At 42.3% G+C, this 71,326-nt stretch overlaps 6 protein-coding genes across 8 annotated transcripts in view; 1 reads left to right on the top strand and 5 right to left on the bottom strand.

Moving 5' to 3' along the window:
* The window catches only part of LOC134348774 (gamma-crystallin S-1-like), a 9,039-nt gene extending 6,794 nt beyond the window's left edge, over nt 1–2,245 (bottom strand). The window contains exons 1-2 of the mRNA XM_063052578.1: nt 2,152–2,245; nt 1,518–1,636 (exon numbers count right to left, since the gene is read on the bottom strand). Coding sequence (XP_062908648.1) covers nt 1,518–1,636; nt 2,152–2,245 — 213 coding nt within the window. The remainder of the gene's footprint in view (nt 1–1,517; nt 1,637–2,151) is intronic.
* An 8,968-nt stretch (nt 2,246–11,213) lies between these two features.
* On the bottom strand, nt 11,214–12,917 carry LOC134348452 (gamma-crystallin S-1-like). Of its 2 annotated transcripts, none has more exons than XM_063051866.1 (3): nt 12,909–12,917; nt 12,576–12,822; nt 11,214–11,482 (listed from the first exon to the last, which is right to left on the bottom strand). In XM_063051866.1, exons 1-3 carry the CDS (start codon nt 12,915–12,917, stop codon nt 11,214–11,216), a joined length of 525 nt encoding a protein of 174 aa, XP_062907936.1. The 2 variants fall into 2 exon arrangements, with proteins under 2 accessions (XP_062907936.1, XP_062907935.1); XM_063051865.1 differs by having other exon boundaries at nt 11,214–11,489; nt 12,580–12,822.
* Nucleotides 12,918–20,740: 7,823 nt separating this feature from the next.
* LOC134348773 (gamma-crystallin S-1-like) lies at nt 20,741–24,226 on the bottom strand. The gene is made up of 4 exons (XM_063052577.1): nt 23,980–24,226; nt 22,993–23,144; nt 22,093–22,335; nt 20,741–21,016 (listed from the first exon to the last, which is right to left on the bottom strand). Exons 1-4 carry the CDS (start codon nt 24,224–24,226, stop codon nt 20,741–20,743), a joined length of 918 nt encoding a protein of 305 aa, XP_062908647.1.
* Nucleotides 24,227–34,252: 10,026 nt separating this feature from the next.
* On the bottom strand, nt 34,253–43,159 carry LOC134348772 (gamma-crystallin S-1-like). The gene is made up of 3 exons (XM_063052576.1): nt 43,154–43,159; nt 35,615–35,857; nt 34,253–34,528 (listed from the first exon to the last, which is right to left on the bottom strand). The coding sequence occupies exons 1-3, from the start codon at nt 43,157–43,159 to the stop codon at nt 34,253–34,255; spliced, it is 525 nt and encodes a 174-aa protein (XP_062908646.1).
* Nucleotides 43,160–43,199: 40 nt separating this feature from the next.
* On the bottom strand, nt 43,200–45,502 carry LOC134348771 (gamma-crystallin S-1-like). The gene is made up of 3 exons (XM_063052574.1): nt 45,446–45,502; nt 44,194–44,436; nt 43,200–43,475 (listed from the first exon to the last, which is right to left on the bottom strand). The coding sequence occupies exons 1-3, from the start codon at nt 45,500–45,502 to the stop codon at nt 43,200–43,202; spliced, it is 576 nt and encodes a 191-aa protein (XP_062908644.1).
* An 11,764-nt stretch (nt 45,503–57,266) lies between these two features.
* LOC134348453 (gamma-crystallin S-1-like) lies at nt 57,267–60,455 on the top strand. 2 transcript variants are annotated; one of them, XM_063051867.1, is made up of 3 exons: nt 57,267–57,275; nt 57,374–57,616; nt 60,180–60,455. In XM_063051867.1, exons 1-3 carry the CDS (start codon nt 57,267–57,269, stop codon nt 60,453–60,455), a joined length of 528 nt encoding a protein of 175 aa, XP_062907937.1. The 2 variants fall into 2 exon arrangements, with proteins under 2 accessions (XP_062907937.1, XP_062907938.1); XM_063051868.1 differs by having other exon boundaries at nt 57,374–57,620; nt 60,187–60,455.
* Nucleotides 60,456–71,326: the final 10,871 nt, after the last annotated feature.

Here is a 71,326-nt window from a genome sequence, read left to right as displayed (position 1 = left end):
TAAAACTTGCTCACACAAGTAAGAAGTTGAAAACTGCAGCTAAATGTTCATTGCTTTCCTAGGAATGGCAGGATACTCTTCTTTTATAGAAATCCACATCTTGTCCAGGAACAGGTCAGTAGATTTCATTTTGAGTGCACAATCAGTCTGCAAGGTTCTTCCTCTTCTCAGAAAGTCAAGTTCTCAGGCAGAGCAGAAGATTCAGAGAAAGGGTCCCTCATCTAGTTATACACTACAGTTCTTTCAGGTGTTTTTCAATAAGACTTGAGACTTTCTGACCCTTCCTCACTCTCAAGCCCAAGCAGCAGTGGAAATATTTCAAGATTTCCTTTTGCAAAATGATTTTTTCCAAAGATTCAGATTCCTTTTAAATCCAAGTATTTTGTCACTTGAAGTCAAAACATTTTCTCCAAGGACTTGCAGAGACTTGTTCAACTGGTTCATATGATGAAAAATGTCTGCTCAGTAGGCTAGTTTCTGCAACCATTCTTCATCTTCAAAGCACTCACTCAGCAAAGTCTGGCCTATTATGTTCTTGAAATTACTCTTGCAATTCACCTTTCAGCTGAGACACCCTGTTGACAATTCATCCTCTGCTAAGCCTCCGGATTTCTGTGTATGGAAGGAGAATGGTGTGCTTTTTGTCCAGGTTCTCACACGGTTTTAAACATTCTTGAGTGAACTCATCTTTGTTTAATAAAGTTAACCATTTTTGTAGCATCATCCTGAACGTTTTTCGTTTCAGCTCCAAGAATTTTTGACATCAGCACCTCTCTGTGAAGAAAGCAGTGTGTTGTGACAATGTCAGGACTTTTTTTTTTCCCCAGGAGAAATAAAACCTCTCATGGAGCCAACCATTGCTGGGGAACCATCAGTACAGATGCCAACACAGTTCCTCCAAGACAGACCTTTTGTTTCCAGTTATGAAGACAAAGCGTTAAATATATCTTGACTTTTGCTTGTCTCAGGTAGCTCTTTGCAACAGAAAAAGTTTCCAACTGCTACAACATCACAAATGTTTGGGCCCTTCAGCAGGAGGATCTGGGCCCGAAATGTCAACTGCACTTTTTACCATACATACTGCCAGGCCTGTTGAGTTCCTCCTGTATTTTATGTGAAATGCAACAACATGACATTTTTTGGTGGAATCTGTTGACTCATTAACCTGGATAGAGAAGCTGTTGTTTTTCAGTTTATCACATGTGGCATGTCATCAATATGTTAACTGATTGTACCTGTTTGAGAGTGGCCGCCTTCTCGCCTGAGCAAAAATCATACAAGAGCCCATTCTCAAGTTACTGTATGCAGATAACTGTTCTCTTCTCACACACACACACAAACAGACAACGCACTACAGGCTGCTGTCACAGTTCACCAAGGCTGCAAGGGCTTTAGGGTTAATGGTCAGTCTGAAGAAAACAATGATCCTCTATCAGAAGCCCCCTCGTGGTGTTTACAACCCATCTCGGATCACCATTGATGACCACTATCTCAGCAAGGTTGAGCAGTTCACCTACCTGGGCTGCGTCATCTCCAGCAACACTACGATAGTAAGGGACATTGACAATGGACTCGCCAGAGCCAGCAGTGCCTTGGGTACCCCCAGAAATGTATATGGAAGAACCAGCAGCTGCATCTGTCCACAAGAATCCAGGTGTACAGGGCTGTTGTCATCACAACACTGCTATACAGCTCTGAAGCCTAGGTCTTGTACCACAAGCAAATTAGGTTGCTCGAGCACTTTCATCAGTGCTGCCTCCCCTCCATCATGGCTATGAATTGGCAAGATTGTGTCTCCAATAACGAGGACCTAGAGAAGGCTCAACTTCCAAACATTGAAGCCACTTTGCTGCTCAGGCAGCTCTGCTGGCCAGGCCACATGTCTCACATGGACAACTCCAGGTTACCAAAAGCAGTACCCCATGGAGAACTCTCTCAGGACAAAAGAGATCACGGTGCCCAACGCAAGTGGTAAAAAGACCAACTTAAGAAGCAGCTCTCTCAGGCAAATGTCAAGGTCAGTGAGTGGTAGCAGCTGGCTTGTGACAGAGACTGCTGGAGAACACTGGAAAAAGGCGCAGCCAAGAATTTTGAGGAATCCAGAAGAGCAACTGCTGAAGAGAAGAGGAGATCCAGGAAGGATCCTACTACCCAAGCGCCCACATTCCAGCTGTTCCCGTGTCCCTACTGTTCCAGAGTCTGCAGATCCAGGATCGGCCTCTGTAGTCACCAACGATCCTGCCATCGCTCCTAAGGACTCTTCTTCCCTCCTGATCTTCACAAGTGAAGGACCAGCCATCATCACCGTTGAGCACGAAACCTTTTCAATTTCTCATACTGCATCTTGTCCCAGCATTTTACTCACTATAATTTTATATGCTGGCTTAATTATGTTCTCACCAACTGTGTTACTTTTCCTTTTCTGGGTACTAAGTTCTACTACTGAATAACTTGCTTCCTGGCTTTTTTTACTGATTGAATTTATTAACAAAAGCTTTACTCTGTTTGTTTTGAGATTCCAATAGCCATTTAAAATAATCAGCACTTTTATGTGTCATATGGTTATAATTTGTAGTTAAGTGTCTTTTCAATTTTGCTGGAGCCATTGCTGCATTTGTAAGTTGTTTGCCACAGACCAGGCACAATGGAATAGGACAACTTGGATCACCAGTCCATGTAAAACCCATTGATAAGCAGCTTTCATTGTAAAGACAGACTTTTTTGTGTCCATTGTTGCATTAGTGCAGTGAAATAGCTAGGAATATCGTAATTCAAAAATGTCAGACATGTCTGTAAAACACAGGGGTTAATAAAATATAAAAATGGATGAGTCCATTCAATGCTCGGAAAATACACATTGTCAGCACACCTTCCTCCACTCCTTAAAGTAATACAACCCTCATCATCAGCTTACTGTCCTCCTGTCTGTGCGATACAATGCTCACCAATTATCAGCCTACCTTCCTCCCCTTCGTGCAATACAGCACTCACCAATTATCAATGTCCTCCCCTACCATGCGTCAAAAACTGAAAATGGGCTTAGCCAAATAAACATGGTCCTATTGTGCACTGCCATACTGCACTGAGAGGCCTCTAACGAGATTGCTAACGGGGCTGCTCAGTCACTGCGAGCGCTAGCATCACACAAGGTCAAAACTCAAAAAACAACGTTTACCTTATTTAATCATGATCTTTTGCAGAATCCCAAGTGAGCTCTCACAGACCACGGTTGAGAAACCCTGGTGTATTGTGAAACGATCATTCTGAATTACTGCGTCAAGTACAGAAGGGGTTAACCAGGATTCCATGAAGCAGAGGAAGCACACAGTCCTAATGTCCCTCTGATACAGCACCCTAGCTCTGAGATGGTCAATTTTATTTACCAGAGACTAGTGGTGTTCAGTAATGTGGCTCTCTTGCTCTGTAGGCTAATTGTTCAATGTTATTGTGTAGTGTAGTGTCTTTGAGATGTATCAGTTGTAGATATTACAGCTGGGACAAGGGATAATCTGTTCATGTTCCATAGTCTTTCAATTTCCTCTTTTAATTCTGCATATTTCTGGTGTTTTCACTTACTGATTTTTGCATGTTATGTGTGTTGGAATGGCTATAGCCATTAAACAGATCATTCTTGCTTGTAAAATAATTTATAGGTCTCTTAAACTGAATCAGGCTTCTATTTATAGTAAGCGTGGTATCTTTTATGAGTTTGTATTTTAAAGCAAGATTTTGGTGAATGATGTTTGCCACTTGATTGTGTCTGTGTAAGTAATTAGATGGAGTTAAACTGCTGCAGGATCCTGTAACATGTTGGATTGCTTCTGGTTTCTCTTGGGATTTTCTGCTTTTATCATCTTGAATTTGCAGGTCATTTATTATGTATTTTTGATAATTTCTTGCATGTTAAGGACCTGGTCCTGTATTGTCACATGGAACCCCTCTGTCTCTGGCAAGAGGTCTGCAACTCTTAGTCAGGTGTTACATGCCTCCATCTCAACATCTATTCCTCCCAGATCATGGGGATGTCTTCCATGAAAGGTCATGATTATCCATTGGTTAACATTTTCTTCTACAGAATTAATAGAATTCATTAATAATTTCTTCATTTATCTGGGCTGTGCTTTCATTTAATTTTAGTAGTATGTACATCTTATCAGAATTGCATATCTCGCATGGAGTGCTGCATCCTGCTTCAATTGATGAAAATATATCCAATTTTATTTTCACTTTTGTGTAGATGTGTTATGTCTGTATTCCTCTTCCTCATTCTGTCCTAGGTAGTGTCAATCCAAGTGTGTTCAAGTGTACAACCTGTTTTGTAAAATTTGTCATTACTACTTTCATTTTTCTTCGTAAGTCTTCCAGCTACGTTTTGGATGAAAACATTTTGCCAAAAGAATATGTTAATATGCGAGCAACACACATCAAAGTTGCAGGTGAACGCAGCAGGCCAGGCAGCATCTCTAGAAAGAGGTGCAGTCGACGTTTCAGGCCGAGACCCTTCGTCAGGACTAACTGAAGGAAGAGTTAGTAAGGGATTTGAAAGTGGGAGGGGGAGGGGGAGATCCAAAATGATAGGAGAAGACAGGAGGGGGAGGGATGGAGCCAAGAGCTGGACAGGTGATTGACAAAAGGGATATGAGAGGATCATGGGACAGGAGGCCCGGGGAGAAAGACAAGGGGGGGGAACCAGAGAATGGGCAAGGGGTATAGTCAGAGGGACAGAGGGAGAAAAAGGAGAGTGAGAGAAAGAAGGTGTGTATAAAAATAACTAACGGATGGGGTACGAGGGGGAGGTGGGGCATTAGCGGAAGTTAGAGAAGTCAATGTTCATGCCATCAGGTTGGAGGCTACCCAGACGGAATATAAGGTGTTGTTCCTCCAACCTGAGTGTGGCTTCATCTTTACAGTAGAGGAGGCCGTGGATAGACATGTCAGAACGGGAATGTGATGTGGAATTAAAATGTGTGGCCACTGGGAGATCCTGCTTTCTCTGGCGGACAGAGCGTAGGTATTCAGCAAAGCGGTCTCCCAGTCTGCGTCGGGTCGCGCCAATATATAGAAGGCCACATCGGGAGCACCAAACGCAGTATATCACCCCAGCCGACTCACAGGTGAAGTGTCGCCTCACCTGGAAGGACTGTCTGGGGCCCTGAGTGGTGGTAAGGAAGGAAGTGTAAGGGCGTGTGTAACACTTGTTCCGCTTACAAGGATAAGTGCCAGGAGGGAGATCAGTGGGGAGGGATGGGGGGGACGAATGGACAAGGGAGTCGCGTAGGGAGCGATTCCTGCGGAAAGCAGAGAGAGGGGGGGAGGAAAAGAAGTGCTTAGTGGTGGGATCCCGTTGGAGGTGGCGGAAGTTACGGAGAATAATATGTTGGACCCGGAGGCTGGTGGGGTGGTAGGTGAGGACCAGGGGAACCTTATTCCTAGTGGGATGGCGGGAGGATGGAGTGAGTGCAGATGTGCATGAAATGGGGGAGATGCGTTTGAGAGCAGAGTTGATAGTGGAGGAAGGGAAGCCCCTTTCTTTAAAAAAGGAGGACATCTCCCTCGTCCTGGAATGAAAAGCCTCATCCTGAGAGCAGATGCGGTGGAGACGGAGGAATTGCGAGAAGGGGATGGCATTTTTCCAAGGGACAGGGTGAGAAGAGGAGTAGTCCAGATAGCTGTGAGAGTCAGTAGGTTTATAGTAGACATCAGTGGATAAGCTGTCTCCAGAGACAGAGACAGAAAGATCTAGAAAGGGGAGGGCCATGTTGGAAATGGACCAGGTAAACTTGAGGGCAGGGTGAAAGTTGGAGGCAAAGTTAATAAAGTCAACGAGCTCAGCATGCATGCAGGAAGCAGCGCCAATGCTGTCGTCGATGTAGCAAAGGAAAAGTGGGGGACAGATACCAGAATAGGCGCGGAACATAGATTGTTCCACAAAGCCAACAAAAAGGCAGGCATAGCTAGGACCCATATGGGTGCCCATAGCTACACCTTTAGTTTGGAGGAAATGGGAGGAGCCAAAGGAGAAATTATTAAGAGTAAGGACTAATTCCGCTAGACGGAGCAGAGTGGTGGTAGAGGGAAACTGACTAGGTCTGGAATCCAAAAAGAAGCGGAGAGCTTTGAGACTTTCTGGATGGGGTATGGAAGTATATAGTGACTGGACATCCATGGTGAAAATAAAGCGGTGGGGGCCAGGGAACTTAAAATCATCGAAAAGTTTAAGAGCGTGAGAAGTGTCACGAACATAGGTAGGAAGGGATTGAACAAGGGGGGATAAAACCGTGTCGAGGTATGCAGAAGTGAGTTCGGTGGGGCAGGAGCAAGCTGAGACAATAGGTCGGCCAGGACAGGCAGGTTTGTGGATCTTGGGTAGGAGGTAGAAACGGGAAGTGCGAGGTGTGGGAACTATAAGGTTGGTAGCAGTGGATGGGAGATCCCCTGAGTGGATAAAGTCGGTGATGGTGTGGGAGACAATGGCCTGGTGCTCCTTAGTGGGGTCACCGAGGGGTAAATAAGAGGAGGTATCCGCGGGTTGTCGCTGTGCCTCGGCGAGGTAGAGGTCAGTACGCCAGACTACAACAGCACCCCCCTTATCGGCGGGTTTAATAATAAGGTTAGGATTAGTGCGGAGGGAGTGGAGAGCAGAGCGTTCCGAAGGAGTGAGGTTGGAATGGGGACAAGGTGCGGTGAAGTCGAGATGGTTGATGTCCTGTCGGCAGTTGGCAATAAAGAGATCCAGAGCAGGCAGAAGACCAGTGCGGGGTGTCCACGAAGAAGAGGAGGGTTGAAGACGGGAGAAGGGGTCATCGGTGGAGGCGGAAGGGTCCTTGCCGAAGAAGTAGGCTCGGAGACGGAGACGGCGGAAGAAGAGTTCCGCATCATGGCGAACACGGAACTCGCTGAGGTGTGGGTGAAGGGGGACAAACGTGAGGCCCTTACTGAGAACAGAGCGTTCTGCCTCTGACAGTTGAAGGTTAGAGGGGATGGTAAAGACCCGGCACAGATGAGATCTGGGATCAGAGGGGTGAGGGGGGAGGCTGGGGGTGTCAATGGAGAGGGGAGGGTTGGGGTGAGAGGAAGATGGAGCTCTGAGGACCCAGGAGCTGATGATGGGATCTGAAGGAGACGGGATTGCAGAGTATTGGTGGGGGAAGAGGAGAAAGGAGTCACAATAGCAGCACATAAAGACCCGGCCTGGAGTTCAAGGCTGGAGTCACAGTTGGTGGTTGCGCAATCGCTTTGAAGGTGTCCATGGTTGTTGCTGGAGTCCGGGTTTTGAGGTTAATATGCGAATAGTGAAAGTGTTTATTTTCTTATATTTTAACTATTGAGCTCTATTTAGCAGTTTTTCTTCAGCCAGGAGCTAAATTCTGTTGAAAGGCTTCCCTTCATCGTATCAGATCTGTTTTCTTTGCTTGTTGATATTCCAAGTACTTATATGTTTCATATTAATTGATAAGTCGTATTGCAACCTTCTGCTCTGCTTTCTATTCTACCAGCTCTATTGCACCTTTCTTTATGATTGATGTTCTGCATTTATCCAGTCCAAAGTCCTTGTTTGTATTTTTTAAAAATAGTTCTACTATTTGACTTAATTGCTTTAGATTTACTGATGATGGAGCATATAATTTCAAGTTGTCCATATATAGAAGGTGTGTCAAGGTGCAATCCATTTGGCTGTTTCTCATTTGATACTCTATTTTCATCCAATTCAGTAAATTAGAGAGCAGGTTGAAAGCCAGATAAAACCATAGTCGGCTTAGAGAGATGTCCTGGAAAATACCTCAGTTTGCTTTGATAATGATGGTTCTTTTTTGGTTGTTTTTAGATAAGATAATTATAGTACACTAATATTTCATCAGATATTGATGGAATTTTCAAATCTTATACTAATAATTATGAATAATATTACAGTTACTACTTCAACAATTGTGAGTATTTTATAAAACATCTTTTAACATATCCATTGTAACTTCAGGCATTTCTGTATCTTCAATTGTGTGTGTGACTTGGAGGCAACTTCCAGGTAGAGGTGTTTCCATGCTGTTGCTGCCCTTGTCCTTTTAGCTCATGGAGGTTGAGATTTAGGAACATTCTCTCCAGGGAGTATTCGGATTATAGAGTTATACAGCACAGAAATAGGTACTTGAGACCAACTCAGCCACATTGACCAATTTGCTGTCCTGTGCAGGTGCAACTTGCCTGCATTGGTGCAGATTTACAATCCATGTACCTGGCTAAAAGTCTTTCAAACACTGAAATTGTACCGACATTTACAAATTTCTCTGGCAGCTTGTTCCATATACCCACCACACTCTGTGTGAAAAATGTGCTCCTCAGATTCCCCTCTTTCCTCTCTCTTCCTAAATCTATGCCCACTAACTTTAGACTCCTCTGCTATATGCTGGATACTGTGACGCTCCACCTTATCCATGCTTCTCAGGATTTTACGAACCTCTATAACGTCATCCATCAGTTTCCTTCATCTTGGGGAATTTTTATTTTTAAGGAGGTTACATTTGAGATTATTATTTCTGTCAGTTCTATGAAATGACACATGAGTTATTTCGCAATGACTTTACTGTATCATTGATTTGTCAATTCCAGTGAGAAGAAATTTCTCAATATCCCAACATTAAATAATTTCCCCATTTTCGTGTAGCTATTGCAATTTGTCGAAGACCCTTAGTGGTGGAAAGATCTCAACATGAACCTGGTCATGTGCTTTGGGATGTTATTTGTTTCAAAGAGCTCATCCTTCACTCCAAAGTTTACAGAAATGTGAATTAAATCTGGAAATGTTCTTCTGTCCTTAAATGAGCATCCCTCAACAAGCCACGAGAAAGGATTCAAATTTATCAAGTCAAGTCGCATTCATTGTCATTTCAACCATAATTGCTGATACAGTACACAGTAAAAATGAAACAACATTCCTCCAGGACCATGCTGCTACACGAAACAACTCAAAACTACACTAGACTACCTGAAACAACACAAAACTACACTGGACTTCAGACCTACACGGGACTACATAAAGTGCACAAAACAGTACAAGACAGTACAGTAACTAATAAGCAAGTCAATAGGCACAGTAAAGGACAAATTACAATATAATAATAAATGATGTTAATGTAAACAATGTAACCAATGTTTTAGCTCAGATTGTTTTTCCTATATTAAACTGCTAAATCCTTTCATACTGTTACAGTATTACGCGGTAAGAAGTTATTTCGCTAGCACCAGAACTTGCTCCTATCCTGTTCTGGGCCATTTCCCCATATCCTGAATTCCCAAAGTGTTTCCACTTCAACTTTTAATATCCCAATTTTCTACTTCTACAACATTCTGAGATAGACAATTCCAGAGAATCACCATACTCTGCAAGACTTATGTTTCAGACCTTATTACGTGAGTTTGGATCTGTGCTTACTGAGATTTAAATTATCCTGACTTGCTTCTTTTTTTGTTAACTTTCTTTGGAAGGTTCTACAACTTCAAATAATTCCACATCATTTTCGACTCAAGCTTCATCCTACACAATGCTGACCCACAGAGAATCATAGATATGTTCAAACTGTCCAGCAGATATCTGTCCATGTCTTCTTGTTTACACTGGTCTCAACTTTGGTAGAATTCATCATGATTTGTAAAAGTGCTGCTTTCTGTGCTGTTTAACTCCATGTCTCTATTTATGTTGTTCATACTTCTCTGAAGTCATTTCACAAAACCACCAGATTCATGGAAGTCATAAATATAGATATTTGTGCTCATTAAATTCACTGGAAATAAATTCAGAAATGGAGCACAGAGCCTCACAATGAACAGAATAACACGAGGCAACGAACAGCATCCTATTAAGTTTGCATTTTTCAGCCTCCTATAAATCATCATAATGTTATCTGTTAACTGGAACCAACTGTAGTAAAACAATTTAATGTGTTTAGACAATAGGCAATAGGTGCAGGAGTAGGCCATTCGGCCCTTCCAGCCAGCACCGCCATTCACTGTGATCATGGCTGATCATCCACAATCAGTACCCTGTTCCTGCCTTCTCCCCATATCCCTTTACTCCGCTATCATTAAGAGCTCTATCTAACTCTTTCTTGAAAGCATCTAGAGAATTGGCCTCCACTGCCTTCTGAGGCAGAGCATTCCACAGATCCACAACTCTCTGGGTGAAAAAGTTTTTCCTCAACTCTGTTCTAAATGGCCTACCCCTTATTCTCAAATTGTGGCCTCTGGTTCTGGACTCCCCCAACATCGGGAACATGTTTCCTGCCTCTAGCGTGTCCAATCCCTTAATAATCTTATATGTTTCAATCAGATCCCCTCTCATCCTTCTAAATTCCAGTGTATACAAGCCCAGTCTCTCCAATCTTTCAACATATGACAGTCCTACCATCCCAGGAATTAACCTCGTGAACCTACGCTGCACTCCCTCAATAGCAAGAATGTCCTTCCTCAAATTTGGAGACCAAAACTGTACACAATTCTCCAGGTGTGGTCTCACCAGGGCCCTGTACAACTGCAGAAGGACCTCTTTGCTTCTATACTCAACTCCCCTTGTTATGAAGGCCAGCATGCCATTAGCTTTGTTCACTGCCTGCTGTACTTGTATGTATGTTTACTTTCAGTGACTGGTGAACAAGAACACCAAGATCTCGTTTTACTTCCCCTTTTCCTAACTTGACACCATCCAAGTAGTAATCTGCCTTCCTGTTCTTGCCATCAAAGTGGATAACCTCACATTTATCCACATTAAACTGCATCTGCCATGCATCTTCCCACTCACCCAACCTGTCCAAGTCATCCTGCATTATCTCAACATCCTCCGCACATTTCACAATGCCACCCAGCTTTGTGTCATCTGCAAATTTGCTAATGCTACTTTTAATCCCTTCATCTAAATCATTGATGTATATTGTCAATAGCTGCGGTCCCAGCACCGAGCCTTGCGGTACCCCACTAGTCACTGCCTGCCATTCTGAAAGGGACCCGTTAATCCCTACTCTTTGTTTCCTGTCTGCCAACCAATTTACAATCTATGTCAGTACCACGCCCACTATACCAGGTTCTCAGATTATGATTTCTGTTCATTTAGAATTTCCAGTGGAATCAGGGTAAATGAATCAAATGAGCTGATAATGTCATCAAAGGTATTTTATTACCCCCATAAACATTTCAACAAGATAAAATCAGATTTTCAAGAGCAACTTTTAGAAGTCCCTCATGCGCCTGAAGGACCCGATCATTGAGTTGTAGCCACCCCAGTCACTGTATCTCCTGTATTCCCCGGGTCTCAGGAAGTACTGTCGGCCTCTGTAGTTGGGATGTTCATAGAAGATCCAGTAACCATCCATCACCTGACCGGAGTGGATGTCACGGTAACGGAAACGATCGTAGACAGAGGGACAGTCATCCATGAATTCCATCATCTGCCCTGCAAAGTCAGGCCTCTCATAAATCCTCATCCTGTAGGTGTTCCCTCGGTACTGGAATAGGGAAATAAATGCACTTTTAGTCATGACATTTTGCCGATCATTCACTCACTGTATACAACATCTGAACACATTTTCATAAACTGGACATTGACTTCAATGGGAAAAAATTGGATGCAATTTGATCATTTCACCAAATATCTGCCTCAACGATGCCTTCAGCTGGCATTGCTGCTTGTACAAACAAATGCTGAAGGAAAACACACATAGAAAATATGAGAAATTCTGCATTTAGAACAAGGAATATAGAACAGTAGAGCACAGGAACAGGCCTTCTGGCCCACAATGTTATGCTGAACCAATTAAATTATTAAATTTAAATTTATTTGGTCACTTGGGTTAAATGGACGACTAAACTAATCTTTCCTGATTAAACAATATGCATATCATTCTACTTCCCTCACATTCATATGCCTATCCAAATACCTCTTAAAAGTCCCTAATGTATCTGCTTCTAACATCACTCCGGGCAGCGCATTCCAGCCCCCTCCTCTCTCTGTGTTAAAATCTTGCTCCTCACATCTCCTTTGAACTCACACCCTCTCATCTTATATGTTTGTCATCTGGTATGAGATATTTTAAACCTGGGAAAAGGATACTGTCCATCTACTATAGCTATGCCTCTCATACTTTTATAAACAGCTATCAGATCTCCCCTCGACCGCCGCCACTCCAGAGAAGACAACTCCAGTTAGTCCATCCTTCCATTATATCGTTATAGCACATTCCATCTAAACCAGGCAGCATCCTGATAAGCTTCTTCTGCATCCTCTCCAAACTCTCGACATCATTCCTATAACATTGTGACCAAAACCGTATGCAATATTCCAGATGGATAGAAAAGATGTGAAGGTGTTGGTCATGGTTCCAGCTATCCCATCTTTTGGCTCTCTCAATAACCAGGGATATATTCCATCAGGCCCTGGGGACTTATCCACCTCAATGTTCCTCAAGAAACTCAATTCATCTTAAAACGCCCGAGCATTTGAATAAACTCGTGCATTACTCACTTGATAGGCCAATTCCCCATTTTCAGAGGCATACTGAAAAAAGTCAAATGCCCTGAAAAAAAATTGAAACTTACAGGTGGGTAACTGCGACAGGACTTGACACAGTCATTAAATCCCATCCAGCGCTGGTAGTCAGGATACTCTCCCCTGCTCAGGACATACTGGTATCCCATGTAGTTGGGTCTCTCGTACAACACCCACCAGTCACTGTCAACACGGATGGAGTTACAGCGGCTGAAGTAAGGGGAGAGGTCGGCACAGTCAGAGCTGCACTCATAGTGCCGACCCTGGAAGTTCCTGTCCTCGTAGAAGATGATCTGTGGGAAGAAACATATCTGTGTTATTAGTTGCTCAGGTGTTCATGAAGAATTCTCATTTAGTTCATTTACTGAGTAGCCCTTACCTTTCCCATTTTGAACACTGTGAGTCTGGTAACCAGCTGAATGTTTCACTGCCTAACACAAGTTGGTATTTATATGCAGTGTAGAAAGGCCTCACTAGGCAGTTTCTTGTTGTTCTGATGACACAACATTAAACATCAGCAAAATGCAACAAAAATTTTTTTTCATTTATTGTTGAAAAAGCAACAGAAAGACGCTTGTTGCATCGTGGATTCTTTCAGTTGTGCTTTCTTATCATTTCAATTGTTGTTTAAACCAAACAGTTCAGGAACATTCACAGCTACGTATCACCCAGGTCCATTCACAAAGGTGAATGTAACATTCTGAATCACTTTCCCAAACTGCCTGAATTGAGGAGATACCTTATTAAACTGACAAACGTTTTTAGAAAATCCATCTGTACAATTTCTGCTACACAACACTGATCAGCCTCCTCTATTCTTTCATGAGCGAATTCAGCCAGATGAGTCAAACGTGATTTGCTTTCAATAATATTTGCTGCCTCTCCCTTCATAACCCCCTTGATCCTCCAAGTGAGAGTAAATATTGTCTTTCACAGTGGTTCCTTGTAGTTTCTGCCACTTGCATCACTTCTCTCGTTGAACACGTTGAACGGTCAAAGCCTTCCACTCTCCTGTCATTGGAGAACTATACACACACACTTAACATTTCAATTACCTCCACATTCCAGATTTCGTCACCACATTTGTGATATCCCATTCTTTTTAGTTCATTTTTCTGATGTGAAAAAAGTCGATCAATCAATAATTCCCTCTGATAAGCTGATGGTGTATAAAAATAGTCTTAAACGAGTATGTCCCTACAAAATCATTCATTTCCCCAAATAGAACCACTGAATGACTCATGAGATCGGCAAACTGCTGAGGGCCAAATCAGTGCTATTCTTTTCTGGTGACCAAGAAAGTCACAAGAGGTCCAAGTACAATCTCCAGAAAGCCATCTCATGAGCGAAGTGACTTGAATCAGTGAAGGATGCTCAACAGTTGTGGCAGAGCTAGAATACTATCACTTCCTACTAAATGAAATCAAGCTCACCTTGGCCATCAAAATACGAAACAACCAACACAAAGTGCCTCATGTCCCAGCGACCCTGTGATTTCAGTCTCTGAGGCTAACGTGAGAGCATCCTTCAGGAGGGTGAACACACAGCAATCATCTAGCCCAAATGGGGCTCCTGGCCAAATACTAAAAACTAGTGCTGATGGACTGGCTAGAGTGTTCACTGAGGTATTTAACCACTGTCTGAAGTACCCATCTGCTTCAAGCAGATGACAATTATGATGGTGTTTGAGGAGAACATGGTAACCTGTCTCAATAACCATTATCCAGTAGCACTTACATCAACAGTGATGAAATGTTTTGAAAGGTTGGTTATGAAATACATCAACCCCTGCCGGAGAAGTAACTTGGATCCGCTCCAACAGTTCCACAGCAGGCTCCAATCCATTGGCACTTCACTCCATCCTGGAACATCTGGAGAGCAAAGATCTGGACAACAGGATGCTCTTTATTGACCACAGCTCATCATTCAATTGTATCATCCCCTCAAAACTAATCAATAAGCTTCAAGACATTGACCTCAATTCATCCTCGTGTAATTGAATCCTTGATCTCCTCACTCGAAGGGAAAATACTACAAAGAGTACTGGATAAGGCCCACTCCATCACAGATAAAGCTCTCCCCACCATTAAGCGCATCTACATGGAGCATTGTCACAGGAAAGCAGCTGACCCCAATCTGTTTGGATTGACAAAAAAATTCTCCTCCACAATCTCCATCAGCACAGGTCCACCACAAGTCTGTGCCTAGCCCCCTGCACTACTCGATTGCGAAGATTCAGGTTGACATCCAAAACTTCGACAAATTTCTATGGATGTGTGGTGGAGGGTATCTTGACTAGCTGTATCACAGCTTGGTATGGAAACACCAATGCTCTTCAAGGGAAATACTACAAAAAGTAGTGGATATGGCCTCCCCAGCACATCTACAAGCAGCGATGTTGCAGGAAAGCAGCATCCATCATCTGGGACCCCCACCACCCAAGTCTTACTCTCTTCTCACTGCTGCTATCATAAAGAAGGTACTGGAGACTCAGGATTCACACCACCAGCTTTAGGAATAGTTACTAATCCTCAAGTATCAGTGTCTTGAACAAGAAGACATGACTTCACTCAATTGCACTTGTCTCATCACCGAACTATTCTCACAACCCATGGACTCACTTCAAGGTCTCATTATCTCATATTCTCAAAATTTATTGCTTATTTACTAAATACTACCTTTTCACTCAGCTCAAGCTGGTAAAGCCTGAGATTCAGACAGAGGCAAGCACGCTCATTTCTCAATTGCTTGGAAATTTTTAGACTATTCTAGTGCCGTTTGGTATTGTGAATTTCAGAAGTATCTGCCCAAATTGTTTAATGCAATTCTGTAGTGGCTTTGGGATGATACCAATTGTAGATATTACTAATGGGACAATGTATAACTTGTTCATGATCCACAGACATTCAATTTCCTTTTTTAATTCAGCATGTTTCTGGTGTTCTTCACTTGTTGAGCTCTGTATGTTATCAGTATTTGGAAGGGCAATATCTGCTAAGTAAGTTGTTCTAGTTTGTTTATCTTGTATTATTATATCCAGATGATTAAAACGGATTGTCTGATCAATAATAACAAATCAAGCCAAATATACTTTGTAGGACTCTGACTCTAAAATTGAATAAAGCTTGATTTATACTAAGGTGTGGTGTCTTTTACGAGTTTGTATATTAAAGCGAGTTTTAGTTTTTTTGTGCGGGAGGACTGATTTGGGGGTCAATGTGCACGATTCGTTTAGCTCAGTGTTTGCGCAGGAGGAGGGATTTTGAGGGTGATGATGTGCTTGTTTTGTTTTTCTTCATTTTATTGCAGGGAGGTGGGATTGGAGGGCTGATGATCCTGCTGCCTTTCTTTTCTTTCTTTGTTTCATGGCTACCCAGAAAAATGAAGAATTTCAGAGTTATATACTTTGATAATAAAATGAACCTTTGAACCTTTGAACTTTTGATTTTGGTGAATGATAATTCCCACTTGATTGCGCCTGTATGAGTAATCAGATTGAGTTAAACAGCTACAGGGTCCTGTAACATATTGAATTGTTTTTGTTTTCTCTTGGCATTTTCTGCTTTTATTGTCTTGAATTTGTTTTTTTAATTAGGTATTTTTGATAACTTTTTTGTGTTAACCATCTGGTCTTGTTTTGTCACAAGAATCCTTCTGTTTCTGTCTCCAGCTCTGAGCCAGGCATTCAATGATTCCTTGTCAATATCTACTCTGCTCAGAATGTGAGAGGGTCTTCCATGGAGGGTCACGCTCTTCCATTGGTTAACTTTTTCTTCAATAGTGATAATGTCTTCATTTTTCTGCGTTGTTAAGTTTAATTGTGTGTACTTCTTACCTGAATTACACATGGTCACATGGAATACTGAATCCTGTTTTCACTGATGAAACTATATCGTTAGAAGTTTTATCCAACTGTTGCGTAAATTCATTACGTCTGTTATTCCTCATTCTCATTCGCTCCTAGGGAGTGCTTGTCTAAGTGCGTTCAACTGTGCATGGTGTTTTCTAAATTTTCTCATTACGGTTCTTATTTTTCTTTGTAAATTTTCCGGATCAGTTTCATACCAATATTTTATGCCAAAACAGTACGTTAATATGGCTGTAGCTAAAGAGTTTATTGCCTTTATTATATTTTTACTATTCAGCTCTGTTTGATAGATTTTCTTAAGTCTAGAAGTAAATTCTTTTGAAAGACTTCCCTTTATTTTACTATGATCTATTTTCTTGGCTTGTTGATATCCCAGATACTGATATATTTCATAATTTTCCATCAGTTGTATTGTATCCTGCTGCTCTGTTTTGTATTCAGTTAGCTCTAGTGCGCTTTCTTTATGTTTAATATTCTGCACTTACCTAGTCCAAAGTTTATATTTATGCATTCTGAAAGTAGTTCTACTATTTGAATTAATAGCTTTCGCATTATGGATGAAAGAGTACATGGTTTCTATTCATCCATGTATACAAGGTGAGTCAAGGTGTAATTCATTTGGTTGTTTCTGATTTGGTACCCTAATTTCATCTGATGGAAAGTGGGTTTACAGCTAGTCAAAGCCATTGTGGGCTTATAGAGTCACCCTGGAAAGTGCCTCGGTTTATTTGACAATGGTGGTTGTTCTTCTTTAGTTGTTTATAAATATCAGATGTTGAAGGAATATCAAAAGTATTGTGTGAATTTTATATATATTAAGGACTTCTAGTAACCATGAGTATGGAACAGAATCAAATGCTTCTTGGTAGTCAAGATAACAACATGAAAGATTTCTGTGTTTCTTCCAGGCTCGATTTAGAATTACAGAACCTATTATCAATTGTTCTTTACATTTTTCCACGGCCTTACAGCACCGTTTCTGCTCTTCTACAAGTATATAGTGGTATTCTCAGTGAGTGGTAATTAGTTGTGAGATGGATACAGCTTTGTATATAGTTTGTAAACAAGCAGCAGGATGATATCTTGATGGGTCATTTGTGATTTCTCCTTTAGGGTAGAGATCAGTTTTAACTTCTGTCAAAAATCTGGATGCTTTTTCAGGATTTTTCAGAAATTTGTTGACATGTGTTAATAGGTACAAATAGAGGCAAGTAAAGTTTATACCAATAATTATGAATATTATCACTGTCTGTACTTGCCAGTTGTGGGAATTTTGAAACCACTGTTAACATATCCGGTGTAACTTCAGGTGTTTCCATATCTTCAATTGTGTGAGTGTGGCGTGGAAACAACTTTCAGGTGGAGGTGTTTCCATGCGATTGCTGACCCACTTGCAGGTCCCACTTGCCTGCATTGGTGCATATTTGCAATCCATGTACCTGTCTAAATGTCTTTTAAACTTTGAAATTCTTCCGACCTTCACAAATTCCTCTGGTAGCTTGTTCCATTTACCCAGCACCCTCTGTGTGAAAAACTAGCTCCTCAGGTCCCCTCTTTCCTTTCTCATCCTAAATCTATGTCCTCTATTTTTGGACTCATCCACTCTGTGAAAAATACTGCAACCCTCCACCTTATCCCTGCTTCTCATGATTTAAAAAACCTGTCCAATGTCATCCATCAGGTTCCTTCACTCTGGGGAAATCTTTATGTTTAAGGAGGTTACATCTGAGATTATTATTTCAGGCAGGTCTATGAGATGACACATACACCATAATTATTACCTATAACTTTACTGGGTGGTTGATTTGCCAAGTTAATTGAGAAGAAATTTCTCTACACCTCAGCTTTAAGTAAATAACCCAGTATCTTATAGTTACGTTTACAATGGTTTTTCTGTATTTCATGGCTGTCGGGATAAGACAAATATCAGAGATATATTGTACATGCATACTTTGACAATAAAATGAATCTTTGAACCATAGAAAATGCTGCTTTCTGTGCTGTTTAACTCCATGTCTCTATTTATGTTGTTTACACTTTTCTGAAGTCAATTCACAAAACCAATGGACACAATGACACATAGAAACATAGAAAATAGGTGCAAGAGTAGACCATTCAGTCCTTCGAGCCTGCACCACCATTCAGTATGATCATGGCTGATCATCCAACTCAGAACCCTGTACCTGCCCTCTCTCCATACCCACTGATCCCTTTAGCCACAAGGGCCATATCTAACTCCCTCTTAAATATAGCCAATGAACTGACCTCAACTGTTTCCTGTGGCAGAGAGTTCCACAGATTCACCACTCTCTGTGTGAAGAAGTTTTTCCTCATTTCAGTCCTAAAAGGCTTCCCCTTTATCCTTAAGCTGTGACCCCTTGTTCTGGACTTCCCCAACATCAGGAGCAATCTTCCTGCATCTAGCCTGTCCAATCCCTTTAGGATTTTATACGTTTCAATAAGATCCCCCCTCAATCTTCTAAATTCCAACGAGTATAAGCCTAGTCGATCCAGTCTTTCATCATATGAAAGTCCTGCCATCCCAGGAATCAATCTGGTGAACCTTCTTTGTACTCCCTCTATGGCAAGAATGTCTTTCCTCAGATTAGGGGACCAAAACTGCACACAATACTCCAGGTGTGGTCTCACCAAGGCCTTGTACAACTGCAGTACTACCTGCCTGCTCCTGTACTCGAACCCTCTTGCTATGAATGCCAGCATACCATTTGCCTTTTTCACCGCCTGCCGTACCTGCATGCCCACTTTCAATAACTGGTGTACAATGACACCCAGGTCTCATTGTACCTCCCCTTTTCCTAATCTGCCTCCATTTAGATAATAATCTGTTTTCCTGTTCTTACCACCAAAGTGGATAACATCACATTTATCCACATTAAATTGCATCTGCCATGAATTTGCCCACTCACCTAACCTATCCAAGTCACCCTGCATCCTCTTAGTATCCTCCTCACAGCTAACACTGCCGCCCAGCTTTGTGTCATCCGCAAACTTGGAGATGCTGCATTTAATTCCCTCGTCTAAGTCATTACTATATATTGTAAACAACTGGAGTCCCAGCACTGAGCCTTGCAGTACCCCACTAGTCACTGCCTGCCATTCTGAAAAGGTCCTGTTTATTCCCACTCTTTGCTTCCTGTCTGCCAACCAATTCTCTATCCACATCAATACTATACTCCCAATACCGTGTGCTTTAAGTTTGCACACGAGTCTCCTGTGTGGGACCTTGTCAAAAGCCTTTTGAAAATCCAAATATACCACACCCACTAGTTCTCCCCTATCCACTCTACTAGTTACATCCTCAAAAAATTCTATGAGATTCATCAGACATAATTTTCCTTTCAAAAATCCATGCTGACTTTGTCCGATGATTTCACCGCTTTCCAAATGTGCTGTTATCACATCTTTGATAACTGACTCCAGCAGTTTCCCCACCACCGACGTTAGGCTAACCGGTCTATAATTCCCCGGTTTCTCTCTCCCTCCTTTTTTAAAAAGTGGGGTTACATTAGCCACCCTCCAATCCTCAGGAACTAGTCCAGAATCTAACGAGTTTTGAAAAATTATCACTAATGCATCCACTATTTCTTGGGCTACTTCCTTAAGCACTCTAGGATGCAGACCATCTGGCCCTGGGAATTTATCTGCCTTCAATCCCTTCAATTTACCTAACACCACTTCCCTACTAACATGTATTTCGCTCAGTTCCTCCATCTCACTGGACCCTCTGTCCCCTACTATTTCCGGAAGATTAATTATGTTCTCCTTAGTGAAGACAGAACCAAAGTAGTTCTTCAATTGGTCTGCCATGTCCATGTCCCATGATCTGTTCACCTGTTTCTGACTGTAAGGGACCTACATTTGTCTTAACCAGTCTTTTTCTTTTCACATATCTATAAAAGCTTTTACAATCAGTTTTTATGTTCCCTGCCAGTTTTCTTTCATAATCTTTTTTTCCTTTCCTAATTAAGCCCTTTGTCCTCCTCTGCTGGACTCTGAATTCCTCCCAGTCCTCAGGTGAGCTGCTTTTTCTGGCTAATTTGTATGTTTCTTCTTTGGAATTGATACTATCCCTATCCCTATGACACAAGAGGCAAAGAACAACTTCCTATTAAGTTCATATTTTTCAGCCTTCTATGAATGATCATAATGCTAATTGGAACCAACTTTTGTAAAACAATTTAATGTTGTCCTCAAATTGTGGTTACTGTTCTATTGTGATTTCCAGTAGAATCAGGGTAAATCAATCAAATGAATCATCGAAGGTACTTTATTGCCTCTATAAATATTCCAACAAAATAAAATCAGATTTTTAAGAGTGGCTTTTAGAAGTTCCTCATGCGCCTGAAGGACCCGATCATTGAGTTGTAGCCACCCCAGTCACTGTATTTCTTGTATTCCCCAGGTCTCAGGAAGTACTGTCGGCCTCTGTAGTTGGGATGTTCATAGAAGATCCAGTAACCATCCTTCACCTGACAGGAGTGGACGTCACGGTAACGGAAACGATCGTAGACAGAGGGACAGTCTTCCATGAATTCCATCATCTGCCCCTCAAAGTCAGGCCTCTCGTAAATCCTCATCCTGTAGTTTCCACCTCGGTACTGGAATAGGAAAAGCACAGTTTCAGTAATGGCGTTTTGCAGAGTATTCTTTCCTTATACACTACCTCTGAAAATCAGTTCACAGACTGGACATTGACGTCAATGGGAAATAAAATCAGGTGCAATTTGATCATTTTATTTATTATCTGCCTCAACGATGTCTCGAACTGGCATTGCTGCTGGTTCAAACATAATTTAAAGGAAAACACAGGTAGAAATATGAGAAATTCTGCATTTAGAATGTAGAACATCAGTGCACAGGAAAAGGCTCTTTGGCCCATGGTTTTGTGGCAAACAATGTATTTAGTTTGCTATTTAAAGTAAATGGCCAACTAAACTAATCCCTTCTGCCTGAGCAATGTCCATATCATTCCACTTCCCTTACATTCATGTGCCTATCTAAGAATCTGTTAAAAGCCCCTGAAGAACATGTCCCCAACATCACCCCAGGCAGCGCATTCCAGACACCCACCCCTCTCCGTGTAAAAAACTTGTCCCTCACACCTCCTTTGAACTCACACCCTCTCACCCTAAATAGTTCAACATGTCCTATGATAGGATATATTTTAGCCATGGGAAAAATGTACTTTCTGTCTACTCTATCCTTGCCTCTCATAAGCTTATAAAACTCTATCTGATCTCCCTTCAGCCTCCAGAGAAAGCGTCAAGTTTGTCCGATCTCTCATTATAGCACAAACCCTCTAAACCAGGCAGCATCCTGATAAGCTTCTGCTGCATCCTCGCCAGTCTCTACATCGTTCACATAATGGCATGACCAAAACTGTATGCAATACTTCCGACTGTGAGAAAGGACATGAAGATGTTGGTGTAAATGCCAGCAATCTCATCTCTTGCCTCTCACAATAATCTGGGGTATATTCCATCATACCCTGGGGCTTATTTACCCTAATACTCAGTAAGAGACCCAACACTTCCTCCAGCTTAACCTCGAAATACCCAAGCACATTAATACACTTGGACATATTTAATACCTATTAGGCACTTGCTAAGCAAATCCTCCATTTTCAGAGCCAATCTGTAAAAGATGAAATTCCCTAAAAAACACTGAAACTTACATATGGGTAACTGCGACAGGACCTGACACAGTCATTGAATCCCATCCAGCGCTGGTAGTCAGGATACTCTCCCCTTCTCAGGACATACTGGTATCCCATGTAGTTGGGTCTCTCGTACACCACCCACCAGTCACTCTCAACACGGATGGAGTTACAGCGGCTGAAGTAAGGGGAGAGGTCGGCACAGTCGGTGCTGCACGCATAGTGCCGACCATGGAAGTTTCTGTCCTCGTAGAAGATGATCTGTGGGAAGAAACATATCTGTGTTATTAGTTGCTCAGGTGTTCATGAAGAATTCTCATTTAGTTCATTTACTGAGTAGCCCTTGCCTTTCCCATATTGAACACAGTGAGTCTGCTAACCAGCTGAATGTTTCACTGCCTAACACAAGTTGGTATTTATATGCAGGGTAGAAAGGCCTCACTAGGCAGATTCTTGTTATTCTGATGACACAACATTAAACATCAGCAAAATGTGACAAAATCCTTTTTTTTTGTTATTGCAGAAACACAACAGAAAGACATTTGTTGCCTCATGGATCCTTTCAGTTGTGCTTTCTTATCATTTTAATTGTTGTTTAAACCAAACAGTTCAGGAACATTCACAGCTACATATCACCCAGGTCCATTCACCTGGATCAAAGTAGCATTTTGGTGCTCTTTCCTAAACATACCTTATTAAACTGTGAAACAGCTTCTGAAAATCCATCTATACAGCTTCTGCTGCGCAACACTGATCAGCCACCTCTATCAGCAAACTCAGCCAGATGAGTCAGACGTGATTTACCTTCAATAATCTCTGCTGCCTCTCCCTTCATAACCCACTTGATCCTCCAAGAGAGAGTTAATATTTCCTTTCGCAGTGGTTCCTTGTAGTTTTCCCACCTCCTGCATTCATTACGTTTGCTCCTCTTGGTGAACACGTTGAACAGTCAAAGTCTTCCACTCTCCTGTCATTGAAGAACTGTACACATACACTCAGCATTTCAATTACCTCCACGTTCTGGATTTCCTCACCATCACTGTGATATTTCATTCCTTGTAATTCATTTTCTGATATGAGAAAGGGCAATAATCAATAATAATATTAATAATAATACATACTTATTGATCCTGAGTGGGAAATACATTTGCTATAGCAGCAACATTTAAAAACACACTTAGCAGTGTGCAAACTTAACTAGTAGTAAAGTACAGAATAATAAATACAACAACAGTTTACCAGTGTGCAATAATAATGCATGAAGTAATAAAACAGAGACCATTGTACAATGATGTATGTTCTCCTGCCGCACAGAGCTGAAATGTTGTATATGCTTATTGTACTTGGTAGGAAGGATTTTCTGTAGCGACCCTTGTGACGGTGGAGCTGAATGAATCTGTTTGAACGGGTGCTCTGCTGCTAATTCAGTTGGTCATGGAGAGGATATGCCAGATTGTCCATAATGAATAACCATTTGTTTAGTGAGCTCCTCTCCACCACTAACCCAAAACAGCCAAGGATAAATCCAGCCTTTTTGATGAGTTTATTTAACCTTTTTGCATCACCAACACTGATGCTGCTCTGCTAATATCAAGCTGCAAGGAAGACTGCACACACTGACTTTTTTATAAAAGATCTCCAACATCTCAGCTTCCTTAGAATATGGAGTCTGCTCATCCCCTTCTTGTAAGCAGCCTTGGGATTGGTTTTCTAGTCAAGTCTGTTGTCGAGGTGAACACCCAAGTATTTGTAGTCCTCCACCACCGCAACCTCTTCTCTTGGGATGTATACAGGACTCGTCACAGTCCTCTTCCTCCTAAAATCAATCATCATCTCCCTGGTTTTGGCCACATTCAGGAGCAGCTGATTCCTCTCCTCACTTCTCCACAAAGCTGTCCACCAGACCTCTGTACTCTGACTCCTGCTCATCTCTGATACACCCAGCCACCGCAAAGTGGCAAATGGCAAGACTCAGATATGCACTGAAAGTCCGAGGTGTGCAGTGTGAACAGAAACAGAGACTGGACAGTCCCTGTGGTGCTCCAGTGCCATTCACTACCACCTCAGACAGAGAACTACCCAGCCGTACAAACTGGGGTCTATCTGTCAGGAAGGCAGTAATCCAGGAGATAGTGGATTTGTCTACACCCATCCTTTCCAACTTTGCTCAGTAGAAGTGGCTGGATTGTATTGAAGGCACCAGAGAAATGAGAAACTGGGATTCTCACAATGAGACCAGCGTCATCCAGGTGGGAGAGAGCCCTCTGCAACAGGCAGATGATGGCATCATCCACTCCCACATGAGGTTGGTAGGCAAACTGTAGAGGGTCCAATGAAGATCTCACGTGTGGTCCAAAGTAAGTGAGGACCAGCCTCTCCAGCACCTCCATCAGATGAGATATGGGGGAAGTTGGTCTGTAGGCATTAAGTCCAGATGGAGTCGCCTTCCTGGGTACAGGAAATGAGCAGGAAGTCTTTGATAAGCCTCCAATAAGCTGTTGGTTTATAAAAACAGTCGTTGACCACTAAAAAACAGTCATTGATGAATGTGTCCCCACAAAATCATTCAGCATCTTCTCTAACCAGGAGTCCTGGATAAACCATGAGATCTGCTACCTGTTGAGGACCAGATCAGAGGCATTCATGTCTGATGACCTAGGAGGTTACAAGAGGTCCAGGTACAATCTCCAGAAAGTCATCTCATGAGTGAAGTGACAATTCTGGAATAAACTTGAATCAATAAAGGTTGCTCATCAGCTTTGGCAGGGCTTGAATGCTATCACTTCTAACAAAGCAAAATCAAGTGGCAGAGATGACAACAAAATTTCACTTCCAGGTGAGCGCAATGTCTTCTATGCTCACTTGGTCCATCAAAACATGGAGGAACCATCACAAACCCCCACCACTCCCGATGACCCTGTGATATTAGTTTCTGAGGCCGAAATGAGAGCATCCGTCAGGAGGGGGAGCCCATGGAAATCATCAGCCCCCGATGGAATACCTGGCTGAGTACCTGAGACCTGTGTGGATCAACTGGCTGGAGAATTCACTGAGATCTTTAACCTCTCACATCAGCAGTCTGAGCTACCAACCTGCGTCAAGCAGGCTTCAGTTATACTGGTGTCTAAGAAGAACATGCTAACTTGCCACAATGACTATCGCCCGGTCACAATTAATCAGATTTACAGGAAGATATTATTTCCTGCTTGGGATGGCTGCCTGCCGCACCTCTACATTGGCCTTAGGTCAGCTGCAGGGTCATCAGCTGAGGACCACCACTCACTGATGTTTCACTCCCTTAACGCTGTCACATCTCCTGGTGGTGGAGCAGTGACAGGGACATCTCTTTGCCACCCCCTGCAGCTTCTGACAGGGTTAGTTGGTTCCCCTAATTTTTGTCCTTCCTCTCCAGCCACAGCCAAAAGTTGCCCTTTTCTGCCTCTTCAGCCAACGCTCTGGTGGCCCTCCTGAGCCTCGCTCCGGTCACTGCTATGTCACGGAGTGACTTTGTCGTCGATGCGCTGACAAAGCCTGACATCCTACCTCCTTACACTCAGCTGCCAGGTCAGAGTACATCAACCTTTCTACTCATAGGCAGCCTCCACTCCTTCCTCCCATGGGGTGGTTAACTCAGTGAGGAGGACTGTCTTGGCAGCCGCAGACCACAGTACAATGTCTGGCCAGAGAGAGGTTTTGCTTATTTCTGAGGGTAACTTCAGCTGTCTGCTGGGATCTGCCCTCATGTTCCACTCATCTGTGGAGAGGAGACCTGAAGGAGCTCTAAGGCAGGTGCATTCAATGCTCCTACCAGCCTTAATAAATGGGATGAGTCTTCCACGATAATGAAGTGTTTTGAGAGGCTGATGATTAAACTCAGCAAGGATCTGGACCCACTGCGATTTGCGTATCACCTCAATAGGTCTACAGCAGACACAAGCTCAATGGCTCTTCACACTGCCTTAGATTACCTGGACAATACAAACACTTATGTTTGGATGCTGTTCGTTGACCATAGCTCAGCATTTAACAGCATCATCCCCACAGTCCTGATTGATAAGCTACAGAACCTGGGCCTCTGTATCTCCCCCTGCAATTGGATCCAAAACTTCCTAAATGGAAGATCACAAGCTCTACGGATTAGTAATGACATCTCCTCCTTGCTAACAATCAACTCTGATGCACCTCAGCTGTGAGCTTATCCCATTGCTCTTCTCCCTCTACACCCTTGACTGTGTGGCTAGGTATAACTCAAATGCCACCTATAAGTTTGCTGATAACAAAACCATTGTGCAGAAGCGCAGATGGAGATGAGAGGGCAAACAGGAGTGAGATTTACCAGCTAGTTGAGTGGTGTCGCAACAACAACGCTACACTCAACGGCAGTAAGATAAAAGAGCTAATGGTGGACTTCAGGAATGGTATAATGAGGGAAAGCAAACCAATCCTCATAGAGTGACCAGGAGTGGAGAGAATGAGTAATTTCGAGTTCCTGGGTGTCAAGATCATGAGGATCTAACTCAGTCCCAACATATCGATGCAGCTATAAAGAAGGCAAGATATATTTCATTAGGAGTTTGAAAAGATTTCATTGTTGACAGATATATCTTAATGGTGTATAGTGAACCCATCAATCTGAAGTGCTGCGTCCAGTATAGAAGGAGTTAACCAGGATTCTGTGAAGTAGAGGATGCATGCTGTCTTAAAGTCCCTCTGATACAGCACCTTAGCTCTGAGATCATCAAACTTAATTACCAGATACTAGTGGTGTTTAGTAATGTGGCTCTCTGAAGACCTCATTGCTGTGTAGGTTAATTTAATGCTATTATGTACTGACTTTGGGATGATTCAGTTGTAGATATTACTGTGGAACAATGGATAACCTGCTCATGTTCGATAGTCGTTCAAATTTCTCTTTTAATTCTGCATATTTCTGGTGTTTTTCACTTAATGATTACAATGAGCAGTATGTTATGTGTGTTTGGAATGGCTATGTCCATCAAATAAGTTGCTCTTGCTTGTAAAATAATTTGTAGGATTTTGAATCTAAAACTGAATCAGGCTTCTATTTATAGTAAGGTGTGGTGTCTTTTATGAGTTTGTATTTTAAAGCAAGATTTTGGTGAATGATGCTTGCCATTTGTCTGTGCCTGTGGAAGTAATTAGATTGAGTTAAACTGCTGCAGGATTCTTTAATGTGTTGGATTGTTTCTGGTTTCCCTTGGCATTTTCTGTATTTATCCTCTTAAATTTATTGGTCATTTATTATGCATTTTTGATCATTTCTAGTGTGTTAATGACCTGGTCCTATATTTCCACATGGAACCCCTCACAGGAAAGAAACGCAGATGGTAGTTTGCCTCCCGGGTGCCAGGGTCCGGGATGTTTCTGATCGCGTCCACGATATCTTGAAGCGGGAAGGTGAAATGCCAGAGGTCACGGTACATATTGGTACCAGCAACATAGGTAGGAAAAGGGAGGAGGACCAGAAAACAGACTACAGGGAGTTAGGAAGGAAGTTGAGGAGCAGCACCTCAAAGGTAGTAATCTCAGAATTACTGCCTGTGCCACGTGACAGTGAGTATAGGAATAAAGTGAGGTGGAGAATAAATGTGTGGCTGAGGGATTGGAGCAGGGGTCAGTGATTCAGATTTCTGGATGATTGGGACCTATTTTGAGATAGGTGTGACCTGTACAAAAAGAACAGGTTGCACTTGAATCCCAGGGGGACCGACATCCTGACAGGGAGGTTTGTTAAAGCTATTGGGGAGAGTTTAAACTAGAATTACTGGGGGTGGGAACCGAACTGAAGTGACGGAGGAAAGGGAGGTTGGCTCACAAATAGAGAAAGCTTGGAGACAGTGTGAAAGGGAGGATAGGCAGGTGATAGAGAACGGACACACTCAGACTGATGGTTTGAGATGTGTCTTTATTAACATGAGGAGTATTATGAACAAAGCAGATGAGCTTAGAGCATGGATCAGCACTTGGAGCTATGATGTTGTGGCCATTACAGAGACTGGGATGGTGCAGGGGCAGAAATGGCTACTTCAAGTGCAAGGCTTTAGATGTTTCAGAAAGGACAGGGAGGGAGGCAAAAGAGGTGGGGCGTGACACTGTTGATCAGGGATAGAGTCACGGCTGCAGAAAAGAAGGAAGTCATGGAAGGATTGTCTACAGAGACTCTGTGGGTGGCAGTTAGGAATAGGAAGGGGTCAATGACTACTGGGTGTATTTTATAGGCCGACCAATAGTAACAGAGACAACGAGGAGCAGATAGGGAGAAAGATTCTGCAAAGGTGTAATAATAACAGAGTTGTTGTAGTGGGAGATTTTAATTTCCCAAGTATTGATTAGCATCTCCCTAGAGTGAGGGGTTTAGATGGGGTGGAGTTTGTTAGGTGTGTTCAGGAATGTTTCTTGACACAATATGTAGATAATCCTACAAGAGGAGAGGTTGTACTTGATCTGTTATTGGGGAATGAACCTGGTCAGGTGTCAGGTCACTCATCGGGAGAGCATTTTGGAGATAGTGATCACAGTTCTATCTCCTTTACGATAGCATTGGAGAGGGATAGAAACAGACAAGTTAGGGAAATGTTTAATTGGAGTAAGGGGAAATATGAGGCTATCAGGCAGGAACTTGGAAGCATAAATTGGGAACAGATTTTCTTAAGGAAACGTACGGAAGAAATATGGCAAATGTTCAGGGGATATTTGCGTGGGGTTCTGCATAGGTACATTCCAATGAGACAGGGAAAGGATGGTAGGGTACAGGAACTATGGTGTACAAAGGCTGTTGTAAACCTAGTCAAGAAGAAAAGAAGAGCTTATGAAAGGTTCAAAAAACCAGATAATGATAAAGATCTAGAAGATTATAAGGCGAGCAAGAAGGAGCTTAAAAATGAAATTAGGAGAGACAGAAGGGGCGATGAAAAGGCCTTGGCAGACAGGATTACGGAAAACCCCAAGGCATTCTACAAGTATGTTAAAAGCAAGAGGATAGGACATGAGAGAATAGGACCAATCAAATGTGACAGTGGAAAAGTGTGTATGGAACCGGAGGAGATAGCAGAGGTACTTAATGAATACTTTGCTTCAGTATTCACTATGGAAAAGGATCTTGGCAATTATGACTTGCAGCGGACTGAAAAGCTTGAGCATGCAGATATTAAGGAAGAGGATGTGCTGGAGCTTTTGGAAAGCATCAAGTTGGTTAAGTCACTGGGACCAGAAGGGATGTACCCAGGCTACTATGGGAGGCGAGGAAGGAAATTGCTCAGCCTCTGGCGATGATCTTTGCATCATCGAGGACAGGAGATGTTCTGGAGGATTGGAGTGTTGTGAATGTTGTTCCATTATTCAAGAAAGGGAGTAGAGCTAGCCCAGGAAATTATAGACCAGTGAGTTTTACTTCAGTGGTTGGTATGTTGGTGGAGAAGATTCTGAGAGACAGGATTTATGAACATTTAGAGAGACATAATATGATTAGGAATAGTCAGCATGGCTTTGTCAAAAGCAAGTCATGCTTTACGAGCCTGATTGAATGTTTTGAGGATGTGACTAAATACATTGATGAAGGTAGAGCAGTAGATGTAGTGTATATGGATTTTGCCAAAGCATTTGATAAGGTACCCCATGCAAGACTTGTTGAGAAAGTAAGGAGGCATGGGATCCAAGGGGACATTGTTTTCTGGATCCAGAACTGGCTTGCCCACAGAAGGCAAAGTGTGTTTGTAGATGAGTCATATTCTGCATGAAGGTCAGTGAACAGTGGTGTGCTTCAGGGGTCTGTTCTGGGACCCCTACTCTTTGCGAGTTTTATAAATGACCTGGATGAGGAAGTGGAGGGATGGGTTAGTAAATTTGCTGATGACACAAAGGGTGGGGTTGTTGGGATAGTGTTGACTGTCAGAGTTTACAGTGGGACATTGATAGGATGCAAAACTGGGCTGAGAAGTGGCAGATGGAGTTCAACCCGGATAAGTGTGAAGTGATTCACTTTGGTGGGTCAAATATGATGGCAGAATATAGCATTAATGGTAAGACTCTTGGCGGTGTGGTGGACCAGAGGGATCTTGGGGTCCGAGTCCATAGGACACTCAAAGCTGCTACGCAGATTGACTCTGTGGTTAAGAAGGCATACGGTGCATTGGCCTTCATTAACTGTGGGATTGAGTTTAAGAGCCAAGAGGTAATGTTGCAGCTATATAGGACCCTGTTCAGACCTCACTTAGAGTACTGTGCTCAGTTCTGGTCGCCTCACTACAGGAACGATGTGGAAACCATAGAAAGGGTGCAGAGGAGATTTACAAGGATGTTGCCTGGATTGGGGAGCATGCCTTATGAGAATAGGTTGAGTGAACTCGGCCTTTTCTCCTTGGAGCGACAGAAGATGAGAGGTGACCTGATAGATGTGTACAATATAATAAGAGGCATTGATCGTGTGGATAGTCGGAGGCTTTTTCCCAGGGCTGAAATGGCTAGCATGAGAGGGCATAGTTTTAAAGTGCTTGGAAGGAGGTACAGAGGAGATGTCAGGGGTAAGTTTTTTTACGCAGAGAGTGGTGAGCGCGTGGAATGGGCTGCCGGCGACGGTGGTGGAGGCGGAAAAGATCGGGCCTTTTAAGAAACTCCTGGACAGGCACATTGTGCTTAGAAAAATAGAGGGTTATGGGTAAGCCTAGGTAGTTCCAGGGTAAGGATATGTTCGGCACAGCTTTGTGGGCCGCAGGGCCTGTATTGTGCTGTAGGTTTTCCATGATTCTGTTCTTCTATGATTCTGAGAAGAGTTCTGCAACTCTGAGCCGGATGTTACATGTTTCCTTCTCAACATCTATTCCTCCCAGATCGTGTGGATGTCTTCCATGAGAGGTCATGCTTATCCATTGGTTAACATTTTCTTCTTCAGAATTAAAGAATTTGTTCGCAAACAACAGGAATTCTGCAGATGCTGGAAATTCAAGCAACATACATCAAAGTTGCTGGTGAACGCAGCAGGCCAAGCAGCATCTATAGGAAGAGGTGCAGTCGACGTTTCAGGCCGAGACCCTTCGTCAGGACTAACTGAAGGAAGAGTAAGTAAGGGATTTGAAAGCTGGAGGGGGAGGGGGAGATACAAAATGATAGGAGAAGACAGGAGGGGGAGGGATAGAGCCGAGAGCTGGACAGGTGATAGGCAAAAGGGGATACAAGAGGATCATGGGACAGGAGGTCCGGGAAGAAAGACAAAGAGGGGGGGTGACCCAGAGGATGGGCAAGAGGTATATCCAGAGGGACAGAGGGAGAAAAAGGAGAGTGAGAGAAAGAATGTGTGCACAATAATGAGCAACAGATGGGGTACGAGGGGGAGGCAGGGCCTTAGCGGAAGTTAGAGAAGTCAATGTTCATGCCATCAGGTTGGAGGCTACCCAGAAGGAATATAAGGTGTTGTTCCTCCAACCTGAGTGTGGCTTCATCTTTACAGTAGAGGAGGCCGTGGATAGACATGTCAGAATGGGAATGGGATGTGGAATTAAAATGTGTGGCCACTGGGAGATCCTGCTTTCTCTGGCGGACAGAGCGTAGATGTTCAGCAAAGCGGTCTCCCAGTCTGCGTCGGGTCTCACCAATATATATGATAAAGAATTTGTTATTAGTTTCTTCATTTACCTGGGCTGTGCTTTCACTTAAGTTTAATAGTATGTACTTCTTATCAGAATTGCATATGCTTGCATGGAGTGCTGCATCCTGCTTCTGTTGATGAAATAAATTGAATTGACTTTATTTCTTACATCCTTCACATACATGAGGTGTAAAAATTATGTCTCTGTCTAAATGTGCAATGTGTAATTTATAGTAATTTGTAATAATTACTATAATCACTAGCGCCTTTACTAGCGCCTTTACTTCCTGAGAAAGCTAAAGAAATCTGGCCTGTCCCCTAAAACCCTCACTAATTTTTATAGATGCACCCGTAGAAAGCATTCTTCTAGGGTACATCACAACCTGGTATGGAAGTTGTCCTGTCCAAGACCAGAAGAAGCTGCAGAAGATCATGAACACAGCCCAGCACATCACACAAACCAGTCTTCCGAACTTGGACTCACTTTACCCACGCACACTGTCGAAGCAGTGCTGCCAGGATAATCAAGGACACGACCCACACAGCCAACACACTGTTTGTCCGTCCTCCCTCCGGGAGAAGGCTCAGGAGCTTGAAGACTCATACAGCCAGATTTGGGAACAGCTTCTTTCCAACTGTGATAAGACTGCTGAACGGATCCTGACCCAGATCTGGGCCATACCCTCCAAATATCCGGACCTGCCTCTCGGTTTTTTTTTGCACTACCTTACTTTCCCTTTTCTATTTTCTATTTATGATAAATAATTTAAATTTTTAATATTTACTATCGATTTGTACTCCAGGGAGCGCAAAGCGCAGAACCAAATATCGCTGTGATGATCGTACGCTCTAGTATCAATTGTTTGGCGACAATAATGTAAAGTAAAGTAATAAATAGTATGTACAACAGGACAGTCAATATAACATAGAAATACTATTATATCAGTATAAGATGATCAGTCTGATGACCTGGTGGAAGAAGCTGTCCTGGAACCTGTTGGTCTTGGCTTTTATGCTGCAGTACCGTTTCCCAGCAACAGTTTGTGGTTGGGGTGACTTGGGTCCCCAGTAATCCCTCAGGTCCTTTTTACACACCTGTAAATGTTCTGAATAGTGGGAAGTTCATATCTACAGATGTGCTGGGCTCTCTGCATAACTCTCTGCAGAGTCCTGTGAGTAAGGGATGTACAGTTCCCGTACCAGGCAGTGATGCAGCCAGTCAGGATGCTCTCAATTGTGTCCCTGTAAAAAGTCCTTAGGGTTTGGGGACTCATGCCAAACTTTTTCAACCACTTGATTCCTCTGTAATTCTCTTTAATCCACTTGAATGCTAATACATCTGTTTTAGCTTCTCCTTCTCAAATTTCAGGGTGGAATCGATCATATTATGCTTACTTTCCCCTAAGGATTCTTTTTCCTTAAACTCTCTAATCAATTCTGGTTCATTGCACAACACCCAATCAAGAATAGGTTATTCCCCTAATGGGCTCGATCACAAAGTGCTTTAAAAAGCCTCCTCAAAAGCATTCTAGAAACTCCCCCTCTTAGAATCCAGCACCAAACTGATTTTCCCAATCTAACTGCATATTGAAACCCCCTATGACAATTGTAACATTACTCTTCCAGCGTGCATTTTCTATCTCCCACTGTAATTTCTAGACCACATCCTTACTACTGTTTGCAGGGGGGAGGGGGGTTCCGAATACAAAACTCATCAGGGTCTTTTACCCTTGCAGTTCCTTTGTTCTATCCACAATGATTCAACACCTGACCCTATGTCTCCTCTTTCTAATAATTGATTTCATTCTGGGTCATTTCCCCATATCCTGATTTCCCAGAAGTGTTTCCACTTGCCATTCAATATTTGTCTTTATGTCTCTGTCTATTACATTTTTATGGATCTATGCTTCCTGAGGATTAAATAATTCTTATTTATTTCTTTTTTAGTTAACTTTCCTCAAAAGATTCTACAGCTACAAATACGGTAATTCCAGATCAATTTCGACTCAACTTCCACCCTTCACAATGTGGACCCACACAGAATCATAAGTATGTTTAAACTATCCAGCAGATTTCAGACCTGTCTTCCTGTTGTTTACACTGGTCTCAACTTTGGTAGAATTCATCATGTTTTGTAAAAGTGCTGCTTTCTGTGCTGTTTAACTCCATGTCTTGATTTATGTTGTTCATACTTTTTGTAAAGTCATTTCACAGAACCATCAAAATCATGGAAATCATAAAGATAGATATTTATACTCATTAAATTCACTGGAAGTAAATTCAGAAATGGGGCTCAATGTCTCGCAATGAAGACAATAACACAAGAGGCAAAGAACAACTTTCTATTAAGTCTATATTTTTCAGCCTCATATGAATCATCATAAAGTTATCTGTTAACTGGAACCAATTGTGGTAAAACAATTTAATGTGATCCTTAGATTATGATTACTGTTTGACTGTGAATTTCCAGTGGAATCAGGGTAAATGAATCAAATGGGCTGATAGTGTCATCAAAGGTATTTTATTGCCTCCATAAATATTTCAACAAAATAAAATCAGAGTTTTCAAGAGCAACTTTTAGAAGTCCCTCATGCGCCTGAAGGACCCAATAGTTGAATTGTAGCCACCCCAGTCACTGTATCTCCTGTATTCCCCAGGTCTCAGGAAGTACTGTCGGCCTCTGTAGTTGGGTTGTTCATAGAAGATCCAGTAGCCATCCATCACCTGACAGGAGTGGATGTCACGGTAACAGAAACGATCGTAGACAAAAGGACAGTCGTCCATGAATTCCATCATCTGCCCTGCAAAGTCAGGTTTTTCGTAAATCCTCATTCTGTAGTTTCCTCCTCGGTACTGGAATAGGAAAAACACAGTTTTAGTAATGATGTTTTGCAGATCATTCGGTCATTGTACACAACATCTAAACACTAATTCATCAGCTGGATATTGACTTCAGTGGGAATTAATGTCTGTTGCAAATTGATCATTTCACTAGCTGTTTGTCTCAACAGTACCTCCAACTGGCATTGCTGCTGGTTCTAACACAAGTTCAAGGAAAACACGGAAGAATATATGAGAAATTTGGCACTTAGAACATAAACATAGAAAAGTAGTGTACAGGAATAGGCCCTTTGACCTACAATGTTGTGCTGAAGCAATTAAATTGGTAAATTTAAATTTGGTTGATCATTTAAATTAGATGGACAACTTAACTAATCCCTTCTGTTTAAACAATGTCCATATCCTCCCATTTCCCTCACATTCATGCAACTAACTAAACATCTCTTAAAAGTCCCTAATGTACCTGACTCTTATTCCAGGCACCCACCACTGTGAAAAATTTACCCCTCACATCTCCTTTGAACTTACACCCACCCACGTTAAATGTATGTCCTCTGGTATGAGATATTTAAAACCTGGGGAAAGGATACTGTCTGTCAACTACATCTATGCCTCTTATAATCTTATAAACCTCTATCAGATCTCCGCTCAACCTCCGCTGCTCCAGAGAAAAATAATTCCATTTGTCCAGCCACTCATTACAGCACATGCTCTGTAATCCAGGCAACATCCTGATAAGCTTCCTGCACCCTGCACCCTCTCCAAGCTCGAAACATCATTCCTATAATGGTGTGACCGAAACTGCATGCAATATTCCAGATGGGGAGAAAAGACATGAAGATGTTGGTCAAGGTTCCAGCTATCCCATCCTTTGCCTCTCTCAATAATCAGAGATATCTTCCATCAGGCCCTGGGGACTTATCCACCTTAATGTTCCTTAAGAAACTCAACACTACCTCCCTCCTTCACCTCGAAATGCCCAAGCATATTAATACACTCAGGCATATTTGATACCCATTAGGCACTTGTTAGGTAAATTCTCCATTTTCAGTGCCAAAATGCAAAAGATCAAATCGCCTGAGAAAAATTGAAACTTACATAAGGGTAGGTGCGACACGACCTGACACAGTCATTGAATCCCATCCAGCGCTGGTAGTCAGGATACTCTCCCCTGCTCAGGACATACTGGTATCCCATGTAGTTGGGTCTCTCGTACAACACCCACCAGTCACTGTCAACACGGATGGAGTTACAGCGGCTGAAGTAAGGGGAGAGGTCGGCACAGTCGGAGCTGCACTCATAGTGCCGACCCTGGAAGTTCCTGTCCTCGTAGAAGATGATCTGTGGGAAGAAACATATCTGTGTTATTAGTTGCTCAGGTGTTCATGAAGAATTCTCATTTAGTTCATTTACTGAGTAGCCCTTGCCTTTCCCATTTTGAACACAGTGAGTCTGGTAACCAGCTGAATGTTTCACTGTCTAACACAAGTTGGTATTTATATGCAGTGTAGAAAGGTCTCACTAGGCAGTTTCTTGTTATTCTGATGACACAACATTAAACATCAGCAAAATGCAGCAAAATCCTTTTTTTCATTTAATGTAGTAAAACAACAGAAACACATTTGTTGTATCATGGATTCTTTCAGTTGTGCTTTCTTATCACTTTAATTGTTTAAACCAAACAGTTCGGGAACATTCACAGCTACGTATCACCCAGGTCCATTCACCTAGGTCAAAAGAGCGTGTTTATTCTCTTTCCCACTCTACCTACATTGAGGGAATGACTGACTAAACTGAAATTTTTTTTTAAAAATCCGTCGATAATGCTTTTGCTCCACAGCACTGATCAGCCACTTCTTTCAGCAACAAATTCAGCCAGAGGAGATAAACATGATTTGCCTTCAATAATCTCTGCTGCCTATCCCTTCATAACTCACTTGATCCTCCAAGAGAGAGTTAATATTGCCTTTTGCAGTGGTTCCTTATAGTTTTCCCACCTCCCACATTCATTATGTTTGCTCCACTTCTCTTGGTGAACACATTGAACAATCAAAACCTTCCACTCTCCTGTCAGTGAAGAACTGTACACATACACTCAGCATTTCAATTATCTCCACATTCTGGATTTCCTCACCATCCCTGTGATATCCCATTCCTTTTAATTCATTTTTCTGATGTGAGAAAGGTCAATAAATCAATGATTATCTCTGATAATTTGTTGGTTTATAAAAACAGTTGTTGATGCGTGTGTACCTGTAGAAGTGTCTGTAAACATTGAAATTTTCCCGGCCATTACAATTACCTCTGGTCACTTTTTCCATATACCCACCACACTCCGTGTGAAAAATGTGCTCCTCAGGTCCCCTCTTTCCCCTCTCATCCTAAATCTATGCCCTCTAATTTTAGACTCATATGCCCTATGTAAAGTACTCTCACCCTCCACCTTATCCATGTTTCTCATGATTTTAAAAACCTCTCTAATGTCATCCATCAGATTCCTCCACTCTGGAGAAATCTTTCTGCTTAAGGAGGTTACATCTGAGATTATTATTTCAGGCAGCTGATGAGATGACCCATACACTACAGTTATTTAGCTACAACTTTTTTGGATCATTAATTTGCCAATTTCAGTGAGAAGAAAGTTCTCAACAACGCAGTATTAAATAATTACTGCTTTATCCTGCAGCTATGGCAACTAGCCCAAGGACCCCTAGTGGTGAAAAGATTTTGACATCAACCTGGTAGTGTGATTTAGTGCATTATTTGTTTCAATAAGATCATCCTTCACTCTACTCCAAAGAACACAAAAATGTGACTTAAATCTGGAAAGACCCTTCTGTCCTAACATTAGTATCCCTCAGCAGGCCATGAGGAAAACTTCCCAAATTGATGGTAATTACTACTCTAATACCTGTTGCATCCACTTTTAGAAACAAATCCCTGCACAGCATTCTGCTTTAATTTAATTTCAGATTAACTGAAAACCACCAAATATATGTGGATTTGAGGAGCTTAAATTTTACCTCAGATTGTACTTCTATGTCGAGCTACATTTTCCATATACCTTTCATAATATTATAGTATTAAGGAGTTATTGCTAAACCATCAGAACCTGACCCTGTCTTCTTAGACAATAAAATATCACAGCAGAATTATACCATTTGGCCCTTAGCGTCTGCTCCACCATTTCATCATGGCTGATCCAATTTTCTTCCTAAACCTTATCTCCTGCCTTCTCCCCATATTCCTTCATCCCCTGACCAATCAACCACTGCCTTAAATATGCATAAAGATGTGGCCTCCACAGCTGCCTGGGGCAAAGAATTCCACAGATTCTCCATTCTCTGGCTAAAGGAATTCCGCATCATCACTGTTCTAAAAGGATGCCCCTTTATTATGAGCTGGTGTCCACTAGCCTTAGACTCTCCTACCATAGGAAACAGCATCTCCATATCCACTCAATCAAGGCCTTTCACCATTCAATAGCTTTCAATGAGGTTACCCCTCATTTTTCTGAATTCCAGTGAATACTGGCCCAGAACCATCAAACGGTGTTCATGTAACAAACGGTTCAATCCTGGAATAATTTTCATGAACCACTTTGAACCCTCTCCAGTTTCAGCACATCCTTTCTAAGATAGGAGACCCAACACTGCTCACAATATTCCAAGTGAAGCCTCACCAGTGCTTTGTAAATACTCAAATTACATCCTTGCTTTTATATTCTTGTCCTCTTGAAATAAATGCTAACATCACATTTGATATCCTCACCACAGACTAAACCTACAAATTAACCTTTAGGGAATAAGAACATAGGAATATAAGAAATAGGAACAGGAGTAGGCCATCTGGCCCATCAAGCCTGCTCCACCATTCAATAAGATCACGGCTGATCTGGCCATGGACTCATCTCCATCTACCTGCCTTTTTCCCATAAACCTTAATTCCCCTACTATACAAAAACATATCCAACCTTGTCTTAAATATATTTACTGAGGTAGCCTCCACTGCTTCATTGGGCGTAGAATTCTACAGATTCACCAATCTCTGGGAAAAGCAGTTTCTCCTCATCTCTGTCCTAAATCTACTCCCCCAAATCTTGAGGCTATGTCCCCTACTTCTTGTCTCACCCACCAGTGCAAACAACTTTCCTGCCTTTACCTTATCGATCCCTTTCATAATTTTAAACGTTTGTATAAGATTTCTCATTCTTCTGAATTCCAGAGAATACAGTCCCAGGTGACTCAATTTCTCCTCATAGTCTAATCCCTTCATCTCTAGAATCAACCTGGTGAGCCTCCTCTGCACCGCCTCCAAAGCCAGAATATCCTTTCTCAAGTAAAGAGACCAGAACCGCACACAATACTCCAGCTGCGACCTCACCAGTACGCTGTGCAATTCCAGCATAACCTCCCTGCTCTTAACTTCAATCCCTCTAGCAATGAAGGCCAACATTTCATTTGCCTTCTTGATAGCCTGCTGCACCTACAAACCAATCTTTTGTGATTCAAGCACAAGCACTCTCAAGTCCCTCTGCACAGCAGCATGCTGCAATTTTATACCATCTAAATAATAATCTGCTCCTCCGTTTTCCTTCTGTGACAAGAATACACATAGATAAGATGTTAGCTGTCCTGTGTGATCAGCAGTTGGTCTGCCACCTGTCTTCAAGAGAGAGATAAGGAACACAATGAAACAGCATCTGGAGATGTGTAATGAAGGGACGGGAGAGAGAGCTGTCTGGAGCGGCTCCCCCTTTGAACCCTGAACTGTTTGAAGTGATGGACAGGTGATACCCCAGCAGGGGGATAAAAAGGGACAGGTTCGCTAAGGCGACACACACAACACCCGAGGTAACAAGACCCTGGAAACAGTGCGCCTCTCACGAGTTGGTGGGAAGTATCGAACCTTAAACGCACAGGGTGGAAAGGTACGATCAGCGGGAACCCGGTGTGTGTCCACCCTCGCTTGGGTGCCGGGTTCACTGCAGAGGATCGACCGCATCTGGAGGAGGGGTCACAGTCGGTGACCTCAGGTGACATCACAAAGGACCCGCCCGGAAGCTGCTTGTGGGCAGTATCGCCGGTCTGTGAGTGGAAGTCGTTTCTGAATGATCAGTCGTTCTCGTTCTCTCTCTCTCCCTCCCCCCACGTGGTCCATCGCCAGGGCAACGATTACTGCGAACTGAACTATTAAATCGAACTGGACTTTTGTGTCACTTTGAAATTGGTCATTTACCCCTAGACAACAATAGAGCTTGATTGATGCTGTTATCTTAATTCTGTGCACATGTGTGTTTATCATTGCTGAACTGTTGCATTTATTATCCTTTCGATTACTGTGTTGCTTGTTTCTTTAATAAAACTTTCTTAGTTCTAGTAATCCAGACTCCAACTGAGTGATCCATTTCTGCTGGTTTGGCAACCCAGTTACGGGGTATGTAACACTTCCAAGGTGGATGACCTCACATTTACCAACATTGTACTCCATCTGCCAGACCCTTGCCCACTCACTTAACCTATCTATAATCTCTCTGCAGACTCTTCGCATCTTCTGCACAATTTGTTTTTCCACTCAATTTAGTATCATCAGCAAACTTAGATGCACTACGCTTGGTTCCCTCTTCCAGATCTTTAATGTATATCGTGAACATTTGTGGGCCCAGCACCAACCCCTGTGGGCCACTGCTCACCGCTGATTGCAAACCAAAGTAACACCTATGTATCCCAACTCTCTGCTTTCTGTTAGTTACCTAATCCTCTATCTATGCTAATACATCCCCCCCAACTCTATGCATCCTTATCTTATGGATAGGTGTTTTATGCAACACCTTATCCAACATGTTATGGACAAGGACTCCCAAGCACCTTTTGAGGAAGCCTCTCTACTTCCTCAAAACTACCTGCACATACACCTGTCTTCATGTTGTCTGAAAACAAAGCCATCAATTCCATCATCCAAATTACTGACATATAACGTAAAAAGAATTGGTCCCAACACAGACACCCGTAGAAAACCACTAGTCACTGTCTGCCAACCAGAAAAGGCTCCCTTTATTCCCCCTTTTTGTCTCCTGCCAGTCAGCCACTGCTCAATCCATGTTAGAATCATTCCTGCAATACCATGCACTCATAACTTGTTGAGCATCCTCATGTGTGGCACTTGTCAAAGCCCTTCTGAAAATACAAGTACACAACATTTACTGATTCTCCTTTGTCTGTCCTGTATGTTATTTCTTCAAAGAACTCCAACAGATTTGTCAGGCAAGATTTCCCTTGAGGAAACCATGCTGATTACAGCCTATTTTATCATGTGCTTCCAAGTACCGTGAGACCTCATCCTTAATAATCAACTCCAACATCTTCCCAACCACTGAGGTCAGACTAACTACCATATAGTTTCCTTTCTTCTGCTTCTCTCCCATCTTAAAAAGTGGAGTGACACTTGCAATTTCCCTGTCTTTCAGAAACATTCCATTGATTCTTGAAAGATCATTGCTAAATCCGCCACAATCTCTTCAGCCACCTCTTTCAGAACTCTGGTGTGTACACCATCTGGTCCAGGTGACTTATCTACCTTCAGACCTTTTAGTTTCCCAAGAACCATCTCTTTGGTAATAGTAACTTCACACGTATCATGCCCCCTGACATATTGGGACTTCCACCATACTGCTAGTGTCTTCCACTGTGAAGACTGATGCAAAATACTTATTCAGTTCATCAGTCAGTCAGCATTTGCAACAGTAGAAACATCCATTAGCAGGTTTTAATGATCACTTTTAAACTCAGAAAAACTTTTTTGTCCATCAAAGTATCTTTGTTGTACTAATGGTTGGTCTGCAGACATTTCCACATGGGACATATGGGATTGGGAGGTGGTACGGAACCACAAGAGGCTGACAATGGCCTCTAGAAGGTGGCATTGATCGTCAAAGATCTCCACCATCTCTATCTTGCCTTTTACTTGTTGTTACTATGCAGAGGGTACAGAAGTCTGAAATTTCACACTACCAGGTTCAGGAACAACTACTTTCCTACAACCATCAGGTTCTCGAACTGACCTAAACGAACCTTACCCCATCTTAGCAATGGAACTTTGGGGCTCACTTATTGTACAAGCAAGCGTTTGTCATTGACTGCAAAATATTTTGCTTTGGTACAGTCCTGTTATTCAGTGTAATATGGTGTAATTTTATTTATCATTTATGAGTAATTTATATTTGGTGTATCATTACCTAAATGCCATGGTACAACTGCAAGAAAATTTTTCATTGTACCTGTACCTCAATGTATTTGTGCATCTCACAGTAAGCTTGATTTGACTTCACATGATTTATATCAAAAGGGAAGATAGTGTTAATCAGCTTACTATCAGTCTGAATTTTAGAAGTACTGAGGGAAATGCCAGAAACTGCATCAGAGGGATAGCAGGGCACAGCATACAGAAGTCCTATTAGGGTGCAATAGTTTGCAATATTTTATATATACCTCTATTAATTTCATGAAAGATCATATCTAGTATTATTTATAGGGCTTGTTAATATTGGGGTGTCACAGCAGCATAGCATTAAGGATAAAGAGTAAGTACTGATAAAGAGTTTTTATGTTATCCCCATGACAGCATGAGTTCCCTCTGGTTTTCTCCCACATTCTAAAGCTGTAGAGGTTAGTAGATCATGTGGGAGAAACTGGGCAGTGTAGGCCCATTGACCTGAAAGGGCCTGTTACTTTGCTGTGCTTGACCCATAAGATCAAGGCTGTAATAAACTGTTTAAGAGGAGTTCTGAGTCATATCTAAGTTTCCCATCGAGACTGCTTTGCATTGAACACAGAAAACATAGCTGTAGGATAAACTAAACTATCTAAGTTTAGACAGACTCTACCTCCCACTGATATTCAGACCAAAACCAAATTCACCTTGTACTCTGCATTCTCCAAGAATTCTATAATCCTTCTCACTCTTTCCAACTTTTGTGGGTTTCAACAAAACCATCCCTTCCTAACATTCAAAGTGCCTGTATGAGGCTAAACACTTGGGAAACCTGATTTGACAATAGTCCCATATCTTTTGTTTCTTCTTTAACCCATCACAAAATTCTATAAAATGCTTGTGTTTTCATCAGAGGAGAAAATCATTCTATTTAATAATCTGATACTTAACTCATTTTTGTTCCTTAACTCCCCATTTTTCTCAAAGCAGAAGCAAATGCCATCAATAGTAGACTTTATGTGGTCATTTATCAAAGGGTATCAATGAACTGGGTGTACCTCTCTCCTTTGATTTGGAACTTTGAATATAGGAGTAGGAGTTGGTCAGTTGGCCCCTCAAAGTTTCGTCACTGTTCTGTAAGATCAAGGTTGATTTGTTCCTGGTCTGAGGAACTCTTCTGTGCCAACTTCTCATTCCTTGAACTCTCCAATCTTCCAAAAATGTTCCCTCCTCCTCTTTAAACATCTCAATGATCTAGCCTCAACAACCTTCTAAAATAGAGAGATCCAGGGAATCATCATTCACTGCAAAACTTATATTTCCGTCTTATTACATAAAATTTGAAATTACTTTTCTGTTTGATTTCCATTGAAGGCCAATAAAAATGAATCAGATGAGCTGATAATATCATCAACAGTATTTTATTACCTTCATAAATACTTAAACAGGATACAATCATTTTCAAGAGCAACTTTTAGAAGTCCCTCATGCGTCTGAAGGATCCGATCATTGAGCTGTAGCCACCCCAGTCACTGTATCTCCTGTATTCCCCGGGTCTCAGGAGGTACTGTCGGCCTCTGTAGTTGGGATGTTCATAGAAGATCCAGTAACCATCCATCACCTGACAGGAGTGGATGTCACGGTAACAGAAACGATCGTAGACAGAGGGACAGTCGTCTATGAATTCCATCATCTGCCCTGCAAATTCAGGCCTCTCATAAATCCTCATCCTGTAGATTCCTCCTTGGTACTGAAATAGAAAGACAGCAACTTTAACCTTTTTGTTTTGAACATAATTTTAATTTCTATAGCAGGAATGGTTGATACTGGATTGTTCACCCATTGTACACAACATCTGAACATCAATTCATAGAATAACCATTGACTTCAATGGGAAATAGAGTCATAGAGCAATGAGGCCATGCCAACCACAATGCAAGCCCAGCTTGCAGCAACTTCCTGTGTTCAGCCCATATCCCTCTGAGCCCACCCCTCCACCTGCCTCTTAAATGCAGATATTGTACCTGTCTCAAACACTTCTTCTGGCAGCTCGTTCTATATACTTACCATTCTCTGGTGAAAAAGTTCTCCTTCAGCTCCAGTTCAAATCCCTCTCCTGTATCTATGTCCTCCAGTTTTGGACTTCCCTACTCTGCGGAAAAGATCATTATTGTCCACCTTAACTATTTTAAACATTTCTATAAGGCCACTTCTCATTCTCCAAGGGATAAGCACCTAGACGTGGCTGAACATTCTGTCTCATAACCACCTTTAGAACACAAATGAATTCATAGTTCAGTTTAAGTTACAATCCCCAAGCTACATAGCAACTCACAATTAGATAGCTCACCTTTTCCACTATTAAAAGTTTTTCAATGGCTGCTTAACATACTAGAAGAGGGGGATTTTTCAAGGATTTTATGAAATCATCTCCCTGAATTTATCGCCAGACAAATATTGGAACTTACGTAAGGGTAGGTGCAACAGGACCTGATTGTGTCATCGAATCCCATCCAGCGCTGGTAGTCAGGATACTCTCCCCTGCTCAGGACATACTGGTATCCCATGTAGTTGGGTCTCTCGTACAACACCCACCAGTCACTCTCGACACGGATGGAGTTACAGCGGCTGAAGTAAGGGGAGAGGTCGGCACAGTCGGAGCTGCACTCATAGTGCCGACCCTGGAAGTTCCTGTCCTCGTAGAAGATGATCTGGGGGAAGAAACATATCTGCGTTAATAGTTGCTCAGGTGTTCATGGAGAATTCTCATCTAGTTCACATACAAGGTGGCCCTTGCCATTCCCATAATGAACTCAGACCGATAACCAAGTGAATATTTCTCTGCCTGACATTGGCTGGTATTTATATGCAAGACAGAAAGACGTCACTAGGCAGGTTCTTGCTATTCTGGTGACCCAGCACTGAACATCAGCAAAAAGCATCCAAATCCTACTTTTTCATTAATTGTGGAAAACAGCAGAAAGACATTTGCTGCATCATGGATTCTTTCAGTTGTGCTTTATTGTCACTTTGATTGTTGTTTAAAACAAACAGCTTGGGAAGAGTTGCAGCTCTGTATCACCCACATCCATTAACAGTTCAAAGTAGTTGTTTGATTCCCTTTCCCAAATTGGCTAAATTGTAGAAGTACCTGATAAGATTGTCAAACGTCTTTTAAAAATCCATAGAAACAGCATCTGCTGTACATTGATCAACCTCCTCTTCTTTCAAAGTCAAAATAAATTTATTATGAAAGTATGTATATGTTACCCATATACTAACTTGAGATTCATGTTCTTGCAGTAAAGATATACAATAGAATTTATGAAAAAAATATACAGAAAGACTGACAAACAAGCAATACACAAAAGAAGACAAATTGTGCAAATTTTTAAACATAAGCAATACTGATAACATGAGTTGTAGAGTCCGTAGGTTGTGGTATCAGTTCAGGGTTGAGGTGAATGAAGTTATCCACTCCTGATGGCTGAAGGGTAGCACCTGTTCCTGAACCTGATAGTATAGGACCTAAGGCTCCTGTACCTCCTTCTCGATGGTGGTAGTGTGAAGAGAACATGCCATGAATGGTGGGAGTCCTTGATGATGGCTGCTGTTTCCTCATGGCAGCGCTCCTTTTAAACGTTCATCTCCAAACTCAGCATATTAATCAAACGTAATTTGCCTTCAATAATATCTGCTGCCTCTCCCTTCTTAACTCACTTGACTCTCCAAGTCAGGATTACTATAATATTCCACTTTACGGTGGCTCCTTCTCATTTTTTTCCTCCTCTGGTGTTTGACCAATGGGCCTGCACTGTTATGTTTGCTCTACTTCTCTTATTGAGCAAGATGCAACAGTCACAGCTTTCCACAGAAGGACTGTACACTTGCACTCAACATCTCAATTAGCTCCACATTCTGGATTTCCTCATCATCCTAGTGATATCCCATTCCTTTTAGTTCATTTTTGTGATGAGAATAAAGCCGGTATTTATTGGCCATCCTATTGCCTTTGGAGGATCTTGTGAGCTGCCTCCTTGAACCATTGCAGTTCTTCCACTGACAGTAATCCCACTGTGCTGTTGGAAGAGAGTTCCAGTTATATAATCTAATATTTTGATTTTGTTTTGTGGCTTGGAAGGTACATGTGCTCCTTGCCCTTCCTTTTGATAGAGGGCCTGGGATTGTGAGTGCTGTCAGAGTAGTAACTGCTCTACATTTTGTAGATAGTACCCACTGCAACGACAGTGAGGATGTGCTGAAGGGAATTAATAGCATTCATCAAAGCAGCGAGCATTAATTTGCAGAGTGAACTGAGATTCCATTGAGCTGAAGGGCCTATTCTGTGATGTATATTTCTATGACTCTAAGTCTAGGTCAGTTTTCCCAAATGCTCACTTATTTCCCTACAACCTATTGTCCCACCCATCAACCTTAACCTCTCCCTCCCACTCAATTCTCCCACCAGGTCAGTAATACTGTGGATAATTTACAGTAGCTAATCAACCTAACAATCAGCACAATAATGGAATGTGGGAGGAAACCCAATCAAGTGGAGCAAACTTGGTTACTGGGAAAATCTTTTGAGGAGGTCACTCAACAAACTGTTATCCATTATGGACGATTTGGCACATCCTCTCCATGACCTATTGAATAAGTACCCTTTCGAAAAGACTCAGTCAGCTCTGCTGTCACAAGGATCGTTACAGAAAATCTTGCCTTCCAAATGCAATAAGCATATATAATAGTTCATCTCTGTGCGACAGAACATTCGTCATAGTACAATAGTCTCTGTTTTCTTATTTCGTACATTATTATTGCACATTATTATTGTGAATATTATTATTCTGCACTTAATTATTAGTTAAGTCTGCACACTAACCTGTGAGGACTCATCTAGGGAGGCTATTTGGGTGAAATTGAGGAATGGGAAAGGTGTAGTAACGCTTATAGGGGTGTATTACAGACCACCTAATGGGGAGCAAGAATTGGAGGAGCAAATTTGTAAGGAGATAGCAGATATTTGTTGTAAGCTCAAGGTTGTGATTGTGGGAGATTTCAATTTTCCCCACATAGACTGGGAAACCCATTTTGTAAAAGGGCTGGATGGTTTGGAGTTTGTAAAATGTGTGCAAGATAGTTTTTTGCAGCAATACATAGAGTTACCAACTAGAGAAGGAGCAGTGTTGGATCTCCTGTTAGGGAATGACATAGGTCAGGTGACGGAGGTATGTGTTGGGGAGCACTTCGGGTCCAGTGATCACAATGCCATTAGTTTCAATATAATTATGGAGGAGGATAGGACTGGACCCAGGGTTGGGATTTTTGATTGGAGAAAGGCTAACTTTGAGGAGATGCAAAAGGATTTAGAAGGAGTGGATTGGGACAATTTGTTTTATGGGAAGGATGTAATAGAGAAATAAAGGTCATTTAAAGGTGAGACTTTGAGGGTACAGAATCTTTATGTTCCTGTTAGGTTGAAAGAAAAGGTTAAAAATTTGAGAGAGCCATGGTTTTCAAGGAATATTGGAAACCTGGTTCGGAAAAAGAGAGCTATCTACAATAAATATAGGCAGCTTGGAGTAAATGAGGTGCTCAAGGAATATAAAGAATATAAAAAGAATCTTAAGAAAGAAATTAGAAAAGCTAAAAGAAGCTATGAGGTTGCTTTGGCAAGTAAGGTGAAAATAAATCCTAAGGGTTTCTATAGTTATATTAATAGCAAAAGGATAGTGAGGGATAAAATTGGTCCCTTAGAGAATCAAAGTGGATGGCTATGTGTGGAGCCAAAAGAGATGAGGGAGATTTTGAACAATTTCCTTTCTTCGGTATTCACTGAGGAAAAGGATATTGAATTGTGTAAGGTAAGGGAAACAAGTAGGGTAGTTATGGAAACTATGATGATTAAAGAAGAGGAAGTACTGGCTCTTTTAAGGAATATAAAAGTAGATAAGTCTCCAGGTCCTGACAGGATATTCCCTAGGACCTTGAGGGAAGTTAATGTGGAAATAGCAGGGGCTCTGACAGAAATATTTCAAATGTCATTAGAAACAGGGATGGTGCCAGGGGACTGGCGTATTGCTCATGTTGTTCCATTGTTTAAAAAGGGTTCTAAGAGTAAACCTAGCAATTATTGGCCTGTGAGTTTGACATCAGTGGTGGGTAAATTGATGGAAAGTATTCTTAGAGATGGTATATATAATTATCTGGATAGACAGGGCCTGATTAGGAACAGTCAACATGGATTTGTGCATGGAAGGTCATGTCTGACAAATCTTATTGAATTTTTTGAAGAGGTTACATAGAAACATAGAAACATAGATAATAGGTGCAGGAGTAGGCCATTCGGCCCTTCGAGCCTGCACCGCCATTTATTATGATCATGGCTGATCATCCAACTCAGAACCCTGCACCAGCCTTCCCTCCATACCACCTGATCCCCGTAGCCACAAGGGCCATATCTAACTCCCTCTTAGATATAGCCAATGAACTGGCCTCAACTGTTTCCTGTGGCAGACAATTCCACAGATTCACCACTCCCGTATCCTCAAACTGTGACCCCTTGTTCTGGACTTCCCCAACATCAGGAACAATCTTCCTGCATCTAGCCTGTCCAATCCCTTTAGGATTTTATACGTTTCAATCAGATCCCCCCTCAATCTTCTAAATTCCAACGAGTACAAGCCTAGTCCATCCAGTCTTTCTTCATATGAAAGTCCTGCCATCCCAGGAATCAATCTGGTGAACATTCTTTGTACTCCCTCTATGGCAAGGATGTCTTTCCTCAGATTAGGGGACCAAAACTGCACACAATACTCCAGGTGTGGTCTCACCAAGGCCTTGTACAACTGCAATAGTACCTCACTGCTCCTGTACTCGAATCCTCTCGCTATAAATGCCAGCATACCATTCGCCTTTTTCACCGCCTGCTGTACCTGCATGGCCACTTTCAATGACTGGTGTATAATGACACCCAGGTCTCGTTGCACCTCCCCTTTTCCTAATCGGCCACCATTCAGATAATAATCTTTTTTCCTATTTTTGCCACCAAAGTGGATAACTTCACATTTATCCACATTAAATTGCATCTGCCATGAATTTGCCCACTCACCCAACCTATCCAAGTCACCCTGCATCCTCTTAGCATCCTCCTCACAGCTAACACTGCCGCCCAGGAATCAATCTGGTGAACATTCTTTGTACTCCCTCTATGGCAAGGATGTCTTTCCTCAGATTAGGGGACCAAAACTGCACACAATACTCCAGGTGTGGTCTCACCAAGGCCTTGTACAACTGCAATAGTACCTCACTGCTCCTGTACTCGAATCCTCTCGCTATAAATGCCAGCATACCATTCGCCTTTTTCACCGCCTGCTGTACCTGCATGGCCACTTTCAATGACTGGTGTATAATGACACCCAGGTCTCGTTGCACCTCCCCTTTTCCTAATCGGCCACCATTCAGATAATAATCTTTTTTCCTATTTTTGCCACCAAAGTGGATAACTTCACATTTATCCACATTAAATTGCATCTGCCATGAATTTGCCCACTCACCCAACCTATCCAAGTCACCCTGCATCCTCTTAGCATCCTCCTCACAGCTAACACTGCCGCCCAGCTTCGTGTCAGCCGCAAACTTGGAGATGCTGCATTTAATTCCCTCATCCAAGTCATTAATATATATTGTAAACAACTGGGGTCCCAGCACTGAGCCTTGCGGTACCCCACTAGTCATTGCCTGCCATTCTGAAAATGTCCCGTTTATTCCCACTCTTTGCTTCCTGTCTGCTAACCAATTCTCTATCCACATCAATACCTTACCTCCAATACCGTGTGCTTTAAGTTTGCACACTAATCTCCTGTGTGGGACCTTGTCAAAAGCCTTTTGAAAATCCAAATATACCACATCCACTGGTTCTCCCCTATCCACTCTACTAGTTACATCCTCAAAAAATTCTATGAGATTCGTCAGACATGATTTTCCTTTCACAAATCCATGCTGACTTTGTCCGATCATTTCACCGCTTTCCAAATGTGCTGTTATCACATCTTTGATAACTGACTCCAGCAGTTTCCCCACCACCGACGTTAGGCTAACCGGTCTATAATTCCCCGGTTTCTCTCTCCCTCCTTTTTTAAAAAGTGGGGTTACATTAGCCACCCTCCAATCCTCAGGAACTAGTCCAGAATCTAACGAGTTTTGAAAAATTATCACTAATGCATCCACTATTTCTTGGGCTACTTCCTTAAGCACTCTGGGATGCAGACCATCTGGCCCTGGGGATTTATCTGCCTTTAATCCCTTCAATTTACCTAACATCACTTCCCTACTAACATGTATTTCGCTCAGTTCCTCCATCTCACTGGACCCTCTGTCCGCTACTATTTCTGGAAGATTATTTATGTCCTCCTTAGTGAAGACAGAACCAAAGTAATTATTCAATTGGTCTGCCATGTCCTTGCTCCCCATAATCAATTCACCTGTTTCTGTCTGTAGAGGACCTACATTTGTCTTTACCAGTCTTTTCCTTTTTACATATCTATAAAAGCTTTTACAGTCAGTTTTTATGTTCCCTGCCAGTTTTCTCTCATAATCTTTTCTCCCCTTCCTAATTAAGCCCTTTGTCCTCCTCTGCTGAACTCTGAATTTCTCCCAGTCCTCAGGTGAGCCACTTTTCTGGCTAATTTGTATGCTTCTTCTTTGGAATTGATACTATCCCTAATTTCTCTTGTCAGCCACAGGTGCACTGCCTTCCTTGATTTATTCTTTTACCAAACTGGGATGAACAATTGTTGTAGTTCATCCATGCAATCTTTAAATGCTTGCCATTGCATATCCACCGTCAATCCTTTAAGTGTCATTTGCCAGTCTATCTTAGCTAATTCACGACTCATACCTTCAAAGTTACCCCTCTTTAAGTTCAGAACCTTTGTTTCTGAATTAACTATGTCACTCTCCATCTTAATGAAGAATTCCACCACATTATGGTCACTCTTACCCAAGGGGCCTCTCACAACAAAATTGCTAATTAACCCTTCCTCATTGCTCAAAACCCAGTCTAGAATAGCCTGCTCTCTAGTTGGTTCCTCGACATGTTGGTTCAAAAAACCATCCCGCATACATTCCAAGAAAGCCTCTTCCTCAGCACCTTTACCAATTTGGTTCACCCAATCTACATGTAGATTGATCACCCATTATAACTGCTGTTCCTTTATTGCACACATTTCTAATTTCCTGTTTAATACCATCTCCGACCTCACTACTACTGTTAGGTGGCCTGTATACAACTCCCACCAGCGTCTTCTGCCCCTTAGTGTTATGCAGCTCTACCCATATCGATTCCACATCTTCCCGGCTTATGTCCTTCCTTTCTATTGCGTTAATCTCATCTTTAACCAGCAACGCCACCCCACCTCCTTTTCTTTCATGTCTATCCCTCCTGAATATTGAATATCCCTGAACGTTGAGCTCCCATCCTTGGTCACCCTGGAGCCATGTCTCTGTGATCCCAACTATATCATAATCATTAATAACAATCTGCACTTTCAATTCAGCCACCTTGTTATGAATGCTCCTTGCATCGACACACAAAGCCTTCAGGTGCTCTTTTACAACTCTCTTAGCCCTTATACAATTAGGTTACTCAGAAAGTTGCCGAGGGTAAAGCAGTGGATATTGTCTACCTGGACTTCAGTAAGGCCTTTGACAAGGTTCCACACAGAAGGTTAGTTAAGAAGGTTCAATCATTAGGTATTAATATTGAAGTAGTAAAATGGATTTAGCAGTGGCTGGATGGGAGACGCCAGAGAGTAGTGGTGGATAACTATTTGTCAGATTGGAGTCCGGTGTCTAGTGGTGTGCCTCAGGGATCTGTACTGAGTCCAATGTTGTTTGTCATATATATTAATGATCTGGATGATGGGGTGGTAAATTGGATTAGTAAGTATGCAGATGATACTAAGATAGGTGGAGTTGTGGATAAAGAAGTAGGTTTTCAAAGCTTTCAGAGAGATTTAGACCACTTAGAAGAGTGGGCTGAAAGATGGCAGATGGAGTTTAATGCTGATAAATATGAGGTGCTACATTTTGATAGGACTAATCAAAATAGGACATACATGGTAAATGGTAGGGCATTGAAGAATGCAGTAGAACAGAGGGATCTAGGAATAATGGTGCATAGTTCCCTGAAGGTGGAATCTCATGTGGATAGGGTGGTGAAGAAAGCTTTTGGTAGGCTGGCCTTTATAAATCAGAGCATTGAGTATAGGAGTTGGGATGTAATGTTGAAATTGTACAAGGCATTGGTAAGGCCAAATTTGGAGTATTGTGCACAGTTCTGGTCACCGAATTATAGGAAAGATGTCAACAAAATAGAGAGAGTACAGAGAAAATTTACTAGAATATTACCTGGGTTTCATTTCCTAAGTTACAGAGAAAGGTTGAACAAGTTGGGTATTTATTCTTTGGAGCATAGAAGGTTGAGGGGGGACTTGATAGAGGTGTTTAAAATTATGAGGGGATAGATAGAGTTGACGTGGATAGGCTTTTTCCATTGAGAGTGGGGGAGATTCAAACAAGAGGACATGAGTTGAGAGTTAAAGGGCAAAAGTTCAGGGGTAACATGAGGGGGAACTTCTTTACTCAGAGAGTGGTAGCTGTGTGGAATGAGCTTCCAGCAGAAGTGGTTGAGGCAGGTTCGATGTTGTAATTTAAAGTTAAATTGGATAGCTATATGGACAGGAAAGGAATGGAGGGTTATGGGCTGAGTGCAGGTCAGTGGGACTAGGTGAGAGTAAGAGTTTGGCACGGACTAGAAGGGCCGAGATGGCCTATTTCCGTGCTGTAATTGTTATGTGGTTATATGGTTATAGATATCATGCTTAAGTCTAGCCAGCTGCTCCACTGAAGTGAGGTCATCGAGAAGTTTCTTTTCATGTTATGCAAAGGGATGCTAATGGGGCATAATGAATCTGATTATAAAAATTATCGTAATTTTTATGTCTTGCACTGCGCTGCAGCTGAAAAGCGACAAATTTCATGTAATATAATAGTGATAAGAAAACTGATTCTGATTACTAATGATGTCCTGCACATTCATGTTACAATGGAATACAGCAGCTTCATTATTTGAATGTTGACTTGTTTCACTGGCATTGCCTTCATCGAGAAGCTGACATAGTGAAATCTGTGAATAACTGGTGCGGTTCAAAAAGTAAGATAGGCTAAAACTATTGTGCAAATCACCTCTTAGAAGTTTTAGATATTCACAGGACTCCTAGGAGCAATGGAAGCAGTTTAAGTTGAGAAGATGCAGTATGTACAGCAAACTTGAATTTATATCATGGATTTTTGTGTTCTCCCAGTATGATTATCAAAATTTCAATGCATGTTATGAATTGAATCACACTTTCTTCAAAGGTCAGGGCTCTAAAGTGAAAAGTTATACTTGCTGGTAAAATGAGAGTACTTGGAAATTCATAAATATCATCAGTGGGGTTGTTAACACCATTTTTTTGGATGCACTAATCATTGCCCAATGTGCATTTGGACACTTGTAAGGTGTTTTATCCTCAACAGTGCTACTGCACACACAGGGAATGAGCACTGAAAGACTCTGCTGCCAATCAGCAAGTGACATTGATTAGTCAGAGAGTCTAGAGCCATACAGGCCCTTCACCCCAATGAGTCCACTCTGACATCACACCCAGCCCTATTTCCTATATTCAGTACAAATTCCTCTCAAATGTACTTGTCCCTCCGTGTAGCTACCCAAGTGTTTCCTGTATGATATCATAGTACCTGCTTCTGGTGGCTCTGTACATATACTCCCCACCCCTCAGGTCCTACTTAAATCTTTCCCCTCTCACCCTAAACCTATACCCCCAGGTTTTGGATTCCCCTAGCCTGGAGAAAAGACTGTTATCTTCCACCTTATCTGTGACTCTCACTGAGAAGGCCAGAGACTCCTTCTACTTGGCTTTTTATCCAACTGTTCATGCTCTTAATTTCTTTTTTGCATTCTAAGGTGTCTCATCCTTAGCTGATGTGTACAGTAACCTTAATGTCAGTGTAACACTCCCTATCTCTCCCTTAAAGATGATCACAGCTTGTAGGAATCCCAGTGGAATCATTGCAACTTGCTCCTACATTCCATCTACGCTTGTCACAAGTGCTGCAATTTTGAACCTCAACACTCCAGCTAATGCTCTTTATTGGACCCGCACAGTTGAATGAACGGTCAACCACATAGAAAGCCCTCCAACCGCACCCCCCCCCCGCCCCCAATGATACAGATCACAGCCAGAAGTTTGGTCACCTCTTCAGTTTGTTGCTATGATTCCATTGAGATTCCTACAAGTTCTGATCATCTTTAAGGGACAGTTAAGAAGTGTTACACTGACATTAAGGTTACTGTACACATCAGGTTCTTGAACAGATCTGTACAAACCTAGCCCTACCCCAGAACAATACTGACCAACTCTTGTACTGCCATGGACTAGTCTTTGATTGTGTCTTTCTTTCTATTGCTTTAGCAAAGTTTTTTTCATTGTATGGTCCATTTTGTGTAATTTATATTCCATTTGCCTGTAATGCTGCGGCAATTTTATTTGTATTGTACCTGTAAATGTGAGCATGACCATAAGCTTCACTTTACTGAGGAAATGTTGTAGTGTATTCAATTTTTCTAAAAATATTAGATGAGAGTCTGAACAATTCCAAGTGACACTTTATCACTTTGTGAGCATGCAGCATGTAAGGTGTCTGTAAAAATTAAACACTGCAGATTTGTTAAATTGTTTGCTAGACACTCAAATTGGTTTGATCTTTTAGGTCTGACAAACTCAGTCCATTACCGGGAACCATATATCATTCTGAACTTCAGTGAGAGGCAGTTTTTATCCAAATGTCATTAGGTTATTCTCATGGATGTCTGATTCCTATTATCAGACACGTGGAGCAGGCTGAGGACTGCATTGTCTGTAACTTTCACAATTACCTCAGATATTGAACTTTTACAGTTCTGATTTCTACCTTGTTAAATTTAGAGATATTTGCAGCATCTTCCATGTTGCCACATACTGGTACATTGAGTTCTCTGAGGCTCTCTAGTTAAAGATTGTTCACAGTATTTCATTCTCCCTTGCCTCAGACTAGAGTTAGAGAGAGCATGTGGTTTTGTTAGAATTAGAAGTTCCTTGTGATGCAGTGACTGCATGCATATCACCTTGAGGGAGTGACATGATGTTCTGGCAAGTAATCACTACCAAAGTGATTTCACGACCTTGACACACAGCCACGCTGTAACCCAATAATATATAGTAGCAATAATACGATCACTCGAGTCGAGTGAGATGTTATCCCAAGGTATTGCCTATTGGTGGGTCCACAGGTGTCTGCAGAATGTTATCTGGGATCCACAAATTCTGGTGCAGGGCAGACATGAGTAAGTGGTGACTGGAGTTTGTGGTTGGGTCTTTTGGTTGTTCATTCTCTCCTTTCACAGCTCCTTCTTGAACAGATTTCCACCAGCTGCATCCATTGAGTGCAATGCCTTCCCAGTTTTTAGATGTAAGCTCCAATAGTTTGAATCATAGATGCCAATGTCCAATATGTTGACAAGAATCATGGCATCCACTTTTTTCTGGCAGTCCACTTTGCCAGCTTCACAGACAGTTGAAGTGGAGTCGCTACAGTAATTGTCAGAAGGGCGGAGAATAAGAGAACGTGGGTGCATGGGTTTGAATTTTTTTTAAAAAGTGTTTCATGCAAATGAGCTGAGGACCTGTTTGAAGGCAAAAGTGATATTGAACTTTGACCATTAATGACAAAAGAACCATATGTCACCCAAACCATAACTTTGCAATGTTGAGTTATTGTTTAAAATCCATTTGCCCTGGTTTTCAATGGGAAACTGGATCTGCACTTGAAAAATAAACAATTGTGTCATGGGATGGCTGGGGTGTAGGGTGTGGCTGCTATAGGGAAAGGATATATGAATGGAACCAGCTGCATTTGCAGCAAGTTGACACACTTAAAGTACTGAATGCCTTCGTATTTATGATTTCATGGCAGGAGGTATGCATTTAGGTGTTGATGCCGTGGCATTGTGTGAGGAAGTCTGACATAAGGGTCTGTAAAGATTCTCTTCAACCTGTGCTCTTTTCATAGTCCTTAATATCTCATTATGCACCAGAGACTGATACTGTCTTCCTTCCTGTGTGAACCATGAGGCTTGTCATTTTATCCTAGCCAACATAAGGTTAAAAAAAGTGAAAATGAGCTTCAAGTATTTGTGCAACAAACTGCTTTGAAATTTCAGAAGGAACACCTCTTCCTAATGAGTTTAGCTTGAGTTAGAAGACAACTAAGCTATTGAATTTTCAGCTACAATGCCAACAACTGTTCTGACACCAGGTTTTTGATCTTCTGCTTTGGACAATCATTGGCTCAAGATATTAAACTCAGTAATTAGCCCCAGCCCTCAAAGGTCTACTTTAACTCTCTCAGGGTTTTCTAGAATCTCCCCTTTCTCATTAGTTTTCCTACTATTACGTCTTTTAGTGAATCCTAATTCTGGAACAGAGTAAGGAAAGGAGGAGCACCACAGACAAAGCCAATGAGCAACTCTGATCGTTAAAAACAGAATGCTGGAAGAACCCAGCCATCAAGTGGCATCTATGGAGTTAAAATCCATAATCCAATATTTTCTGTCAGGACACTGCATGTGAACTGGGAGGAAAGATTGCACCCTCTCGACCCGATCTGTCCACTTGCACATCTTGCCACCAGAGATGCTGCTTTACCTGCCAAGTTTCATTTTATTTACTTTGAGATACAGCAGAGTAGCAGGCCCTTCAGCCCATGTGACGGTGTCTCCTGATTACACTCATGTGACTAATTAACCTTTGTCTTTGAAACCTGAGCACCTGGAAGAAACCCACACGGTCACAGAGAGAACATACAAACTCCTTATAGACAGTGGCAGAATCAAGCCCAGGTCTCACTAACGCTGTAACTTTCATCAGCCTGATTATTTTTCTGAATTCCGGCATCTTCAATATCTTTTGTCTTCATTTTTAATCAATCACTGACAGAACCCAAAGAAAAATCTGTCATAGATATTTCTAGGGCAATCACCAAAATTAATGGATTTTCCTTCCATTGCAAAGGAAGCAAAATTATTGTGTGGAATCCACTGTTGCAGATTTCTTTTCCATGTTCTGCTCAATCCTAGCAATTAAACATGTGAACAAGTCCCTTTTTCTGAAACTGAACGCACAGTTGACTTTACTATTTTCTAACAAAAGTAAAATGACACTAATGCAAAAAAAAAGTAAGAGCCAATGACGTTATTAGGCGTTTTTCTGCTGAGTTTCTACAATGTATGGAACGTGCAGTTTTTAGACTTTTGCTGATTTTTGTCCTGGATCATTAGAGTAACAAAAGAAAGTTCAGCAAGGCATTCCTACCCAGCACATAAATACCAAGCTAAACAATGTCGTGAAACATTCGTTAACCAGATAACCGTGAGGATAAAATGGGAAAGGCAAGGACAACTCAGAATTTATATGTTGCATTAGAATTCCACGGTGTGTAATTACTCATTTTTGAAATTATTTAATGGAAAATTTGTTTTCTCCATAGATTATTTTCTACGAGGACAGGAACTTCCAGGGTCGGCACTATGAGTGCAGCTCGGACTGTGCCGACCTCTCCCCTTACTTCAGCCGCTGTAACTCCATCCGTGTCGAGAGTGACTGGTGGGTGGTGTACGAGAGACCCAACTACATGGGATACCAGTATGTCCTGAGAAGGGGAGAGTATCCTGACTACCAGCGCTGGATGGGATTTAATGACTGTGTCAGGTCCTGTCGCAGTTACCCTTACGTACGTTCCTATTTTTTTCTCATTGGATTTGCTCTTTTGTCTGCTGTGTACATTGCAGCTCTAAGGACAGAGCATTTGCTCAGCAAGTGCCCAATGGATATCAAATGCACAATTTCTCACAGCTGTTAGGCAGTCAGCACATCTAGTGTGCCAGTGTTCCTGGGGAGACATCGGATTGCACAGCAAGAAAGAGAGAGTTTAAAAGAAATGGTTGGGGGGTGACATTTGGCACTTTTTCCGCACCACAGTTCCCAAGGAGACAGTGGATTGTGCATAATTAGGCACTTAATAAGGGCCAATAAAAAGAAGCTATGTGGAGCAGCCACTGTGGGAGCAGCCATTGTGTGAGTGGAGAGTTCAGGCTTTGGCTCATCAAGGCTTTGAGAGGAGACGCATGGACCATAGAGGGATTTTTTTTCATTGTTTATGCTTGCTTTCTTTCTTATTGCACATTTTAGAGCAATGGGGATGCCAGGTACGATAGTGGAAATGCTCCTCTCACAGGATGAGGGAAGGTCCCTAACAACTATATCAGTATCAAATGCATCCAGCTGCAGCTTCTAACAGACCATGTTAAGGAGTTGGAACTGGAATAAATGAACTCCGAATCACTCGGGAGGCTTAGGGGTGGATAAACAGGACATACAGGGAGATAGTTACACCCAAGGTTCAGGACCCAGGTACCTGGGTGACTAGGAAGAGGTAGAAAGGGGTTAGGCAGCCAGTATAATGTATCCCTGTGGCCGTTCCCCTCAACAACAAGTTTGAATACTCTTGATGACTTAGCAGAGAACATCAGCGGTCAGATCTCTGGCACTGAGTCTGGCTCTGTGGCTCAGAAGGGAAGGGGGCAGAAGAGGTGAGCTGCAGTGATAGGGGATTCATTGGTTAGGGGAACAGGAAGGAGGCTTGGTTTCTTGTCTCCTGGGTGCCGGGGTTAGGGGCATCTCAGATCGAGTCCACAGAATTCTTAAGTGGGAGGGTGAGCAGCCAGAGGTCGTGGTCCACATTGGTACCAATGACGTGGGTTGGAAGGGTAATGAGGTCCATCAAAGTGAGTTCAGGGAGGAAGGTGATAAACTAAAGGACAGGACCTCTAGGGTTGTGATCTCAGGAGTGCCACCTGTGTCATGTGCTAGTGAGGTCAGAAATAGGAAGATCATACAGTTTCAAATTCAAGTTCGAGTTTAATTGCCATTCAAGCATACATAAATACAGCCAAATGAAACAGTGCTACTTCGGGACCAAGGTGCAAAACACATTACCAAGAATTATACACAGCACACGGCATATATAGCCCATATAAGATAGCAAAAACATATAAGGTGTCAGTAAAGTACAGCCACACAAAAAAATACAGGCCAAGACCCTGAGCCCATGAACATTGCAGCAGTCTGCAGTTGAACACAATCCGGCTTGTCTTCTGCCAAGCGAACACCGGGGAGCAGCACTGATTCCAGCTTGGATGCTGCACCACACCTCCCTGGCACTCCAGTGCAGCACGACGACTCCAGGGCCTCTCTCCAGGGCAGCTGTAAGCAGGTGATACCGCAGCTTGTGACCTAGTCATCATTATGACCCAGGCCATGCAGCTCCCCCACCATCCACCAATAAATTAGTGAATTGGTCTTACAGCAGTTCACATTAACGATGTCCAACAGGGTCTTGCAATCACAAGAAAAGCAACTAAGATGCGCACTCTCAATTAATCTGCACACCTCCTTCGTGCCTCCGATGCCTCTCCGACGCAAGCAGCAGTAAGATCCGCACAGAATCCAGCTCCTTTAGTTTCGGCGCCAATCAGCAACCCACTGATGGGATTTACTTGCAGTACTTTAAGTTTTTACCATCCAGCAGGGTCTTGCAATTGTAAAATATATATTTTAAAAAGACAATAACACCTTTAGTTAGCCCTGTAGAAGCTGCAGTAACTGATCGTGCATCCATCTTACCCTGGCAACAGAGTTGTGCCATGGTGGGACTGATGCTCTGAGCTACATATATTTCTGTGCAAGGAGCATCGTTGGAAAAGTGGATAAGCTTCAGGTGAAAGGCGAAATGTTTAAGGGCAACATGAGGGGGAACTTCTTCATTCAAAGGGAGGTGAGAGCGTGGAACAAGCTGCCAGCACAAGTGATGAATGTGAGGTCGATTTCAACATTTAGGATTAATTTGGATAGGTACATGGAAGGGAAGGGTATGGAGGGCTATCGTCTGGTGCAAGTCGACAGTACTTGGCAGATCAATGGTTCAGCACAGACTAGATGGGCCAAAGGTCCTGTATCTGTGCTGTATTGGTCTATGACTCAATTCTTTTCCTATGCCACAACCGCATTAACTGAAGCAGCAGCAATGTCAGTGGGAGACTTCACTGAAGCAGATAATAAGTGAAATGATCAAGTTATATCTAGCAAATTTCCCATTGAAATCAATGTCCAGTCTATCAATTGGTGTTCAGATGGCACGTAGAATGATTGGGTAATCCAGCACCAACCATTCCCCCTACAAGAAGTCAAACTATCTTCAGAACATCATTACTAAAGCTGCCTTTTTTCTATTCCAGTACCGAGGTGGAAACTACAGGATGAGGATTTACGAGAGGCCTGACTTCAGAGGGCAGATGATGGAATTCATAGATGACTGTCCCTCTGTCTACGATTGCTTCCATTACCATGACATCCACTCCTGTCAGGTGATGGATGGTTATTGGATCTTCTATGAACATCCCAACTACAGAGGCCGACAGTACTTCCTGCGACCCGGGGAATACAGGAGATTCAGTGACTGGGGTGGCTACAACTCAATGATCGGGTCCTTCAGGCGCATGAGGGACTTCTAATAGTTGCTCTTAAAAATCTGATTTTATCTTGTTGAAATATCTATGGAAGTAATAAAATACCTTTGATGATACCATCAGCTTGCCTGATTCCACCTTGAAGGATCTCGTTAAGTTGTTTGAGCACAGATGGTCCCAGATAACAGATATCATTATGAAGGCTGGAAAATAGAAAGACCATAAGATATAGGAGCAGAGTTAAGCCATTTAGCCCATCAAGTCTGCTCCACAATTTGATCACGGCAGATCTATTACCCTCTCAACACCATTCACTTGCCTTCACCCTATAACTTTTTACATTCTGACTCTCTCAACCTCAGCGTTAAATATACTCAATGACCTGGCCTCCACAGCTGCCTGTGGCAATGAATTTCACAAATTCATCACCCTCTGGCTAAAGACGGTTATCTTCATCTCTGTTATAAATGGATGTCCTTCTTTTCTAAGGTTGTGTCCTCTGGTCCTAGACCTCCCCCACCATTGGAAACATCCTCTCCACATCCACTTTATCTAGGCCTTTTGGCATTTGATAAGCTTCACTGAGATCCCAGCTCATTCTTCTTAGTTCCAGTGAGTACAGGCCCAGAGTCATCAAGCATTCCTCTTGTGATAAGCCTTTCAATCCTGGACACATTTCTGAGAACCTCCTTTGAACCCTCTCCAATGTCAGCACACTCTTTCTTAGATAAAGCACCCAAGACTGCTCTCAGTACTCCAAGTGAGGCCTCACCAGTGCCTTGTAGAGCCTTCGTATTACATCCTTTTTTTTATGTTCTAGTCCTCTCAAAATGAATGCTAACATTGCATTTGCTTTCCTCTCCAGTGACTCAGCCTGCAAGTTAACCTTTAGCGATCTTTGCACAAGGACTCCCAAGTCACTTAATACTTCAGATTTTTGAATTTTCTCCCCATTTAGAAAACAGTCTACACTTTTATTCCCTCCACTAAAGTGCATGACCATATGCTTCCCAACACTGTATTCTACCTGCCACTTCTTTGCCCATTCTTCTAATCTGTTTAAGTCCTTCTGCAGCCTCCCTGCTTCCTCAACACTACCTGCCCCTCCACCTATCTCGTATCATTTGCAAACTTGGCCACAAAGCCATCAATTACATAGAAACATAGAAACATAGAAAATAGGTGCAGGAGTAGGCCATTCGGCCCTTCGAGCCTGCACCGCCATTTATTATGATCATGGCTGATCATCTAACTCAGAACCCCGCCCCAGCCTTCCCTCCATACCCCCTGACCCCCGTAGCCACAAGGGCCATATCTAACTCCCTCTTAAATATAGCCAATGAACTGGCCACAACTGTTTCCTGTGGCAGAGAATTCCACAGATTCACCACTCTCTGTGTGAAGAAGTTTTTCCTAATCTCGGTCCTAAAAGGCTTCCCCTTTATCCTCAAACTGTGACCCCTTGTTCTGGACTTCCCCAACATCGGGAACAATCTTCCTGCATCTAGCCTGTCCAATCCCTTTAGGATTTTATATGTTTCAATCAGATTCCCCCTCAATCTTCTAAATTCCAACGAGTACAAGCCCAGTTCATCCAGTCTTTCTTCATATGAAAGTCCTGCCATCCCAGGAATCAATCTGGTGAACCTTCTTTGTACTCCCTCTATGGCAAGGATGTCTTTCATCAGATTAGGGGACCAAAACTGCACACAATACTCCAGGTGTGGTCTCACCAAGGCCTTGTACAACTGCAATAGTACCTCCCTGCTCTTGTACTCGAATCCTCTTGCTATAAATGCCAGCATACCATTCGCCTTTTTCACCGCCTGCTATACCTGCATGCCCACTTTCAATGACTGGTGTATAATGACACCCAGGTCTCGTTGCACCTCCCCTTTTCCTAATCGGCCACCATTCAGATAATAATCTGTTTTCCTATTTTTGCCACCAAAGTGGATAACTTCACATTTATCCACATTAAATTGCATCTTCCATGAATTTGCCCACTCACCCAACCTATCCAAGTCACTCTGCATCCTCTTAGCATCCTCCTCACAGCTAACACTGCCACCCAGCTTCGTGTCATCTGCAAACTTGGAGATGCTGCACTTAATTCCCTCATCCAAGTCATTGATATATATTGTAAACAACTGGGGTCCCAGCACTGATCCTTGCGGTACCCCACTAGTCACCGCCTGCCATTCTGAAAAGGTCTCGTTTATTCCCACTCTTTGCTTCCTGTCTGCTAACCAATTCTCCATCCACATCAATACCTTACCCCCAATACCGTGTGCTTTAAGTTTGCACACTAATCTCCTGTGTGGGACCTTGTCAAAAGCCTTTTGAAAATCCAAATATACCACATCCACTGGTTCTCTCCTATCCACTCTACTAGTTACATCCTCAAAAAATTCTAAGAGATTCGTCAGACATGATTTTCCTTTCACAAATCCATGCTGACTTTGTCCGATCATTTCACCGCTTTCCAAATGTGCTGTTATCACATCTTTGATAACTGACTCCAGCAGTTTCCCCACCACCGACGTTAGGCTAACCGGTCTATAATTCCCCGGTTTCTCTCTCCCTCCTTTTTTAAAAAGTGGGGTTACATTAGCCACCCTCCAATCCTCAGGAACTAGTCCAGAATCTAACGAGTTTTGAAAAATTATCACTAATGCATCCACTATTTCTTGGGCTACTTCCTTAAGCACTCTAGGATGCAGACCATCTGGCCCTGGGGATTTATCTGCCTTCAATCCCTTCAATTTACCTAACACCACTTCCCTACTAACATGTATTTCGCTCAGTTCCTCCATCTCACTGGACCCTCTGTCCCCTACTATTTCTGGAAGATTATTTATGTCCTCCTTAATGAAGACAGAACCAAAGTAATTATTCAATTGGTCTGCCATGTCCTTGCTCCTCATAATCAATTCACCTGTTTCTGTCTGTAGAGGACCTACATTTGTCTTTACCAGTCTTTTCCTTTTTACATATCTATTACATCACCTAATCATTGACATACAACGTGAAAAAAAGCAGTCCTAACACCAACCCCAGCGGAACACCACTAGGCACCGGCAGCCAATCAGAAAAGGCTCACTTTCCTGTAATACCATGGGCTTTATCTTGCTAAACAGTCTCATATGTGACACCTTGTAAAAGACCTTTTGAAAATTCAAATACACAGCATCTACCAATTCTCCTTTGTCATTTTCTCAAAGAATTCCAACAGATTTGTCAGACAAATTTTTTTCTGTAAGGAAACCATGCTGACGTTGACCCATCTTATCATGTGCCACCAAGTACCGCGAAACCTCATCCTAAACAATCGACTTCAATGTCTTCCTAGCTACTGAGGTCAGGCTAACTGGCCTATAATTTCTTTTCTTCTGCCTCCTTCCCTTCTTGAAGAGTGGAGTGACATTTGCAATGTTCCAATTCTTCAGAACCATGCCAGAAACTAGTGATTCCTGAAAGATCATTACTAATGCTTCCATAATCTCTTCAAATACCTCTTTCAGAACCCTCAGATGTTGTTCATGTGGTCCAGGTGACTTATCTATTTTCAGACCTTTCAGCTTCCCAAGCACCTTCTCCCTAGTAACAGAAACTTAACACGCTTCTTCCCCCTGACACTCTCGAACCTCTGGCATATTGCTAATATCTTTCATGGTGAAAACTGATGCAAAATACTTATTCGGTTCACCTGCCCTTTCTTTGTCCCCCATTACTATCTCTCCACTGTCGCCTTCTAGCGATCCAATATCTACTCTTGCCTCTTTTTTACTCTTTATATATCTGAAAAGACTTTTGGTATACTCCTTGATATTACTAGCTAGCTTACCGTTATATTTCACCTTCTTGTGGCTTTTTGTTGCCTTCTGTTGGTTCTGAAAATCATCTCAGTCCTCTAACTTCCCATTAATTTTTACTCTATTATATGTCCTCTCTTTTGTTTTTATGTTGGCTTTGACTTCCCTCCTAAATACAGTTTTGTCATCCTGCCTTTCAAATACTTCTTCTTCTTTTGCATGCATCTATCCAATGCCTTCCGAATTGCTCCCAGAAGTTCCAGCCATTGCTGCTCTGCTGTCAACCTTGCTAGAATCCTCTTCCCATCAACTTTGGCCAGCTCCTCTCTCAGGCCTCTGTAATTCCTTCTACTCCACTGTAATACTGAGAAATCTGACTTTAAGCTTCTCCCTCTCAACTTGCAGGATGAATTCTATCACATTATGATCACCGTCTCCTAAGTGTCCCTTTACCTTAGGCTCCCTCATCAAATCTAGTTCATTCCACAACACCCAATTCAGAATAGCTGATCCCCTATTGGCTCAACCACAAGCTGCTCTAAAAAGCCATCTTGTAGGCATTCTACAAATTCCCTCTCTTGGGATCCAAAATCAACTCCAACTTGATTTTCCCAATCTACCTGCATATTGAAATCTCCTATGACTATCATAACATTGCCTATTTGGCATGCATTTTCTATCTCACAGTGTAATTTGCAGCCCACATCCTGGCTACTTTTCAGAGGCTTGTATGTAACTCCCATCAGGTTCTTTTTATCTTTGCAGTTCCTTAACTCTACCCACAATTTTACATCTTCTGATCCTGCATCAAGGATTTGATGTCATTTGTCGCCAACAGAGCCCTGCTATTTCTTCTGCCTACCTGCCTGTTCTTCCGATACAATGTGTATCCTTGGATGTTAAGCTCCCAACTATAATCCTCTTTCAGCCACGACTCAGTGAATCTGACAACGTCATACCTGCCAATATCTAACTGCACTACAAGATCATCGACCTTATTCCATATACTGCATGCACTCAAATATAATGCTTCAGTCCTGTATTCATCACCCTATTTGATTCTGTCCTCCTGTTACACCACAACTCATTCCACTGACCGCACTTTTGTCCCATCATCAGCCCGTCCTTTCTGACAGTCTCACTACACCCGGCCTGCGCTTGTATACCCCATCCCCAGCCCTATCTGTCTGCCAAATTAGTTTAACCATTTTCCAACACTTCTAACAAAGCTGCCCAAAAGGATATTGATCCCCCTCATGTTCAGGAGCAACTTGTCCATTTTGTACAGGTCATACAGATCCCAGCAGAGATCCAAATGATCCTGAAATCTGAAATCCTGCCCCCTGCACCAGTTTCTCAGCCATGCATTTATCTACCAAATCATCCTATTCTTATCCTTACTGGCGCTTGACACAGGCAAATATCTATAGGTTACTATCCTATAGTCTTGCTTGTCTGCTTTCTACCTGGCTCCCTTAATTCTCCCTTCAGGACTTCCTCCCTTTTCCTATCTACATCTTTGGTGCCAATATGTGCACGATCGAGACATCCCTGAACCAGGCACCTGGGAAGCAACATACCATCTGGATGTCCTTATCACATCCACAGAGTCTCGTGTCTACCCCTCTAACTATGGAATCCCCTATCACTACTGCAGTTCTCTTCTCCCACTTCCCTTCTGAACCACAGTACCAAATTCATCGCCGGAGACCCATTCACTGTGACTTCCCCTTGGTAGATCATCCCCCCAACACTATCCAAAATAGTATACTTACTATTGAGGGGAACAGCCACAGAGGTACTCTGCACTGGCTACCCATATCCTTTCCCTCTCCTGACAGTCACCCAGGTAACTGCCTCCTGCAACTTAGGGGTAACTACCTCCCTGTAGCTCCTATCCACCGTCTCCTTAGTTTCCCGAATGAGCCAAAGGTCGTTGAACTGCAGCTCCAGTTCCTCAAGATTTTCTCTGAGGAGCTGCAGTCCGGAGCAGCTGGTGCCGTTGTGGTTATTCGGAAAGCTGGAGGTCTCCTAGACTTCCCACATCTCTCACAAGGCACACAACAAAGGCCTTGGAGCCATCCCCACTGCTCTAACAATGTACTAAAAGACAAAGAATAAAGAAGAAGAAACTTTGCAGATACGATCCCTGCCCAAGCCTGTTGTCACTGAAGCTTGATAATCCACAGCCTCCCCACTCTAACACTGGTCCACTCGAACAATAACCTCTCTGCTTGTCCTTACCTTAATTTTATTTACCCTTGCTAATGAATTGCAATTTGATTAGGCTGCCGGAAAAACTCTGAGAAGGCCCACAACATTCTTTTTTAAATCTCACTCTCGGACCTGTGAGTTGCCTCCTCTAAAATATGGGGAAATTAGTTGTTTGCCTCTAGGGTTATTGTGTCCATTGTGTGGCACTGAGCTCCTTTACTGAAATGCATTTCCAATGAATCTGCTGAGGACAAATGTCAATATTTATGATCTCCATGGTTCTGATAGTTCTGTGAAATTACTTCTCATATACAACCCAATTCATCCATGCTGAACAAGAGACATATCTAAGCTAAGATGTTGTCTATATGGACTTCAGTGAGGTCTTTGACAAGGTTCCACATGGAAGGTTAGTTAGGAAGGTTCAATCGTTAGGTATTAATATTAAAATAGTAAAATGGATTCAGCAGTGGCTGGATGGGAAACGTCAGAGAGTAGTAGTGGATAACTGTGTGTCAGATTGGAGGCCGGTGACTAGTGGTGTGCCTCAGGGATCTCTAGTGAGTCCAATATTGTTTGTCATATACATTAATGATCTGGATAATGGGGTGGTAAATTGGATTAGTAAGTATACAGAAGATACTAAGATAGGTGGCGTTGTGGATAATGAAGTAGGTTTTCACAGCTTGCAGAGAGATTTAGGCCACTTAGAAGAGTAGGCTGAAAGATGGCAGATGGAGTTTAATGCTGATAAATGTGGGATGCTACATTTCGGTAGGACTAAACAAAATAGGACATATATGGTAAATGGTAGGGCACTGAAGAATGCAGTAGAACAGAGGGATCTAGGAATAATAGACAATAGACAATAGGTGCAGAAGCAGACCATTCGGCCCCTCGAGCCTGCACCACCATTCCGAGATCATGGCTGATCATCTACTATTAATACCCGGTTCCTGCCTTGTCCCCATAACTCTTTATTCCCTTACCCATAAGATACCTATCTAGCTTCTTCTTGAAAGCATCTGGAGAATTGGCCTCCACTGCCTTCTGAGGCAGCGCGTTCCACACCTCCTCAACTCTCTGGGAGAAGAAGTTCCTCCTCAACTCTGTCCTAAATGACCTACCCCTTATTCTTAAACCATGCCCTCTGGTACTGGACTCTCCCAGCATCTGGAATGTATTTCCTGCCTCTATCTTGTCCAATCCCTTAATAATCTTATATGTCTCAATCAGATCCCCCCTCAATCTCCTTAATTCCAGTGTGTACAAGCCCAGTCTCTCTAAACTCTCTGCATAAGACCATCCGGACATCCCAGGAATTAACCTAGTGAACCTACGCTGCACCTCCTCCACAGCCAGGATGTCCTTCCTTAACCCTGGAGACCAAAACTGCACACAATACTCCAGGTGTGATCTCACCAGGGCCCTGTACAAATGCAAAAGGATTTCCTTGCTCTTGTACTCAATTCCTTTTGTAATAAAGGCCAACATTCCATTAGCCTTCTTTACTGCCTGCTGCATTTGCTCATTCACTTTCAGAGACTGATGAACAAGTACTCCTAGATCTCTTTGTATTTCTCCCTTACTTAACTCCACCCTGTTCAGATAATAATCTGCCTTCCTGTTCTTGCTCCCAAAGTGAATAACCTCAAACTTATTCACATTAAACGCCATCTGCCAAGTTTCTGCCCACTCACTCAGCCTATCCAAGTCACCTTGAATTCTCCTAACATCCTCATCACATCTCACACTGCCACCCAGTTCAGTATCATCAGCAAACTTGCTGATGTTATTCACAATGCCTTCCTCTAAATCATTGACGTAAATCGTAAACAGCTGTGGTCCCAATACCGAGCCCTGTGGCACCCCACTAGTCACCACCTGCCATTCCGAGAAACACCCATTCACTGCTACCCTTTGCTTTCTATCTACCAACCAGTTTTCTATCCATGTCAATATCCTCCCCCCAATGCCATGAGCTCTGATTTTACCCACCAATCTCCTATGTGGTACCTTATCGAATGCCTTCTGAAAGTCAACGTACACCACATCCACTGGATCTTCCGCGTCTATCTTCCTGGTTACATCCTCGATAAACTCCAATAGATTAGTCAAGCATGATTTGCCCTTGGTAAATCCATGCTGGCTCGGCCCAATCCTATCACTACTATCAAGATATGCCGCTATTTCATCTTTAATAATGGACTCTAGCATCTTCCCCACTACTGATGTTAGGCTAACAGGGCGATAGTTCTCTGTTTTCTCCCTCCCTCCTTTCTTAAAAAGTGGGATAACATTAGCCATTCGCCAATCCTCAGGAACTGATCCTGAATCTAAGGAACATTGGAAAATGATCATCAATGCATCGGCAATTTCCAGAGCCACCTCCTTTAGTACCCTAGGATGCAGACCATCTGGACCTGGGGATTTATTACCCTTCAGTCCCATCAGTCTACTCATCACCGTTTCCTTCCTAATGTCAATCTGTCTCAGTTCCTCTGTTACCATATGTCCTTGGCCCATTCATACATCTGGGAGATTGCTTGTGTCTTCCCCAGTGAAGACAGATCCAAAGTACTTATTAAATTCGTCTGCCATTTCTCTGTTTCTCATAATAATTTCTCCCAATTCATTCTTCAAGGGCCCAACATTGTTCTTAGCTATCTTCCTTCTCTTCACATACCTAAAAAAACTTTTGCTATCCTCCTTTACATTCTAGCTAGCTTACATTCATACCTCATTTTTTCTCCCCATATTGCCTTTTTAGTTAAGTTCTGTTGCTCCTTAAAAATTTCCCAATCATCCATCTTCCCATTCACCTTAGCTCTGTTATACTTCTTTTTTAATGCTATGCTATCTCTGACTTCCTTGATTAACCACTGTGGCCACTTTCCCCCCTTTGAATCCTTCCTTCTCCGGGAGATGAACTGATTTTGCACCTTGTGCATTATTCTCAAGAAATTTTCTGCTAGGATATCTGACCAGTCAACTTTGGCCAGCTCCTCCCTCATGATTCCATAGTCTCCTTTGTTCAACTGCAATACTGACACTTCTGATCTGCCCTTATCCCTCTCAGCTTGCAGATAAAAACTTATCATACTATGGTCACTACATGGCTCCTTTACTTCAAGATCACATCAAATCCTGTTCATTGCACTATACTAAATCCAGAATAGCCTTATCCCTGGTTGGCTCTCATACAAGCTGCTCCAAAAATGCATCCCGTAGGCACTCTACAAACTCCCTATCCTAGGGTCCAGTACCAACCTGATTTTCCCAGTTCACTTGCATGTTGAAATCCCCCATAACTACTGCGACATTTCCTTTGCCACATGCCATTGTTAACTCCCTATTCAACTTGCACCCAATATCTATGCTACTGTTTGGGGGCCTGTAGATAACACCTATTAGGGTCTTTTTGCCCTTACTGTTGCATAATGATGCATAGTTCCCTGAATGTGGAATCTCATGTGGATAGGGTGGTGAAGAAAGCTTTTGGTATGCTGGCCTTTATAAATCAGAGCATTGAGTATAGGAGTTGGGATGTAATGTTGAAATTGTACAAGGCGTTGGTAAGGCCAAATTTGGAGTATTGTGTACAGTTCTGGTCACTGAATTATAGAAAAGGTGTCAACAAAATAGAAAGAGTACAAGGAAGATTTACTAGAATGTTACCTGGGTTTGAGCTCCTAAGTTACAGAGAAAGGTTGAACAAGTTGGGTCTTTATTCTTTGGAGCGTAGAAGGTTGAGGGGGGACTTAATAAAGGTATTTAAAATTATGAAGGGGATAAATAGAGTTGATGTGGATAGGCTTTTTCCATTGAGAATAGGGGAGATTCAAACAACAGGACATGAGTTGAGAGTTAGGAGGCAAAAGTTTAGGGGTAACATGAGGGGGAACTTCTTTCCTCAGAGGGTGATAACTGTGTGGAACGAGCTTCCAGCAGAAGTGGTAAAGGCAGGTTCGATATTGTCATTTAAAGTAAAATTGGATAGCTATATGGACAGGAAAAGAATGGAGGGTTATGGGCTGAGTGCAGGTTGGTAGGACCAGGTGAGAGTAAGCGTTCAGCATGGACTAGAAGGGCCAAGATGGCCTGTTTCTGCGCTGTAACTGTTACATGGTTATATGGTTATATGGAAATGTGATATGTGGAGAAAGTCTGCAACTGCTAGAATCTGAGCAGGAAGAAAAGTGAGAAGCAAGGGATGGTGGTGAGATATTTTATGCGTTCAGATAACAGATTTCAATTTTGGATGTTTTTCCATTTTCCCCTTTTCTGTGTCTAGTTGGAGGTCTACCCTTTTCACAGTCTGATCTTACCCATATCACTATAACTATAGTTCTTACTCTTTAACTTTCTGACTTCCTTTAAAAACTCACCATCACCAAATGCACGAAAGTCCTTGAGACTTTCACTCATCCCTTCAAATAGATTATCTGCCATCCTTTCCTCCCCTTTTTTGTATACTGGCTACATCCCCTCTATCTTACAGTTCAAGGCTACTTGCATGACAGATAGCTGTCAATGTGCTTCCAAACTGCATTTATCCCTCACAAATCATAATCCAAATAAAATTGCTTGGAATTGGGACTATCCCTGCGATATGGTAGGAAATTGGTTGGAAGGAAAGGGAAAGGGGAGTCTCTCTAATTAGTAGATTGTGACAAAATTCACATTAAGTATAGCAAATTAAAAACACTAATGCAAAAATGAAGGGTATGCATCGACTTTGCAACAGGTGAGAAGAGGCAGTGCAATGGTACATCTGGTAGAACCACTGCCTCACCATGTCAGCACCTAAAGTGATGTCTGTGTGGCATTTGCACATTCTCACTTTAAGCCCAGGGTTTTTTTTCTAGGTGTTCTGGTTTCCTTCTA

The sequence above is a fragment of the Mobula hypostoma genome, chromosome 6 (assembly GCF_963921235.1).
Source record: "Mobula hypostoma chromosome 6, sMobHyp1.1, whole genome shotgun sequence".
NCBI lineage: Eukaryota > Metazoa > Chordata > Chondrichthyes > Myliobatiformes > Myliobatidae > Mobula > Mobula hypostoma.
Note: the sequence above shows the minus strand (reverse complement) of the source record. Positions and strands in the feature narration are given on the sequence as shown.

Bases quoted from the DNA above. Each gene is read 5' to 3' on its own strand.
- LOC134348453 (XM_063051867.1), top strand. The intron at 57,617-60,179 runs GTACGTTCCTAT...TTTCTATTCCAG, and splicing joins CCTGTCGCAGTTACCCTTAC to TACCGAGGTGGAAACTACAG.
- LOC134348452 (XM_063051865.1), bottom strand. The intron at 11,490-12,579 runs GTAAGTTTCAAT...TCCCTATTCCAG, and splicing joins CCTGTCGCAGTTACCCACCT to TACCGAGGGAACACCTACAG.
- LOC134348772 (XM_063052576.1), bottom strand. The intron at 34,529-35,614 runs GTAAGTTTCAAT...TTCCTATTCCAG, and splicing joins CGTGTCGCACCTACCCTTAT to TACCGAGGAGGAAACTACAG.
- LOC134348771 (XM_063052574.1), bottom strand. From the start codon at position 45,502: ATGAGAAGGAGCCACCGTAAAGTGGAATATTATAGTAATCCTGACTTG. The intron at 44,437-45,445 runs GTGAGTTAAGAA...TTCTTCCCCCAG, and splicing joins ATCCTGACTTGGAGAGTCAA to ATCATCTTCTACGAGGACAG. The intron at 43,476-44,193 runs GTAAGTTCCAAT...TTTCTATTTCAG, and splicing joins CCTGTTGCACCTACCCTTAC to TACCAAGGAGGAATCTACAG.
- LOC134348773 (XM_063052577.1), bottom strand. From the start codon at position 24,226: ATGGGTGTAGACAAATCCACTATCTCCTGGATTACTGCCTTCCTGACA. The intron at 22,336-22,992 runs GTAATGAATGCA...TTCTTCCCACAG, and splicing joins GTTCACCAAGAGGAGCAAAC to ATCATCTTCTACGAGGACAG. The intron at 21,017-22,092 runs GTAAGTTTCAGT...TTCCTATTCCAG, and splicing joins CCTGTCGCAGTTACCCATAT to TACCGAGGTGGAAACTACAG.